This window comes from Indicator indicator, chromosome 4 (assembly GCF_027791375.1).
Source record: "Indicator indicator isolate 239-I01 chromosome 4, UM_Iind_1.1, whole genome shotgun sequence".
In the NCBI taxonomy this organism is placed as follows: domain Eukaryota; kingdom Metazoa; phylum Chordata; class Aves; order Piciformes; family Indicatoridae; genus Indicator; species Indicator indicator.
This window is the reverse complement of record NC_072013.1, coordinates 26,080,568-26,141,515: the sequence shown is the minus strand read 5'-3', so window position 1 is coordinate 26,141,515 and position 60,948 is coordinate 26,080,568. Positions and strand designations below refer to the sequence as shown.

Sequence of the window (60,948 nt, the reverse complement as noted above, 5' to 3'; positions counted from 1 at the left end):
TAACACAGTGGTGCCACCTTGTGGCTGTAACGTGAAACCGCTACTGAGAAGGTAGGGTGAATCATTATGTTTTATCTTGACTTTCCAATCAGATTAAAAGTGGGCTTTTGCACAAAGAACCACCCTCACTTTCCAGAACGTCAGTGCAAGTTTAAGAGCATGCACTTACGTAGAACAGATCAAGATAGTACCTGGTGATACTGTATGGATTTTGATGTTGCTGTGCAGGTTATCAAGTGGACATCTGGCCCCTCCACCTACAACTGTATTTGTTGAGGTAAAGAAGAGACAATCATCATCCATATCTTATAAAGTGACAATATGTTGAACAAATGAGAAGGGGGTCATGATTTCAACTGTTACATCTGAGTAAAATTATGTTAGAAAATACAATTAGGTAAATCCTAAAGTTTAGGTAAATCCTAAAGTTTAAGTAAATCCTACAACCACAAAATGCTTTAAGTAATAATAAACTCTTTGAGAAAAGTAACATAGGTTACTTGTTTTGTAACTAGGTTTGAATGGAAATCACAACATGAGAACTAAAAACTGCTATTACAAGTGATTCTAGCTGAGGCTTTCCCTAAAGGTAAAACCAAAATATCAAAAGCCCAGAATGCACACCACCAGCAAATATCATTAAAACTCAGTGGTATTGCAATGATAAAGGTTCAAAATGCAATCAGCTATAAAAAGTATGGTATTTCAGTATCTTTAAAGTATCAATACAAGAGAAAAAAATAGAAGATGTATAAACAGTGATAGTCTTTTTCTGAAGCCTCTTGGCTGCTTTTAACAGGTTAACCAATTTGATTCAATATGAACAAACCCCACAATATTCAAAGCTTTGCTACCTTCTCCTGCAGTATTCTGTAACAAAACCCCTAAATAAAGTGGAAGAAACAGCACCAGGAAACGCAGCATCAGGGTACACGTGATCTTTCTTAGACTTATCTGTCCTCAGGCAAAGGCCTGCTGGATAAAAGCTCTTGGAAGAGTTTCCCACCAAGCCTCTCATTTCCCATTTGCACAACTGTAATACTCAAGCGTTATGCTACAAAGTTTGGCTATACAATCTTTGTGCTGCTGCAGCAACTTCGTTCTGCCCATTGGCAGAGTGCTTATGTTGGGTGGCTAGAGACTTTATTCCCTCTGCTTGGAAAGCTTTGTGTTTCTACAGTAGCTTGGGATCTAAGTCTGACAATCAGTGGCAAACTGCTGCATAGAGCAGGGGACAAGATTGACAAGCACAGAGTGAAGGTACACTCTATACTAACTAGAGTTTCCCCAAGCACTGACAACTTCATGCCTAGCTAGTCAGCACTAGTGGAATCCAGATGGAAACTAAAGGTAGCACAAATAATTCATAGTTGCATCATCTGTTAAATGTATGATGCACCACCCCCTATGTGAGAACTGACCACACTTCTGTGCTCCTCCTGCCCTGCCCGTCACAGCCTCTAACATTTTTCTTCCAGACCATCTGCTTTTTTTCTTCTCCCAACTCTTCACTCCACATTGGGTATCTGTCCTAATGAACAACTATCTTTCAATAGGCAGACCAGAGGATAACAAATGAGAACTTTAAGCCATGAAATATGTGCCATTATTTACAGAGGACAGCTTCCTATGAAATACAGCAGTGACTAAATGAGCCAAAAAACCATATCTATCAACTACTTGGAAACACAAATCATTTGTAAACAACATCTTATCTCTCCAGGAGCCTAGAAGCAAAGCAATGTTTTCAGTCTTTCACCCTTGGGAGAGAATGAAAAAAAGCAGGTTTTAGTCTGAAAAATATGCTTGACTGAAAAACATTGTTGTTCACTGCCTAAAGCTTCAAATAAAACAAAGCCAAGTTTTAAAATTCTTTCCTAAAACTAGCATTTAAATGCAGTAACCAACAGATCCTTCCCATTCATGAAACTAAGTTTTGAGCTTTAAGATGATTACCACAGGAACATCTTTACCCGTCCTGTGACACTTGACAGCTGGGAACTGCACCGTCACCCTAACAATCTGTTACAGTTTTGAAAAGGTAGATAATACAATGGAATTCCTGTACACTGGATAATACTTTCACTGTGAGCTCACCTGACTGACTTCAACTTCATTTGCTTTGAACTGGGGACAAGATACATTTTACAGGTGCTCAAAATCAAATCTGGAGAACAAACTAGTAAAGCCTCCCATTTTAACTGGCTAAAAAGCATGCAGAACAGGGGGACAAACCAAATCTATCAGCTAGACTAGGGTGACACAGAGATGATTAACCAGCAGAAAACTGATCCCCTGCCAAAGGGTGCAGCTATGAAGAAGTACAATCACTATCACTTCACCCTTTTGTGAAAGCATTCACTCTTCTGTTTGGTTAGCTGCCGTATTCTGAAATGTAGAAACACCCAATGAGCATCTCAAGGAAAGATGTCCCCACAAGAGAGAATTCTCTCAACTTGCATTGCAAGAGCCTGTCAGTTTCTTCAAATAGAAATGTCTGGAGTGGAAGGGAAGAGGTAAAAAACGTTAATTCATGTAAAACATTGAGGTAGTTTTAGGCTATGCCTTAAATTTTTTTCACAGATCTTGAGCAAAAAGTAGTAAAAATGTAAATAAATCACTATTGGGGGTAAAAAGAAAAATAGTGATTATTCTAAACAATTCCATTGGAGAGATTTGGTTCCCAAAACAACTTCTTTCTCTTCTTGCTTCAGAGTGGAAGATACTAACTTGCTTCTGCTTGACCTTGGCTGCTTTTGTTTTCACTGGTATTAATTTGTCTGCTCTGCCCCTCTTTCCTTGCATACAGGGCAGGTAAGGGGGAGGCAGGGAGAGAGAAGCTGTTGCAGCTCCCCTGATCTTTGACCAGGGGACTCCCTGTGCTGTTTGTTAATTGTAGTTACATGTAAATATTGTAAATACTGTGTATTTGTACATACTCGTTGCATTCCATTGTAGATTGTAGTTTTGTTTGTAAATACAGCTTTCATTTGCTTCCACTGAGCTGGTCAGGCAAAGTTAGCATTGGGGGGGGAATGCTCAACCCACCACAAACATACTAATCACAACTGAGAAGACTGAGAAGCTGGCATGGCAGACTTTGCTTTGGAAATTCAGGGCAAATAATTTGGGAAACATAGCCTTAGCTATGAGTGCCATGAGAATTTCTTTTTCACTCTCAAATCTTTTCCTTTTTCCTTACAGTTTGAAATCAGCCAATGAAGTCATCATTTTCCTTAGGTAAAGACCAGTGTAGTTTTGTCTTACATATGATTGGCTTACAAGATCACAGGTTTGGTGGTTTTATTTTTAAAAAGACAGCAAAAGCAGTACAAGAAAATTTGTTTCAGGAGCTTTCCAGTACTACTTAACAATAGTTTAACTCCTGTAGCACAAACGATATTAAGGACACTGGTCTCTGCCATGATACAAAAGGAAAATGAGGAGTGAACTAGTTTATGAGACATACACTTGAATACTGACCATTTTTTAGGCCATCTTACAAGCTCTTTTTGAGGGGTAATTCAGTACAATATGAAGTTTACTGTGTAGATGATTTATTTATACAAACAAGCCACATTCCAAGAAAGACTGCAGGAAGCATACAGGAAAATTAGTCTTTGGCACTTAACTATTGAAAGAAAGCTTTTTTTACTCCAATTGTCCTTTCTATGAAAGTTACCATGGAAAGTAACAATAAAAACCATTCAAGCTGTCAGCAATCACAGAATGGGCTGGGTTGGAACAGATCTTAAAGACCATCTAGTTCCAAGCCCACTGCCATGGGCAGGGATACCTTTCACTAGACCAGGTTGCTCAAAACCCCATCCAGCCTGGCTTTGAACACCTCCAGGGATGGAGAATCCACAGCTTCTCTGGACAATCTGTTCCAGTGCCTCACTGCCCTCGCAGCATAGAATTTCTTCCTGACGTGATCTAAACCTACCCTCTTTACCTTTGAAACTGTTATCCCTCATCCTATCACTATGCTCCCTGAAAAAGGGTCCCTCCTCATCTTTCCTGTAGACCCCCTTTAAGTACTGGAAAGCTGCCATAAGGTCTCCCCATAACCTTCTCTTCTCTAGGCTGAACAACACCAGCTGTCTCAGCCTGTCCTCACATGGGAGGTGCTTCCAGCCTCTTGATCATCTTCATGGCCCTTCTCTGGATGCATTACAACAGATCCATGTCTTTCTTGTGCTGGGTACTCCAGAGATGGACACAGCATTCTAGGTGAGGTCTCACCAGGGCAGAGTAGAGGGGGAGAATCACCTCCTTCAGCCTGCTGGCCACACTCCTCTTGATGCAGCCCAGGATGTGATTTGCTTTCTGGGCTGCAAGCACACATTGCTGGCCCACAGTCAGTTTTTCATAATCACAAGATACTTGTGGCAGTTTAATTAACTGAAAGAGCACTCAAGCCTGGCTGATTTTTCTAGTCAGCTCACAAAAACTGCTATGCGTTCAGAACAATGTACATTCACCTAAAAGTACACAATGAGCAACTGGTGCAGCACATGGAGAGACCCTGGATAAACGCTCTAAATTCTGCATCACACAAGGAACACCATGTAAAAGCAAAAAGTGGCCCCTTCCAGATAGGTATATTACAACTAAGCAAAAAAGAGAAGGTTGATTTGAAATAACCTAGAAAGCCTCAAAATATAAAAGTTTATTTAGCTACAATATTAAAAAGTACAATATAAAGATATAAAACGTAGAAAGTCCATATGTAATTCACATGCTCAAAGGAGAAGACTTCATGAAATGTACAGACATCTTAGCCATAAAGGCAATTATCAAGTTTCAGACTTGAAACATTGAGCAGCCATTGCAGAGAACTTGCTCTCCCACATCACCATAACTAAGGAAAGAAGAAAACAGAAAACCAAAAGAAGCAATGTCAGCATGTGTATTGTTTCTGGACCATAACAAAAAATGCCATCCTATTCCGTTATCAGCTGAACAGGACTCCCACACAGTACACTCAGTATTTCTTTATATCATGGAACTGCTGGCAATGATCTCAAAAACTTAATATCACTCATTGGGAGTGCATTCATCACTGGCCAGTACACTATACTGCTGGTAAGAAGGTGAAAGGAATTTTTACCTCCTAAAGCACTTACATTAGCAGCTAAACTTGACTTACACTAAGATTGCTTACACTACTTAACATAGACATTTTATTTTCCATGTTTCAGATAGTTTTACTGCTGCTAAAGCAACATGAGCTCAACTCCTTTACATGGATAAGCTAGGTATCTGTTAGGTCTTCATATGCTGTAGGAAATTTTCAGGGAAACTGAACAAGGTTAAAAATCCAAAAGGCACTTACTCAATAGTGGAGCACAAAGAACAGGTAACTGTGTTACAGCAGTTGCAGAGCCTGCTGCAGTTCTGGCAGACAAACCGGTCGCACTGTGTACAGGCTTCCTTGACATCAGCGGTTCTTACACACGATGAACAGGCTTTGGAGACTCCTACAGGAGGAACTGCTTGGAAAAGATGCAATTAGAAGGGATGAACTTACAGCAGAACAGTGGAAATCCTACTACTCAGCGCTACAGCTACAGGTGGCAGCACTCGGCAGAACAACACGCGTGCAGTCACCGGCGCAAGGCTCACTGCTTGGAACTTTGTTCGTTCTTTTTCTACTCAGTGGTGAGACCGCCAAGAGATTCTTAAGGAACTCACACGTGCAGCAGTTTATAAATCCGCAAGTAAAGCTCAAATCTAATCTAAGACTTCCTTTTAAAAGAAAGAGAAGGCAATAAAGACCTACGGAGGAATACACGCACACTCCCACAACGTCTGCTGGGAAAGCCGGCGGGCGGCGAGCAGCGCCCTCAGCTCGGCTCACGCAACACCACCGGTGCGCAGCCCCCGGCGGGCCCCTCACCTTTCTCCATGGCAGCCGGGCGCCTCAGCAGTTTGCCGTCGTGGCCTATGAGCAGCTGTCCGCTCCAGCGACACCCCGCGCTGTCGTCCGGGGCCTCCCCAGCCGGCTCCGGTGAGCGGGTGACCGCGCAAGTGGCGGCGGGGCTGGCGGGCCAAGCGCCCTCCAAGCACGCCTGGGCGCCCCTGAAGAGCAACCGCCGGGTTCTCTCTGCCGGAGGGAGGAGAGGACAGTTAGGAGCGGCTTAACCCCCTCACCGCCCGCCACCAGGCCCGGGGGGAGTGGCCGATGGTAGGCGGAAGCAGCTGCGGAGGCCTGCGACTACAGGCCGGGCCCGGCGTTGGGGCGACGGTTCCTGCGCTGTCCCCTTCGCCTTACCGAAGACTTCCCGCCGGTACTCTTCGCCTCGCACGCCGCGGCTGAGCTCCCGCAGCCCCACGCGTGTCTTCAGCTGGAGCGGGGCCGCCTCCCCGAATGGGCAGGAGCGCTTCGGCATGGCGGGCCCAGCCCGCTGCCGCCGCCGTTCCCCGCCGCGCTTGGCCAACGGCGGGGCGGCACCGGCGATGGGCGGGGCGGGCGGCTTGCGGCGGCGCCCCAGGTCAGGCCCACGAAGCCCTCCCTCGGCCTCCCCCGGGTATTCTAAAGCCTAGGGCATTCGTTTTTTCGAGCAAGGAGCCAGCCCGTCTGTCTCCAGGAAGATGTCGCCTTCCGACCGCTCGCTGCCGTCCGCCGGGGCGGCAGGCCCCGCCACTACTCAGGCCTCTCGGCGGCTGGAAGTTACCTCCTCCGTGCGTCCCGGCGGGGCAAGACAAACCAAACTGGGGTTTGTCAATAAGCCCGCTTTCCCCGTTGGTGTTTTTGGACTCGTCTTCCTGATCTAATTGTAAATGCCCGTGCTCACTGCAGGGGAGCTGGACTAGATGACCTTAAGAGGTCCCTTCCAACCCCAGCCTTTCTATGTGACTGCTTCTTTCTGCACGCCACATTTATGTTTGGGATCAACTGGTTGTTCCTAAAGCTTGTACCACCTGACAAAGCTCTAGCTGTCTCGGTGCGGTAGAACCAAGGAAAATGTTCACAGGAGCTATCAAGGAAAAAAAGGTGAACCTCTGGCACCACTTGTGGTGCTCAGTGAGGCTTCAGGGACTGATGCTCAGTTTCAGCTAGATCTGGGACTTTCTGCTGTCACTGTGTGACAAGGAATTACTAAAACTCATTTGCTATGTATAGGTAAACTGTCTATGACAGTCTAGGTATCCTTTCATGGATTAAAAGCCGGTGGTTCAATCCCCAAGTAGCAGTCAGTTTGGTTACTATGTGTATTCTGAAAATACATTGTTTTCCTCAAGGCAAACAAGATCTTGAAAGCTGTTGTTGCTGTTTGTGGGGCAGTGCTTTCTGTCACCTGAAGAACATAATCAGTTACAACAGTTGTATTTGCTCTAGAGACGTTTCTGAATTCAAACCTTCACCTCTATGTATGCCAGGATGCTGGACAAAATTGCAACCAAGAATGGGAGTGACTTTTCCATCAACCACCACCAAAACCATACTTCCACTAGCTGCCAAACTACTCCTAGTTTGTAGGTAAACCCACACTGATTTTATACAGGTTAATGTGACTTTTGTTTTCCTCTTCTTTCTGTAGAGCTGACCAGCCCAGCCCTGTGGTCTGTGGAGTGGGAGCTACAGTTGCAATGCACAGTAATTCACAAACATTTCTTCTGAGCTCCAAAGACTGACTTCTGCCACGTGTTTGTTAACATCAAAGACGTCTACTTTGGCTTTTTCTGCATGTACTTACAAATACACACCTAAAGATTTTCAGCAGACAGTTTCCCACTGCATGTTGAAAACTCATCCTTTTTTTATCTGCAAGGAAATGTCTTCTGAACTATTCATTAAATATACACTCTGATGTGTCTGAAGCCCTCTGAGGAATATGAGTGAATCATAATATAAGCCAGAAGCAACCCTGTCAGGATAGAGGGCAGTAGATCACACATTTCATTAAATATGGCACAGGGTAAGTGTGAATGGGGCTCAACTGTCTGAGAACTGGATGAAATACAGTTAAAAGTGCTGTTCTGCCTGTGAGGAAGGAGTGCTCTGAAAAGCTGATCTTGGAATGTGAAATAGATTTGGAAGTGAGAAGTGTGTGTTGCAGCAGTGCTGCTGGTGCTGTCACTAAAGGATAAATTTAAGGGCACGTTCCCTAAGGGCTAATTACATTTCATGTGCCACCAACCCACTGCAGGGTAGAAGCAGAAATCTTCTGTTGTAGCTATCTGAGTCAGCCTCAGGTTGTGACATCTCATAATTGGTTTGTGAGCCTAAACCTTAACAGTATCTGCTACTGATCAGCTATTTCCTATTTGTAAGCTATGAAGGCAAAATAATTATATCTGGTCTGTACCAGCCTATCTTAACAGCCTACAGGAAGGGAACTGGTTCATCTGCCAGTCTGTTGTCTTGTTACCAAATAGAATGATTCTGAGTATCAGAAGATAGGAAGATGAATCCTTGAGGAAGATCCTCTGGTGATGTGAAAATAGAAGAAAACCTGAGATCTGATCTCGCAAAGCTTGCTGGCATTGAGCATTCATGAAAATCAATGCTGATGATTTCCTAGGTGAGGTAATGAAGTTGTGTGTTGCATTACACAGCTCTGGATCTGAAAAAGCAAACCAAACAAATCCTATTCCACTAACAGCAATTGTGAAATACGACAATTTGATCCTTGAAAATGTGTTTGTGAAAAAAAGCAGAGAATAAAAGTGAAAGTCATTTTCTTGCTACTTTGCTTCTCCTGTGCCTGTGTGAATACTACAGACAAATTGCCTGGTTGATAGCTTTGTCACTTACAGAACAAAGAAAAATTGTGTTTCATTTTTTCCTCAATAGTTCCCATTTCCAGTAAGCAAATTTAAACAGCAAAATGGACTGTGCTCACTAAGCTTGCCTTTCCTTGTATTCTATTCCTACCAGTGCTTCAAGGAAGTCAGGGCAGTCAGAGAAGGACTCAGGCCATAGCTCACCTTCATCACTTCTAGCAGTTCAGATTTCCAGAGTTTTCTGAGCCTAAATTTCCATCTGGATCTTAATGTTTAGTAGTTGGCACATTCTTCATAAATTTGCCCAGGCCCCTTCTCAAAACTGATAATGTTTAATTTCTTATTTTATCTAGCAAGGTTTTTAACTTAGCAATATAGTACTAAAAAAGAAAAAAAAAGCTTCATCAGGTTTGTTTTCAGTTTGCTGCCTGATAATTTCATTTTCTGTGTCCTGTCTGGTTTTATAAAAAATAATGAGTAACCATTCCCTATTGACTCTCCACAAAACACATGAATATAAGGACAACTGCTGTGTCACCCTCTTCCACCTTTTATTGAAGCCAAAATATTTTGCCACACTGAAGTACTCCTTTGCACTGTCCCTATCCACATCACCTGTGTCACATCCCAGCACATGGCACAGGAACTCAATGCACACTGTTGCCTGGAGAGCAACTGGAGCGCGTGGGAACGGAAGGAGGGAACCTCTGGGCAGTGGTGGACTAGGTGGCAACATGCCTAACCTAAAGGATATGGACACCCTCAGATTTCCTTTTCTGTACATCTCTGTCTCTAAAGTCCTTCCTGAAGCTGGGCCAGTGTACCAGCTGCAGGCATGCTATGCATCTAGACACTACAGATCTAAAGGGGTTTTCTTCTTGGTCCCTTCCCTAGTAAGTCCTAACATCTAATTTGTCATTTTGATTACTACTGAAATACCAAACTGAGTTCCCTTTTTCAGGGAACTGTTCATAAATGATTCACAGCATCACTCTCCTGAGTGCCAGCCACTTCATTCAGAGCCATCACTCTGAGTGTAACCAAGGTTGTTTTTCCCCATGTGTGTTACTGTATGCTTACTGACACTGTCAGTTTATCACCTGTTTCATATTGTGAGAGCCTTAAAAACACCTTGAAGTACTTATAAATACATTGAACTGCCAGCTTTAGGTTTACCAATACGCAGTCCTCAGGGTCGCAATCCTTTCATAAGAGCTGTCATCGCTTTCCTTTGGCACTGAGAACAATTAAATATATCACAGAGCAATTTAATTAGATTTATCACATTCAGATCTGAACTACAATGGACAGCCTACAAAATGTGTAGATTTGGATTTTAAATACTCCAGTAAGCAGTTACAGATTTTTTGTTTGTGATCTATCTGCAAGACAATCATAATAAATGCACACCTGTCACAGCCAGTACTTCAAACTACTCCAAATACAACTAGAAATAAACAGATAGACTGGAAAAGTCACAGTATAAATCACATTTAAACATTTAAAATTGAGACTGGATGCTTTCTAAAAATGAATAGAATTTATAAACTTGGAAAAGAGCAAATTGAGGAAAATTCTGTCTTGTTTTAAGCAGTCAGACAAAATATCCATGATGGCTGATTCAGCTTTGTGAATAAAAATATTCTCCAGTCTTACTTCTTTCCCTCTAAGCCTTGTTTTGCAAGCAAGTTTTATCCATTTACCAGGGCGAGTTAGAGAATTCCATTTTAGGAATGGGTGGTAGATAAAGAGCAATACAGGAGACTATAGTAACTTTTTAACTCTTCCAAATGCTTATTAGTAGGTTCCTACAAGCATTGGAAGGACCTTAAGTGTACTTTATCTTTCCCTTCAGCTTCACTCACAAAGACTCCTCCCATCCATGTGCTGTTAAGTAAAATCTCCCCCTTTATTCTATTCTTCATGCCTGTCAGTCTTACCTGGATGCCAGGAAAGGTCATGGAGCCAGTCATGCTGAGTGCCATCACACAGCGCACACAAGACAACCAGGCGATCAGACCCAGTCAGCACAGCTTTATGAAAGGCAGGTCCTGGCTGACTAACCTGATTTCCTTCTGCAATAATGTGACCCACCTAACAGATGAGGGAAGGGCTGTGGACTTTGTCTATCTGGACTTCAGTAAAGTCTTTGACACTGTCTCCCACGGCGTTCTCCTTCAGAAACTCACAGCACAAGGCTTGGATAAGTGCACTCTGCGTTGGATGAAAAAAAAACCTGTCTGGATGGTTGGGCCCAAAGAATGGTGGTGAATAGAGTTATAATGGTGCTCAGTCACTAGTGGTGTCTCCCAAGGTTCAGTACTGTCCTCTTTAGTATCTTTATCAATAATCTGGATGAGGGGATTGAGTGCACCCTCAGTTAGTTTCCAGGTGACACCAAGCTGGGTAGTTGTGTCAATCTGCCAGAGGGTCAGGAAGCCTTACAGTGGGATCTGGACAGATTAGACCCATGGGCCAAGGCTAACTGCATGAAGTTCAATGAGGCCAACTGCCAAGTCCTGAATTTAGATCACAATAACCCCATAGTAAGTCACAGACCTGGGGATGTGTGGCTAGAAAGCTGCAACTTGGAGAGGGACCTGGGGGTAGTGGTTGACAGCCAACAGAATGTGAGTCAGCAGTCTACCCAGGTGGCCAAGAAAGCCAGTGGCATCCTGGCCTGTATTAGAAGAAACACAGTGGCCAGCAGGATCAGGGAAGTTATCATACCCCTGTACTCAGCACTGGTGAGGCCACACCTTGAGTACTATGTTCAGTTCTGGGCTCCTCACTACAGGAAGGAGACTGAGGTGCTGGAGCATGTCCAGAGAAGGGCAAGGGGGCTCCTGAAGGGCCTGTAGCGTATGTCCTACAAGGAGTGTTGGAGGCAGCTGGGGCTGTTCAGCCTAGAGAAGAGGAGGCTGAGGGGAGACTGGATATTAGGAAATACTTTTTCACTGAAAGGGTTATTAAACATTGGAATGGGCTGCTCAGGGCAGCGGAGGAGTCGCCATCCCTGGAGGTGATCAAGCAGCTCGTGGACCTGGAACTAGGAACATGGTTTAGTATTTCCCCGTCTGTGCTGGGTCAAAGCTTAGACTCTTGAAGGTCTCTTCAAACCAGATATATTTTGTGATTCCATAATTAGGCTATGTTGAAAGAAATTGAAACAGAATTCCTTGAGGTGGGACTCTGTCTCCTATATCACTTTAAGGGGTTTCCTTAGTCCTTCCTCTCAATTTGTATTGATATAAAAAAGAGTGAATTTTGGCTAGCTCCTAAGTTCTTTTCTAATGTTTTCATGCTAAAACAGTGAAAGGAACATTCTGGAAATCCTTTCAATTGGAGTGTATGTTTTAGTAACTGGTACAGTCAGCCAAGTGCCTGCATGGAGCCTGTGTTAAGTCAGCTGTGGTATCAGGATGCACACCCATCCTTGCTATAGGACTGCAGTAACACACTGTGCCCCATGCTCTCAGTCCCATCCTACTCTTCTTTCTTTGCTCTGCAGTATGGATTTGGAGATAAAAACCCACCTCCTTGACTAAACCTGCTTTTACCAGCATGGCTTGAGGCCATTTCCTTTACTCTGTACCCTTTTCACACAGCACTGTAGCATATCAGCGTTAAGAGAAAACATGTTTACAACTTGGATCAAAGGGATGTACATGGATCAGATGATATCTGCTCACAAGTGCAGGTCATTTTACTAGGTCTTGTTAGCAGCAGAGTTCCTACCCTCATCTTGATGAGTAGGTTCACACACACACAAAAACATTTGATAAGCCAGTGATGCACAGGATTAAGGGCTGGCTTTTAAAGTATGCTGCTGTTAAGCCAAGGTTCTGCCATTTTGGCAGGGCGGCCAGTAATTGCTCTTAAATTAGCATGGTGTGGTTGAATTTCATAGCTGAGAGACACACCAGTTCTACTCAGTAGATCGAAACACTCGGAGGTCCCACTTACACTAGAGGGCACTCTCAAGATTATGAATTGTTTTTAAGCTGTTGCAAAGATGTCATTGTTCTGACAGCAACACACAGGGTTTACAAAAGGGCTGCTTTCTTCAGGGTTTTCTTCACGGTTGTTGTTCCCGGCCCTTCCACTTGTGTACCTTCACCTCTAGTGCACACAGTTTCCTTTTACTTTGTTTGTTTCCCGATTTTTATCATCCTCTCAAGAAAAAAAGGAAATTGAGCTCTACCAGTGATAACTGCCACTCCTGATGTGGGGCCCCGGTGTTCCGGTTTCTCTCTCTGCAAGCAACAGTGGTTTTCCTTTAATACTAGGTGGTTGTCCTAAGAATTCTTTAGCTCTGTGTCCATAGGGTGGTATGCCATTATAAAATGTAGATTTACCTAGGGGAAGCTACAGGTACCTCTGCCCTTTCACTATCTCCACACAGCATAAAGCATCCTCTCCCTCATACAGCATGGGAAGGGCTGGGCAAAACTTATCTCCCTCCACATTGTAGCTGCATCCAGCCTTAGTCTTCTTATTTTGTTAGGGAAATGAATCCTCGCCTCAAAAGGACTACGTCAGTGCATGCTGGCGAAGAATCTGGCTCTCTGCACACACCATGTCTACATTGGAGTGATTCCTCAGCAGCAGCTGACAAAGTGCATTTATTTTAAATCCATGTGGCTATCAATCCTGGATAGAGACTGTCCACAAAACAGAAGCTGCAGAGAGTCAATGCAAGTCCCTGAATGCTGCCTAGAGAACATGCTGCAGCTACAGGGACCATCACTAGGGCTAATGTGGGTATTTTCTTGGTACAGCCTTTTTGCTTGAAATCTGTTTACACTGGGAAGTCTTGAAGGCACTCATTCTCTTGGCTCTCTGCTGTGCAGTTCACAGGAGCGGTGTGATACAAGCTATAAAAGCAATGTTCAGTCTTAGGCTTGCCATCCAGGGTGCCAATTAATAGAATGAGACTTTTTGTGCTGCTGGCATGTTTCCCCTGGATGGAAATCACCAATGTATCTTGCATAGGGCTCAGACTTCCATCAGTACCAGTCTGGCATTTTAATTACATAGTCTGGTGCTAATTATCTCTGATAGACAACATGTCTTACCCCATTTGTAATGCCTTAACTAGCTAACATCTTTTATTTCTTCCTCTCACCTTTTTCATGTATATTAAAATCCATTATAACTTAGTTTGTATATTTATTGTAACTATGTATTTATGCTCAGTACATGAACGCATATATATGACAGGAATCTTTTCTGCATGAGAATTTCAGAGAAGCTATTAATATGACACAGCTCTATCTCCTTTTCTTCTATTGTATCTTTTCTGTCTGAAAGATCTGAAAGATCTCCAGATTGATGACAAAGGCATTCAGCATTGCCTCTGTTTCCAATACTGATTCTTTATCACTACTTCAACTCTAGGACGGACCATCAGTATGCACAGATACATCACCAATGAAACTGGTGCAAATATAAAACTAATATTGGCATTGAATAACTGTCTGAATAAACAAGAGCAGCCTGACATTCCTCCTAGTTCTTCCTAGACAGACACTAGTTGTCTGTTTGGCCAAGTTCAGTGCCCAGCACATGAGCTTACTGCTGTTTTATGGGACTTCAGCTCTAGCAAAGTTGGAAATGCTTCTTTGTCCGGCCTCATATTTATTCAGTACTCAATATAAGCAAGTAGAGATCACTGAAAGTATATACTTGTCTTTCCTACAGAATGTATATACTTAAAATCAGTGGGCCGAATCCTCAGGAAATGTAAGGAAAGGAGGGAGTCAATACTTTCCAATAATCTTCTTTAGAAGCCACAGATAGTAACTTAATGCTGTTTCAGAATGGCAAGGCAAACCTTCTGTGAACTAAATGTTTTCAAACTGTACTTTATCTCACATAGACATGATTACAGCCCCAATGGTACACATCAAAACTATATTCCTGAATTCTGAAAGAATGGCTCTATGTAATTGCAGGGCAGGAAGAAATGCTTCTAATAAACTTCCAAGTTGAGAGTGGTATTGTATCATCTGAGAACTGAAAATGGAGTACTTTAAAAGCAGGCAGAGAAAAAAAATCATGCCAACAACCACAGGGTTAACAGTCTAGACTCTGTAGTTTGCAAGACTTCAGCTATGTTTTCAAGGAAGGGGTCACTAAAAGCATGGAGACAAATGCAAAATAGGATAAAATGAAAAATAGATGATCCCTGAGTAGCTTGGATAACAGCTGGTTTTATGGACAAAGGAAATGCAGTGGTTATAATCTATTTAGACTTCATTAAGTACTTGATTATAGAAACATACAGGATTTAGCAATTACTTTTTAGTTAAGGATCAGTATAAAGTGAACAAAGAACTGGATAGAGGGAGATGGGACGGTTGATGATTAAAAGCTGTGCCTGTATTACCATGTAGCACAGCACTACAGAAACAAACATGCAAAGCAGTTTGTGCTCAAGACCCAGTGTCCACACTGTAGGTGGAGGGCTGCTTCCAAGCAGCTCTTGTCTGGTCCCATAGACTGAAATCTGATTAACATTCAAGCACAGTGGGGTTGCTGCTGAAGAGCATCTCTTGTTCAATTTTATCCCAAAGGAATCCAGTTTCCATGCTGAGTCTGCTACTTTGTAGCACAGACCAAAACATGGAACAGTGATAACAGTCACTGTAGAGCAGGATGAAACCACCGAAAGGACACACCTCAATGGCTGGAACAACTGAGGAAGAAGAAAATTGGAGTATGAAATGCAAAGTTCAATATCTGAACTGCATTGCCCATTTTTGATGCTGCAGGACGCTAACTAAGCCATACTAAACTTAGTACTGCCCTACAGGTGGCTGTGCACCAGGGCTGTAGCTACTCTGGCCTACAATAAGACAGATTCCTGAAACAGTTACGCCACATCTCCCCAGTTCTTTCCTTCTTTTTCTCCGCTTACTAAAAGCGCAAAGCAGGCTATTACAATAGATGCCAGTGGACACTGAGCATGAATCAGCGGTACTACTCACCCACATGAGGAAATATCTTCCCTCCATCTCCTGGCTGTTATCCTCCTGATAGAGCCTAGTAGATCATCAGCTTTATTCAACGTGCAAGTGCATCACTGTCTCATTCACCCTCACATCTGCCATACATCTCAGGTCCTTTCCAACTGAGCTGCTCTTCAGCCAGGTGCTTCCCAGTCTGTGCTTCTTCCTGAGCTTCATGAGCTTTCTGCTGCCCAAACTTCAAGCTTATCAAAGCCTTTTCCATCTGTTGTTTGCTGCTCCAGAATTCAGAACTCAAAACAGGTTTCCATTCATGGCAGAGTGCTGCTCTATTTTAAGGATCTCACTGGAAACACAACTCTAAATGCAACAGTTTTGTAACTGGGAGCTTCCTCTTCAGAAGCAAAGAACATCATGAAACATTTTTTCATGGCAGTGACTGGTAATACACTGTATTTGCCAAGTTTGTCAATTCTGTCACTCCCTAGTGGTTGCACAGTGTCACCTCCGTTTGCAGACCAGACAGGCTTCCACAGACCTCACCAGCAAACACTGTTTCCACACATTTGAAGAATTAGGCCCAGTTAGCACCGTAAGTTTTGTTTCTTACAGGGGAAGTGAGATACTGTCACCTCTGCTCTAAGGACAGGCATAGCTAACCATTCTGCAGTCCTTAAAAACATAGGCTTCCAGGGCTTCTGCCCAAGGTATTTTAAGGATTTCAGCAGCCACCTAAGCTGTCTGAAGCACTCAGCCACTTATCAAGTGCTGAAAAGGTATCTCCTGAAACTTAACACTGTTGGCTGAGGCACTATTTAGAGGCCTGAAATGTAAACTCTGGTGTATGTACTCAACTTCTAAAAGCTCTAATCACAGAGTTGTAGAACCATTTTGGTTGGAAAAGACCTTTAAGATCATTGTGTCCAACCATTATCTAACTACCAAGTCTGGTGCTAAACCATGTCCCTTAGCACCTTATCTATGCATCTTTTAAACACCTCCAGGGATGGGGATTAAACTACCTCCCTGGGAAGGTTATTCCAGTGTTTGATAATGCCTGTCAAAGGAAAGGAGCATTACTTCAAGACTGAGAATGTTCAAATACATGAGTGCTATTTTTGTCCTGGACAAAGACATTTTTGTAGACTGCATTAGCATTTGTACTGTTTCCAATCACTGAAAAATGCAGTTGGTAGCCAAAACTTTCTAAATTAAAATAACCTATAAAGTGTGGTATGCTCAGAGAAAACCTTCTTTCCTGGTTGGTTTGTTTTTCTTTGGTTTTTCCTGGGTTTGGTTTGTTTGTTGCTCTTTTTTGTTTGCTTTTTGTTTCTTAGTGTCTCATAGGGATGATAGGTAAATACTTAATGCACAGTCTCTGCTCCACAAGATACTGATAAAGGATGAATGCATTTTAGAACAACTGATTTCCTGGAAGTATGTAAGAGATTAAAGGCAAAAATCTGGAATTCTTCATTTAGGTTTTACTTTAGTGTCTCACTCTGTGCCTGAGATATACATGGAAAAGTTTTATTTAAATTTGAGCAATATGTAGGGGTTCAGTAAGCCCCATCTGAGAGTAAAAGCTGCTGCTTATGAAAACTCCTTTGTGACAGGATCTGTGATTTAGGAAGAACCCAGACTCCTACCTTCCTGAAGCACACTGTACATTATCAGTTCTCTCACACCACGAATACCACATAGTGCTGTGATAGTTAAACAGGCTTCATGCCTCAGACACCCTCTTTTTCACTGGAAACATAGATCTGATAAAGACAAAACCATTACTAACAAACTTATATCATTATCCAAAAAATCCAAAGGCTACTCCCTGATAAGAATGCCTATACCACAAACTTCAACCTCTTCTAAAGATAAGATAAAGCTGGACTTTCTCTCTTGTCCAATGCCAAGTTGAAAGGGTGATCATCCTTTTCAGAACATCATTTTCAGAAACATCCAACAATTGAAACTTGTTCTCTGATGGATATGAAATGTTAGTACAAGGAAGCTGGGCCACTTCCATGAGGAACACAGAAATGGCTAGAGCTTGAGCCCATGTAAAGCATTACTAGAACTGGGTAGGGGCAAGGAAGTAATCTATCAATCGCAATTCTCCAAAGGTAAGACAGTCACATTCTTCCATTTTTACCAGGCTATCTTCTTTCCTCCCTCCCAAACACAAGACTCAGCTCTTCAAGTGACAGGCAGACCAACAATAAAACAGTTCTCCCATTCGTCAGTTTTAGCAAAAATGACTCACTCAGTTGCTTGGGTTTTTTGTTGTTGATTTTTTGCTTTGTTTGTTTATTTGAAATTTTTGGTGTTGTTTTGTTTTTGGTTTTTCTACCTTGGACACCACCAGCATCATGTGGAGTTAGATGAAACTGCTTCAGATATTTCGGCTACCAAAGGGCATTCTACATGTATGTGTGTATATATGGGTATGTATGTATTATATACATATACACACATATATACACAATTGCTGTAAAGGAAATGAAGAAACACTAGTTAATTAGCAGAGCAGTTATCATTTACCTTTCAGACATTACCATGAATTGTGTATTAAACTGTAGTTACTTACTGGATATGTCACTCACCTGCTGCTCCAGGTTCCTTCTAAAACAGTGTGATTTCAACAAAGGCTTCTGAAAGCCCCAACAGTACTCATCCAAAGCCCACTCACATTTTAGAGGTGATAATTATGTATCTGAGACAGTATCTATCTTTTCTAGCAGAGTGCTGCTGATAAGGAGCTCTACAGAGTTCACATCTGTTGTTCTGAGCCAGCTGCTATGGCAAGGACATATTTGTATCAATTAGAAAATATTTTTTAATTCATAAATCCATTGTTCAGCTAAGTGATCTAACTACAGATGTCTAATCATGAATCGTCAGAAGTAAAGGTTAGCAAACTTCTTAGTAAATGGGAAAAATGTGACAAAGTTTATAGAAAGATGTCAAAAAAAGAAAAAAGGCAAAACTCTGGGAATCTGTCAATCAAAAGAAAATAGCCATTCAGTAATGCTGCTGGTTATTTATCCATGAAACACTGAACCAGGTTTTTGTATGAAGTATATGGTGTTAAACAAATAAAAAAAGAAGTGAGAGACCAAGCACTGTTACTTTAAATTGGTTTTAATGTGTATTTCAGGTCAAAATAAACAGGTATGGATCCAAAAATTCATCTGAAAAAACCTGCATAAGGCATAAGTATAGTTGGCATGTTACTATGGAAATGCTTCATTGCCTTTCCTTTTATAAAATGCATTATGCCAGAACTGTAAGACCATACATAGCCAAAGGAAGAATTACAAAAGCCTCAAAATCCTACACTGCCTGTGTTAGGAAGCGTACACCTGACTATGAAGGCCACATCGTAAGGGTGAATGTGAGAAAATACAAATGCATTAATGTGCACAAGTGAATTAGTAATTACTACTTTTAAAAACCTATAACCTTTGCGACAAATTCTGCCATTTTGGTAGATGTTTACCCTTATTCTTCCATCCAGATAGCTAACAGGATGATGCGTCACACACTTTTAGTCATTATTACTGCATTTGCCTGGGGAGAAAGAAGAAATTAAATTCATCACAGTGATTGTTACTTAAATGAGACCCCAAACAATACAAAATAATGGAAAGAGCCAAAACGAAAGGAAATGTACACAAAAATGTTCTTAATACGCATCGTGTCACTCAGTAGATTAAAGAACTTTTTGATGAAAGCCTGAATTTATTCACATTTAACCCAGTGAGAACACACATGAAATTCAGTTGGAATAGAAACTTGGTTTAAAAATCCATGCTATTAAATGAAATGCATGATATCGTTTTTACAGTAGCAGAGTAAGTCATGGAATAATCACCTACTACATCATGCCCACTGACAACATCACTGAGTTTTTGATGAATCCTTGAATGCAAAGACAGGCAATGTGAATCTAATGGAAAAATTACTTAAAACATAAAGATTAGGTGAACAAGAGAAAGTAATCCTGTGAAAATTAAGCTATAAAACCTAACTTCATTTAGAGCTGATCATTTAATCCAGTTATTCAGCACACTGAGTGGCTTGCTCATTGAGGACTTTCCCTGCAAATCAACTAAAGCTTACATATAGCTGCAAACTCCTAGTACAAATGCACTGATGAAGATGGGGCCAAGAACAGGAAGAGATCTTGATCATCCAGTAAGCAAATGTCACAAGGTTAAGCCATGTGAAAACAAAACTTAATTACTGTACCTCCAAGCATCTTTATGCTTAATTTACCTCATACAAATGAGGCACATTTCTCAGTGCTCGCAATAATTAGTACTTACCAAGCACCTTTCAGAAGTGCTTTGCAAACATTAAATAAGGTCAGAAATCTCATTGCTCTTTCATTATAATATCCATAAATATGAAGGGGAGAGCTTCCTCCTCAATGTCAGAGGAAGGACTGAAGGGCTTGACCCCCAGACATCCAAAAAGCAGTGTAAAAGAGGTGAGAATGTATTCTTAATTGCCATTGTACAGACTGCAAAAACAGCAGCAAGAAGAGGAAACAATTGTCAAAGATTGACAAAGGAGTTGTAGCTGAATTAAGGATTCACTTTGGGCTATTTTTTTCAGACATAATGGGTATTTGCTAGTGGCATAAAGCCAGTCTGGGATAGCTGGTGTATGAAGAGACTGCATTGCAGCCAGAGGGTGCAAGAATTTTGCTACACAAGCAGCAACACATGTGGGAGCAGTTCAATTTAGTGTTTGCTATGTGCTTGTACCAGTACTTTTGTAATTGCTTCTTGACACAAATGGGTTTGACCATTAACTGTTATTTAATAGGGAGTGAGAAAACACAAAGGGAATGAGTATGACATGAAGCACTCCAGACAGGTTTTTCTTTTTCCCTGTCTCTGATGCAAAAATGTCATCACTTTGTACCCTTGGAAGTTATCTCAGAAAAGGGATATTTTCCACACTACACAGTGGTGTTACTGAGGTTGTGATGCCATTTCCACAGCCCCTGGGAATGATACAAAAATATTGTTATAGCTCTCAGACATGTATAGAAAAGGAACACTTACTCAGAAAATGCTGCAGTTAGGAAATAACTCCATTTCTGGTGTCTATTTTCTTCCTCTACAAGAGGTAGGTATTTTTCTTGAGAGCTCTTGAAGTATAGCCATTATAAATTAGAAGATCCACAAAGAACCAAGTGTATTCTTGAAGATTCTGGGACCTTTCCATGGCTCAACCCTGGCTGCCACATGTCCTGCCCTTCTATAAATAGGTGTTACATTTTGCTGAGGAAGGTCATAAAGTGTGAGGGGTGTAAATACTGCAGCAGTCATCACGAAGTCATGCATTGATTTATTCTTGGAAACTTAGGAGCTGTGGAAAAGAGTATGCCTTAGAGCCACAGGTCCCGAGTTCCTCAGAGAACTGCAGTAAAACTTTGGAAATTACAACCACTGCACCAGCAGGAGGAAACGATTTGGGTTCACTGAGAAAACATAGCATGCTGTCTTGTCTCTGCTCTCCCTGTGTGTTTCATACCCTTGAGGCCTCTCTCTGTTCCACCTTCACTCGAGCCTTGCCTACTCAAAGGCTGCACATCTGATGGTCTCCAGGGAGATGGTTTGTTAGTACACAGGACATTTGAAAGAACGATTAGACAGGTCAACTTTGTCCAGTTTGGCCCCTCTGCAGATGTTATCTCAGTTATTAGGATAGCCTCTGTGATAAAAGTATTTTATCTGCTCTCCATTCATTATAGATATTTTTGTTTGCTTTGCACAGTCAAAACCACCTACCAAATTTCACTGTGTTTTAGAAGCTGGAAATCTGTATAATCCAACCAATTTAAGCACAGTTCCTCTCTTATTACTGCCAACCCAGATACATAAACATAATTTTAACATCTGAAGTTGAAGAATAAATCCAAGCTTTACAATTCCAAAGTTACCCAATAACTACTGAAAAGGCTTAATACTGGTTTCAGCAAGAAGTAACCCTATATGGATGGAAATACTTTCAAATAGTAACATGGCTCAAATAAAAATAAACTACTTATTTTGTTAAGGATATTTTTGTCCATTTTTTTAATGATGGCCCACCAAGGAGATTTTACACTGGATTTACTGGGAACTTAAATGTTGCAATATAGAATATATATTTTGTTTCTATTCAATTCCAAGAACATGTTGGTTTTAAATAGCATCTCCATTTAAACAGGAAGCAGTAAGGAACAGGTGAATGCTAAATTGTGCTTCTCACTGAAGTTCTTCATTCCTTTAAAACAGCTGGATCATTGACTCTCTTGACTTTCCAACTCCGACCCATTTCACTAGGAAGGGAAACACATCTGTTAGAACAATTACTAAGAGTAAATGTTATAACCAATGAATCAATTTTCAACTATCATCATGCTTCACTACAAACTGGCCAACTTTGTGCTGACATGCAGCACCATAAGTCTTACTGTCAAAAATTACTTCACTCCTGCTGCCTTATCAGATTAGAAGTGCAGGGTACTGAAGTTGGAAAGCATGAAGTAATTATACCATAAACACAAAGCACGACAGACAGAAGGCCTAATACAAGATCAAGCATGTTTGTTGCATGTTTAACTGTCCTTTTCTTGAGTGACAGGATGCCAGGCTAAAAGAGAGGAAGTGAGATCTTTGCTAGACTAAAGTTTTCCTGATGTGGACCAGGAGATAGTGATGCACACATGCTGTTATACTGCTAAATGTAAGGCTCCAGTCAAAAGCGTTATCCCTTGTGAGCAATCACTCCAAGTACCACCCTGTAATTGTTCTGTTACAGTTTTTATTGCCCACAGATACTACAAAATTGACTCCAGGTAGGTCTCCTTTAATGGTCAAACTCACCAAGGCACCCTGCCTTCACACTGAGAGCCAGAGACGTCAAGTGAAGGGAGCTTTATTCACATATCCCATCACCTGCATCTGTATCCATGACCTATCCATGACAAGCTATCCACCAAGTTTCAGGCTCTGCTATCAGATGCTTACTAATCCATGAACAATACTGGAACTGACACATTTGCAACTAGCTAACAGTCCTCAGATGTGACCTTTAAGGTGCTTTGTGGAAAACAAATGCACACATGGCAGGTTTTTAAGTTTGATACTGTGGAAATTCCCTTCCAAACACCACTGTTCATACCATACCTAGCTCTTTGCACCTTTAGAGCTCTAGCAACTACATATGAGGAAGACTGGATGGCTTAGCCTCAGGAGCTGGATCATGTTAAGATTCTAATTAAAGTGGAATAATTGGTGTAAAACAATCTTGTATCTATTATGTAATACAACCTTTTATGGGTAAGTACTGAAAAGAGGAAGGAAAAAAAGTCTATGTTCAGACAGGGATGCAGTGCAGGAAGTAAGTTGAAAGGACATCAGATTATGCACTGAAACATGGTTTTCAAGGACAGAAGGCAGCGGTTTGTCAAGAATACATGCTTTTATCTTTTCTCTGGTTAAATCCTTGTCATCAGTAGCTTGGAACTCTCTGAAACACTGCAGATCTGCCTGCTCCTTGGCAAGCTGTCATTTACCAGCAGCAGCAGCCCAAACCCAAGTCCATAACCTCCTGCCTAAACTGAAGCAGTCCTTGACTAACAATCTGAGCACTTTTAAGTAGCTGTTCACTGTTCCTGTCTGCTGTGACATCCTCACATGTACATCTACAAAAAGATTTACCTGGTACTCCAACATGGTTTTCCACGCAGCGGATGTAATTCTGGGCTTTAGGGGGAAGATCCTCCCATTTTCGTGCACCAGTTGTGTCAGCCTTCCACCCAGGCATTGTTTCATACTCTACTTCTACTTTCTGTAGTATCTCCTGATTAGCTGTGAGAGAACAATTTTTGTAACAGTTAATTCCAGCTGCTCCACTTTAAAGGAACACATGCTTCTTGACCAACAAAATCTTTTGACAACATTTAAAAACTGATATATGAAATATCAGAATTTCTCCTAGTTGGTTCATTAATTCATTCTTCATTGTTATTAATTCCTGTTACTTAGGAAGATAACTTTGTTTCAAGAGGATCCAGAAATCCAGTTTCCTCTTTTAGAAAGTGTAGTCATCTGTTAGATGATTCCAGTATTATTTCTGAAGAAACCAATTGTTTGAAGGTCACAGTAGTTATACTTCTTGGTTCAGATCTGCACGTAATAAAATCGAAGCCCTCCTGCAGGCAAGGTACTACTGTCTCAAACATTTTCATCTTTATGAAACAGGCTTACTAAAAACATGTGTCTGCAAGCTTTTCCCCACTGGAATTTTCAGTGCCCACAGGCAGGAACTATCATCAGTGGTGAGAAAGCAGGCTGCTCCCAATCTCCCTGGTGCCTCCAGAATTCCCCTATCTCAACAGAACAAACTCCTGATCTTGGCATGGACTGTTACAGGTATCTTGAAAAGAGCATCAATGTAAGAAAATTACATATTATTACCTCTTCAAATCATATGGATCATATGAATCGTATAGAGAGGTAATATATATATTATGGCAGACTTTAAATGTCAAAACAATGCTCCTGTTCATTTTTGTATGGCTTATACCCGATTTTAAAGAGCAAACAATCTTTCCCAACAGATATGACTTAATAGGCAGGAAAGAGAAAAATTAACATAGATATTTGAAAGCATACCTGGAAAATACGGAATTCTTTTTCCACCCAGTTTGTAAGCAACGCCAATTTTAATTTCATCAAGGACATCGAGAATATCCAGTTTTGTTAATGCCAAGCTGTACAGAAAAACATCAGTTACACACTTCATGAATCTCCTCTTTCATACTTTGCACCTCATTTATATATTTTCCTTCCTAGTTTTAAATTCATAAATCCAGCTCAGGCTACCCAGCAAGCAAAAATACACAAATATATTAAACTGTGAACACTGATAATTGAATTCATGCTTCTGGGATGAATATGTGACCAAGTTACTTAGACATATTTCCAAATGCTTGGCTGCTCATAGAGGTGCAGTGTTCGTTCAATGCATGAAAATGCAAGCTATGTAAAGTGGCACTTACTGGGCTTGGTTTTGGTATGTATGATGCTTTGTCACTTTACATCACTACTAGAGATTGTTGCTGCTACTCCTACTAAATAAAACTCTTAAAAAGAGACTTCACAAGCATAATCTGGCTACTAAAAAAATCAAGCATAGAATTCAGTAGGAAGGACCCCAGAATTTTAGTGCCTGGGCTGTGCTATCAGGATTGTCAGATGAATTAATCCTTTTCATGTCGTGAATGAATACACTGGGACACAAAAATGGAATATCAAGGTGGCATCATAGTATTCAATGATCAGAAAACACCCTGCATCTTAAAACTAGTCAAATTCTCTGGGAACAGTATGCCATTTCTTGGTGAAAATAAAAGTAGTTCAGGATTTAGACATGTAACGTACGTAACAATCCATGCTATACGTGCTAAGTATATGATGAACGCAATGCTTAAGTGAAAAGATCTTTTGAGAAAGAAGCAGCATGGAACCTGTTCTTGAATTTTTTGGAAGTTATCTCCCCATTTGTTTTAACTGTTGCAGTTACTAGAAAAGACAGTTCTGTTGACAGAAGTGCAGTTAATTGTATAGATCTGAAACGGAAATAAACATCATGTTTTCCCAATACTATTTTCCACATAAATTAGAATTGTGTAGGTGAAAGCAATTTAGAAATCCAAGTTAAAAAATATCTAAAACTCTACTGTTGCATTAATGAACAAAGCTCATTGCTCCTTATAACATTAGTGGCATAAAAAAAAAAATTGTTAAATCTCAGTTTAACAGATATTCAGAATGCCTGGGGTCACGTGTTTGCATATGAACTAGTTTGCCTAAATGCATGACTAAACCTACACTTTGTATCAACAAAACTCTAAAAAAGCTTTTGCAACTTTTTCTGAAAATACAGAAATTGCTCGTGATAGTTTACTAATATTTTAGCATTAGATATAAGATAGCTTGATGGCGTTATGGTCTTGAACAGTTCTTTTAAATAGCCACTTTTCCTTTAAAATATCACATTCGTTTTATAATTCAAAATACATATATGAAATTATCAATGAAGTAAGTAGCTCAGACCAAAGAAAAATCTCAGACTATTAAAAGCAGAATTTATAATACAATATTAGACTACATCTTTGTAAATAAGTGAACCTGTTGGGACTAGAATGAAAGCTGTGCCAGCTGCTGTACATTGTGTCATTCCACTTCACTTAGAGGTAGTAGTTCTAAATGATGCAGAATTTGTCCTACAACCACTAGAGTCAAATAAAGTTCAAAAGATTATGACGTAAGTCAGTACGAAAGCACTGGATCAAGAACATCAGAGCAAACTGTTAGAAAACTGATATATTTCTCCAATCCACATTGGACACCTGATGCAAACAAAGTGCAAACATATGAAAAAAGCAAACTTGGTTTGAAAAAAGTAGAAGGAATGAGATTGTTAGCATTAAGACAATTCTCAGTTGCCCATTGTGAGTTATTTTATTGCTTAAAATGTAACGCTTTACCAGACTGATATTAATGTTACCTACATATTTATTCTGCGAAGCACAAAATTATCACTTCCAAATGTAGCGCAAAATCTGTGATGCTTACGCAGTGAATCCGTTGATCATATGAGCATATTTCAAAGTGACAAGATCTAACCAGCCACAGCGTCTCTTTCTGCCTGTAGTGACTCCCCATTCGTGGCCACGGGACTGTAAAAGATCTCCAATTTCCTAAAAGGAGACAAAGAATGTTGATGGTATTTCACTGAAAAACAGCAGGAAAACAAATGTAAACAAATACAGACAAAGAGCAAGAAAAACAGTTGTTCAATTCAAAGGCTTATCTAGGAAAAAAAAAAGTTTTATTATGAGGGGACAAAGGTGGAGAAAAAGGCCCCTTGTGCAGAAGATTTTTGTATTTCAGTTACTACCATTTCCAAAATATTTAAGCATGACTATTTCATGTTCCAAGGAGACACTTACTTTCCTCCTTCATCTAACTGGCAAATTCCCTTGACAACCCAGCCCTGTATTAATTTTGTTTGCACTTGCTTTCTTCATCAGGTCTTTTGACATCTATTGAGGCAAGACTGTAAATCTTGAGATAAGATCAATGCTTATACAATGTCTAGGTCAACTCCTTGGTTCTACCACAGTATGAGACTATCAACTGTTCTCTTTGGGCTGACAGTGTTTATAATGTGTTACGAATGAAGGAGAAAAACTTTACACTCATGACTTAAAAAAACTAAAGGATATCACCAACTCATTTGAACCATTAGAGAAAGGATTTTAGTGTCTATATCCTTAAATTAGATTCACTGACCTAGAGATTGCTGCATGCATAGCTCATAATCAATACCTCAAGCCTTCTAGTTCGATACAAAAAATACAGGCTTGAGCCTTCTAGTTTGATACAAAAAATACAATAGACTGTTTAAAAGAACAAAAATCTCTTCCCTTCTTTTTATTGATCAATTTGTGCATGACTGGTGATGCACACACCACTTTTAGTCTAAAAATCACACTGTGTAGAACACAGGATGTTAAGCACCCACATTGTATCTTGTAATTTAAGCTTTCCTGTGATGCACTGACAGTTCTGGTCTGCAACAAACTCTCATCACTGAATGCACCCAACAATATTATATAGAATGATGACATGTGTTCTCATGTTCATTACAACAGATAATATCACCACATGTGTGTTTTGTTCCCCTGAAGACGTGAGGTTTATAATGTAATTATCCTCTCCTTGTGAGTGCAATTGTTTGGCATTATTATTATATGGTGCTTAATCATTGTTGGTGTAACCCTACCCTCCTCCATCGACCTTGGTTTATTGAAATGTTACCTATTGCATTTTGTAACATTAAACCTACATTAATCTGCTCAGTGGGGAAGGCTCCAATTCCCACGCGAGTTGTATATGCCTTCACCACACCGTACACATCACCAACGTGCTGGGGAGGAACACCAAGTCCAGTGCACACACCACCTACTGTGCAGTTCGATGAAGTCACGAAAGGATATGTGCCTGTCAGAAAAACAACAGCATGACCCTGTTTCAAGCAGTGTAAGGAACAAAGACTAACTTCCCTCTATGAGCTGAAAGGAGATTTTTCAACTGTGTGTTTGGCTTTAAAGTGAAACAGCAGCCAAAGAGCAGAGCAAATTCTTCTTATTACACATCCCCATTTTGCTTTTAAGAGAACTAATTAAGATGTTCTTCCCCACATTGCTTTTTCCTGTAGTGAATAATATGTATCTTGACTTCTGAAGATCCAGAGAAACCCCTCAAAATGAAGAACTTTCCACTCAAATAGCTGACTCACCCTGGCAATTTGTATAAGCATATTATTAGTGAGCAAGAAGTTCACACTTACAAATAGGAAAATCTCCTACTTTTTTATACTTCAGGAGGTATCCAGTCTGTGCTCTCTGTTACACTGTGTAAGCTTTTCTGCATTCATCCTTAGAAGCTTTCACTGAGGATTGCCCACAAGGGAAAAATTTAAAAGCATCTTCACACTACTTCCATTAGGCACTCAATCTATTATAGGATGCTGCTGCTGTGTAAAGCTTTTCTCACTGTCCTGGGTATCACAGAAAGTACTTCCACTACATCCACAGACAGCCTGCTGTAAAGGTCACAGTCTGACATTTCCGGTGCTCTACACAAGTGCCTCTGAACATCTGCAGTAATTTTTCTAATTCTCAAGAGGTTATTCATGATCTGTACACTGACTCTGGATTGGAGGATCTCTCCAGTTCTTCATTTCAGGTTCACAGGACACTGAAGCGGTTTAATTAGACTTTCAATAAGAGAGCAGAGATCAAGTGAGGAAGCTAGACTTACACCAGTTTAGTCCTCCCTCTGCTGCAGAGGAGTAATTTCAGCAGCACTGTAGTGGGTGCCTGGGATGTATGGCAATGTGCACGTACGTTTAGAAGTAAAAAAAAAAAAAAGAGACCAGGATATCTGGATTGGAATTTCAACTCCACTGTTATAAACTTCAGTTTAAAAAAAAAAAATAAAAAATCAATATTTAAACCCTAAGCACTTAATCCTGTTAATGATACAGTCTCTGTCTTACTGCACTTTACTTTTGGGAGATGCGCTCCTATTAAAGACTACTACATTTGTTTAGTTTCCTTTTTTTCTGCTGTTTGCAAAGCTGATATAAACACAAATCAAAATAAAACAAATCGATTTGGAGTTAAATTGAGTTTAGAATGTAACTTACCAAAGTCAATATCAAGTAATGCTGCATTGGCTCCTTCCACAAGGATCTTCTTTGGGGAGCCATGAAGCGCTTCATACATAAAATACACACCGTCTCGAACCATTGGTCTTATTTTTTCAGCATACCCCTGCAAATTTGAGTAGAAACATCAGTGTCCTCACAGACGACAGCTGGAAGCAGGGAACGCTTAGCTTTTGAAACACAAAACGTCCAGATAACTATAACAGACCCCCTTCAATGGAAGGTTTTACTGGAAAAATAGAACCATTACCTTATATATTCTGTTGAAAACAATTCTATGAACCGCTTGCATGAGAAAATATGACCTGTTATGGCACTAGAGTGTGTATCATTTCCATTCACAGAGATGTCGTATGCTACCTCATTTTTTGGATACAGTCTCTATATAAACATGCCTATAGTTTATACATACTGACAACGAGACTTGAACAATGCAAGCTCCGAAAGAATAAAAAAATATTAAAAATCACTACTCATGAATATGAAAAAAATATCTTCAAAGGCAGGGTGTCAGCTCTGAATAAGTACCAGACAAAACCTGAGAAAGGTAAGAGACCTTTTCTGGATCCTCTTTTCTTACATATTCACGAAAGAAGCTGTCTTACCAGTGACTCTTCTGAACTTGTTTACAAGAAAACATTTTCCTTGTAATACCAAAATCTTGAAACAGTTTCCACAAATGGCTCTTCAGTAAGTATGGAAGTCTCTCAGACAGACCAGATCATTTATGGCTGGAGGCTGTTAACTGAAAGTGTTTCCCTGCATTCTCTTGGCTACTTTAATACAACAGCTATTTTATGTCAAAACTATAAAATATTATAGAAAAATTAAACCAGCCTCAAAATTTATTTTAATGTCTGCAATAAGAGTGTAATTTTTTTTTTTTTTTTTTTTTTTTTTTACAAAGCACAGCTACTGCTTATTAAAATGTTTTATAAGAATGAAGATATGTGACAAGTAGGACTGGCACACTTAATTTTTTTATATTTTAATTAATATTACTGTTTTCTTCTACACTTTCTCTGAAAGAAAAAAATAGTACAAGCATTAAATCCTTACCTTCAGCTTTTTCAATTGTCCTTCTGTATCTATTTCCAGTGTGGGAAACATTGACTTGTATTGTTGTGCCAGATTTTTAAATCTGTAAAATATTGAAATCACATCTATGAAGAACATAATTACTGTTCACAGTAACTTTGGCAGCAACACAGTTTATCATATACACAGTATATACTGAGATCTATAGGGAGAAAATCTCCAGAATTTCTATATCTCAACCAGTGCATTTCCCAATGTACAAAATTACATTTTAAATTACAAGAAACTCTGAAGTATAGGAAATAAACATTCGTTGAGCTTTTTTCCCCTTCTAAACAACTTATAAAAATTCAAACGCGTTTTAAGACATCCCCTTACAAGCAAATCTGTCAGGTAAAACGTATCACTCTTATAATGTTCAGAAATTAAAATAGCTGTACCTTGAAGAAAATTCATCAAAGTCAGAAAGGAGGTCACAAATTCGAAGACCTGTTCGTGCAGCTTTGGAAGAATATGTTGGTCCGATCCCCTTCTTCGTTGTGCCAATACTAATAGATAATAAACCCCCATATAAATATATGAAAATATATACTTTATGCTAAATAATTTTGTTCAAGCTCATCACCATATACTGGGCAAGAGGTCTGAAACAAAAAAAATTACTGAAGCTCTATTATAGTAAATATATAGCAACTTTCATGCTTCATAAATATTGCAAATACTCAAGGTATGCAGTAAATCATTAAACCTCGAGTCTGGCTGACAAAAGCTTTGTTGAAACTATATGTGTATACACATATAATGTACACTAATGATATTTACTACACTACCCTGTGGTACTACTATATGCTCTACCACAAACAACAGGAAACAAACATCATTTTCCGTTGCAGCACCGCCTACAGTTGTAAACAACCACCAGTACTGTGAGTAATCAAACTGGTTTCCTGTGGCTTTGGCATTATTCATACCACCTCCATCCCTATGAACTGTTACAGCCTTTACCTTGATAAGGGTAATAATGAAATTCTTTCCTTACTTATGTGCCTATTTACATATACATTTTAGAAATACAGTAATTTTGGATTTCTATTTGTATGTTGGTTGAAATTGTCCAATGGGATCACAAACTAGTAGACTAAGAGAGAAAAATACGTGTTCACATAAAACTTTCAGAAATCAGAATAATGAATTATGAATAGTTACATACTGTGCTCCAGTTAAGATTAAAATGGAAAGTAGTATCTCCATGAAGTGTAAGTGAATATACAATAAAGGATTATGAGTGTGGAACCTAATCATGCTAACACTTCAGACCTGATTCAAAAGAGCATCACTATTCTGATATCAAACTGGATTGGAAGCATCATTTTAATGGAAATGGGTTTTGCAGATTGGGTAGGAATTTTAAAATCTCTATGCTGCAGAGAACTGGAAAATGGAATTATGTAAGAACTCATACCCTACCTTTTCAGTAATACCTCAGGGTTTTTTTTCACTAACACAAGCAGGAGCAGAATAGTTTCAGAATTAGTAACATCAGCAAGGCTCTTTACAGATACGCTGGATTTTTTTTTTCCCCAACTTACTTCAATTTTTCTTAAATATCAATGAAAAGAAGGTACTGAAAATATTTACTTTTTTCCTTCTTGTGCTTGACGTTGCACTTCCTGGAGCCCATCTACTGCCTGATGAAAGTCAAACACTGCAATGAAAAAAAATCACATGGACATAGTGGAAGACCAAAGGAGAAAAGCATTCTTACATCTGTAAGTGCCCGACAATGTGCCTTTGTTATCACTGACAGTTCACAGGCCTCCCCATGGGAAAATAACAGGTATTCCCTAAACACTGTGTAAACACATGAAACATCACTCTTTAGCAGATACAAATTCCATTACTATGCTTCAGATAACCAACATGAAGAAGCTGTATTAGATTAAACACATAACTGCTCTGTGGAACAATAATATAGTTTAATACCATGAGGTAGGCAATCATTTGTGAGTTCTTTCCCCCTTCAATCATCACTTACCTATATGCGCTCTGTCTGATATAATCAGTCTTTTCTCCCAATCTTTTAAACCTGTCAGAAGATACAGAGAAAAGCAGGATTTCAGCTGCACTGGTCAAACTCTGAGATTTGCTTTTAGTTTTTCTATCTTTCTTTTAGTTTATATAGTTTCTTATTAAGAAAACTGTGGGCAAAATGAACAAAACATAAGTGAACAAATAACAGCAATGTTTTTCTTAAACTTTTCCAGATTTTCATGTCAGTATGGACAGAGACACTTAGCAACTGCAGAATGCTGTGGCTTACATGCAATTCTTAATTTAAGGAAAGATTCTTGTTTAACTCACTATGATAAATTGCTTAAACACCAGTTGTGCCTTAGAAAATAAGAGAACTTAGAGAATCATAAACCAACCTTAAAAGGTCATCTGGTTCAAAGCCTTGCTCAAAGCAGAACCAGCTTAGTTTATTACTTGGGCACAGAAAAGGGAACGCAAACTCTGGGTTAAATCATCTCAGTTTGAGTCAGCAGAAGCTTTAACACATTCTTGAGGATTTTACTTTCTACCTAATGAGGTACAAAATGCCGTAAGACTCCCTGAAAACCCATGAAAAAGCTGCTTTTGAAAACCTGTCTGAAGACCACAGCACAATCCAGCATTTCCAATACTGTTTTTTTTATTTAAAATCCAGAATGTTATTGCACTGACTATTTATGGCCAGAAACAAAGGCTCAAAAACACCCTCAACAGGCTGCTGATAAAAAGAAAAGTTAAAAATTGCTCGATACAAACCTTTCTTTTCATTCTTTTCAGCTTCTTCAAACAGGCCTGGTAAATGTATAACCACTCCATTACCTTTGGGAAAATAAATTATTTATTTTAGAGCAAGAAATATAATACCCATTATGTATATAAACACTTGGTGTCTCATATTTTATTTAAAAAATAAGGCTATGTTTCTCGCATTTCCAACAAAGTGATCTTGAGAAACTTTCTGATAAATGCTCGTTTGGGGTTAGCAGCTACAAGCCTGCAAAAAAAATCAGAAAAAATAGCTTGCTTGTCTCAGATGTGAGTGCTGGGCCTGCTCTGAAGTCAGCTGAGGTAAGCTGATTCTTGCCTTTGTTCGTGGTGGTGGACTTTGTACCACAACTTCAGCTTCAATTGTTCACTGGTAAATGCTTAAAGAAGCCTTAAAACACTGACAAGCCTGCGTGACAATATTTGAATTATCTTCAATATTCACTTGTCTGCTCCTTGGGAGCAGCAGAAATACATTTAAGAGCACATCCCAGCCTAAATTTAGGATAACTTAATTTATAGTATTTACTAACAAAGGATTACATTGGAAAACAATGCCCCATATTTAGCATCAAGAAAAATGTTTCATACATTTCAATCATCCATTGGGAAATTATTAGATGGAATACAGTTGAAACTCCATGATTTACTAGAACTTACACTCATTTCTTGCACATTATATATAGTTTCCTGTCAGAAAGAATCATGATTTTGGACAAGCAAAAGGCTTGAATTTACCCATCACTTACAAGATTAATGTCAAGTAAGCAAGGCAAACTATGATGTCATCTTCATCGACTATCTTTAAATCACCTTAGACAGCTGTCAATGTGAAGGTTATCACTGGATGATAGCTTTCCAAGCAGAGCCCTGTATCTTGGAACCTCTTTCTGAAAGCTAGTAAAGAGATGCCACACTAAATTCTATTATTTATTTACCCTAAAAGTGCTAGGTAGTGTTCTCAAAGTAGTATATGTATTTCTGAAAAGTATAAAAGGAATGTGCAGGTAGAGGGTGGGATCCAAACTTGTACTATGAAGTGCAAGAAAGAGCAGTAAGATAGAAAGAGAAGGTTCCTGTTTTCAGTTTCCTAGTAGCAGAAACTAAGCTGACACTGAAAGTACAGCAACTTTTCACATTAAAGCAGTGAAAGTTGAACAACTGAAGCTAAACCAAATCTGACTTCCAATCACCTATATGTTTTTCTTTATTTGCTACTATAAAACAGGATTGCAGCTACCCCCCATTGTAATGTTACTTTATTAAGTTCCAAAACTGTCTTACCAATAAAAGAAATTGCCTTTGGATTGATGATGCCACTAGGAAATAGGTGAAAATCATATTCTTTCCCATCAACAACAACAGTGTGGCCTGCGTTATTCCCACCCTGCAACAGAAAGAAACATGAAAATTGATGGTCTTATTCGAACACTTGAAACTTTCAGCAGATGATTTGCTAAGATCACTTTTTTAATTTATACATTAAGGTTTTAGTTAATCGCTCTCTTCCACCTTACAGTTTGAGGTGTTGTAGCATTTTAAGAACAGCTCGGACAATTAGGGTGCTGAAGGATATCAGCAGGACTGTGTAGAATTATGAAGCAGAATGACGTCACTGAGTCAAGGGAAGATAGTGGCTTTGTGGAGTTGATACGTGGTCTGAATGATGTAGAAGTATCTAGAATGAGAGCGAATCCTGGGAGGAGAGCTGAGACTGTCACTGGCAATTTGCAAATAATGAAGAGTGTTGATTGAATGAGTGGAGCTGTTATATGAAAACTGAGAAAGGATAGCCATTGATAAAAATCAGTCATGTTCTTTCAGAGTTTCCTTTACTCTTCGTTTACTCATTTGCCCATTTGTTAGCGTTTAGTATACAGGGAAATGGCAACTGATATTCCTTTTAAAACCACAATATGCAACATTAGGAAAATAAAAGCTACTGGTTATTAAAAAAAAAATCGAGTTTTTTTTTTTTTTAAGCAGGCGGGATGGAGGGAAACATAAGAAATATGCCTTTAAGTATAACATGACTAATTCTCATGTTTTGGAAGATGTGAGCTCAATAATGAAGTTTAAAAAGATAACCCACTGAGGGACAGCTCAGCAGAAGTTGCAATGGGAAACTGGTATGCACAGGAATTTCATTTGATTCAGCAAACCAGTGGGTAGTTCATCCTTGGGCTGAGAAGGACTCCCAAATGTCTTGCTAATGCAGAGTTATAACTTGCCTGGAGAATCCTGAAGAAAGCAGAACCATCTTGGGTATTTAGCTTGTCTCCCAGATATAATAAGCCAGCTGTAGCAACCTGAATCTAGTTGACAGTACTGAACTACCTATCAGGCTAATAAATCATGCAGGATTCTCCTTCACATGATATTTAAGAGGTCTGAGACTGGAGGATAGCACTGGTTGAAACACTAGTTTATTTTGTTACAGTGGTATCACTCTTGAGAAAGAAGCTAGTAACTTCTGAGACAACCAGCTTTTCATTTCCATTTGCCTATAGGCAACAGCACAATTGAAACTAAGAGAATTAACTCAGTAATGTAACACTGACTTAATCTCTACTATAAACAACAACTTTCACGTTTCCTGACAAAACAGGGAACCAGGTTCCTTCAAAAGTATTTGTTGTAACTAATACTATAGTTATATTCTGCTTTTCTTAATCAACATGAACAAATGAAATCAAGCTTGAGGAATCTCAGTCTGAGATAACAGCACTACTAATTATACTCAAACATGATTTCTTGCATCCTAAAATTTTAGAACACAGGATACAGCAGTAGGAAAACATTTATGAAATATAATTTATGCTTTTGGAAATTTTCCTGAATAACTGATACCCACATGCTGTCTCTTTCTTTAGAAAATGCTTAAAAAGAAACATTAATCAATTAGCTGTGAAAGCTGGCATAAATAAAAAAATGCTGATGCACAGAAACATCAGCAGATAGGATACAAACAAAAATCATTGAATCTACTCTTGGTGGTAATATAACTCAAGAATTGAATGACACCTTAAAACACAGCACTTAATTTAAAGATAGCACTGACAACTCTGGAACAGTTTTTGTGCACTGCTCATACGGGTCTGTGTTTCCTGAAGTGTTTTCTGAGTATAGTTTTACAGGTCAATTCTTTCAATTTTTACAAATAAGAATTGCCCAATAGACATGATCAAACTTGCAAAACACATCTCTGGTCTGATGAGATACTTTGTTTACTGTCTGGTCATCTCAGTAATTTCTTATGTTCAGTTTCACAGATGTGCTAGCAGCACATTGGTAGCCTAATCAGATATTAAAGATATCTGTTTATTTTATAATCTTGAGTTCTAAGAGGATCTGTATGAGCCATTTCTTTGGCTAATGAAGTATGAAGGGAACCTAAAAGATTGTATGGACTTAATCTGAAGATTACATGGCTGAAAATGCAGTGAATCATCATGGTACACTGCAACCATGTTAAATTCCCTCCTTTTCATCAAATGGTATTTCATTAAAATGGTGTCAACACTAACACAGCGGGTGACAGTATTCTCTGGACCCTCAGGATTCTTCCACTTGCACCAAGACACCTTTGGTGTCTCTGCTGGGCCCTCACTTCAAATGTAGCTCTGCATAATGAGCTTCCATTTAAGATCCAGACCCATTTCATGGAATCTGCTCTGCGCCACTGTGGTCCTTCGCATCAGTTATATTAAAGTTTCAGAGAAGATAAATGCTTAGTTCTAACAAAATTTGCTAGGTGTTGAAGTTCTTCGCATTTAAATCAGGCACCTAAGGAAAAATAATTTCCACTGAAGTCACTCATAGCTTGCAGTGGAAAATTAGTATTCAGCCTTCTGAAAGTATTGCAGTGCCGAAAAAAAAAAAATCAGTTATCAACTTTGAAAGGCTCTATTAACAACATTAAATATGCATAATTTCAATGTATTCTGCCTAAGAAATGCTCTATTGCCTTGAGGTGCTGCAAGCTATGCCTTGTTTCTTCTAAAAGCCAACAGGCCACCAGCAACATGGTTTAGATTCAACAATTTAAGAAGCCTGTCAGAGCATAGCAATCCTGTGTGCTGAGGTTTGAGTTTTTTGGGGGTTTTGTTTGTTTTGGTTTTGCTTTGTTTGTAAATTATCTTGAAAGTATGTTTCAGTTGCATTCAGATAAAAAAAAAAAAATCTTCCATTAAAAAAATCCAATTAACTATTTTCAGATTTCTAATAATCAAAGTCTAAAGTTACATATTGTCCCAGTACTGGAAAGAGTTAGAGGAATTAAGGTACTTCATAAAACATAATATTTTGCCAGTACGCTAAGTTTATTTAAAAAGAAAATGCATTTCCAGCCTTTTGAAGTGACATATTTTGACTACTGTTCCATAGTATGTGAACACAAGAATTGCATCAATACAGTAAACTGAGAAGCTATTACATCTTGCCTGCATTAACAACTGTAGACTGGTCTAAACACTGTCTTTCAGGGAATTAACAATTATGAGTGGCTGGCAGAGGAGAACATATAGCCTTCATCTTTTTGGTAGAACTTATGAAAATGATAAAGAAAAAAAAAATTCAGCTTCCAAAATGCTCAGCCATTTAAAGGCTGGTGTTTCGTTCCACATTGTTTTTAAACAATGCAGTTGAAACATCCCAAGGTAGAAACAGAATTTCTATTCAGAGCAGCAGTGAGGCTCCCCAGAGACATTGTGGAGTCTCCTTCTCTGGAGACTTTCGAGACCCGTCTGGATGCATTCCTGTGCGACCTACGCTAGACTATATGGTCCTGCTCCGGCAGAGGGGTTGGACTTGACTCCAGAGATCCCTTCCAACCCCTAACATCCTGTGAACCTGCGCTCAGTACCTGCAGCAGGGACTCTGTCCTCTCAGCTAGGCCTGTGATATCTATTTGAATGGTAACGAAATGCGTACTGATGTTCAGGTGTGTTTCTGCCTGGTCTTGTCAGCCAAGTAGTCTGGAGCAGGCTGCATTCTGTATGAGGGAGGAGGGTTTCCAGGTGCTCTGCTGATTTCCACTGCCAAGGGGGCATCTCATTTTCTCAATGTTTCCCACAACACCCAAACATAACTTGATTAACTAGACTGATATGACAGATCAGAGCACATGTAAAAGGCCTTAAAACCGAATGATAGTTTCAAACTACACCTAGAACATGAAACAGGTCTGCTTATGATGGGCTCCACAGTGATCACTTCTCACTCTCTCCCAGTTTGCAATGTTAATCAATACAATGGGGGAAAAGGATAAACTAGTTACTGAAGATCTGCAGCCAACACAAGCATTGTCTGAATGGCCTACCAGCAGTGCATGGCATTCTGAGCTCCTCTGCCAACTAGTATACGCAGTAAATGCACAAAATATCATGACCATGTTTAGAAACAATGAATTAGAATCAAACAGGTAGGCCAGAATTTGGATGGGAAACATCTATGCAAGGAAACACATGGAGGTGTCTGAACATGGTATCGGTACTGGCTGATAAGCCTAAGGAAAACCTCACATATATAAACGGGAATATGAAGTAGGAGTAGAAAGATTGTATTACCTCTTCTTTTGGCAGTGGTGCAACTGCTACTAGAATACTGTGTCCTTGGTACTCAGACAAGATTACAAGATGAACCCCTCTGGCATTATGATTTATGAATTTATAATCTATGAATTGGAATACCAGATACAAACCAGCGGTTTGGGAACTCTGCATCTGAAAACAAATGCTATGATCCCTGACTATCTCTTTTCATCCCAGATGTCCCAGCTCTACTAATCCCATCAATAAAACAAAACATTTTGAGAAATTCAACATCTGCAAGCCACTCATTGTACTATGAAAAAGACACTATAAAACACTTCAGTTTTCTTATCTAGACTGAGAGATTTTATTCCCCTTCTAAAGTGACTCTGAACAAGAAAGAACATTGTTAAAGAAATTGTCTCTTCTCTTTACAATTTAACTAATGATGGCTATTTCTAACTTACATTAGTAACTGCCACAAGCTAATCTGAAGTAACCAGCATAAAAAGCATTGACATTTACTTTACAATAATAAATATAAATCCATTGCCTTTCAGGATATTTCTCTTGATTTACACTATGCAAATAAGTTTAGAACATCAGTGAATTGTTTTAAAAAAATTAATCCAACACACAAACAAATGCAAGACATTAGGTGCTTTGAACACTCAGACCCTTAGATAAAATGTCATAGAATCACCCGTGTGTGAAAACTTTAGTCAGAAGACTGGAAGTGCTGTACACACCAGCTGGGAGGTTTCTGCCATAACTACTTCTTATAATTTCCTTTACTGGAAGTTTTATCTTGATAATATTAGTTAAATTATTGCCCAATAGCATCTAACTCATCACAACTCAGTTCTAAGAAGTGGATCACACTTAATTTTTTTTTAAATTCCAGTCATTGTAGAGGGATGGAATATGAAGTAATCAGAAATAGACCAGAACCACTGCGGAGGCAATGATTTTTAAAGCTATGGTGGTGACAAAGAGCTGGAATGAGTTTCAGGTATTTGTCTCCTGATACCAATCATTATCAGCCAAATGTAGTTTGCCTTGCTCTTCTTCCCAAAGAATGTTTGCAGTAAGTTTCAAGTCAGAAAAGCTGCTGCATAGAAGTGCTATGTCCATTTCCTGCATCAGTTCTAGCGTGTTCCTGCTGTGTCCCTTCTCATGTTCTCATAGAATGAACAAAATCCACAGGATCCAAACTTCCTAATTAAAATAGCGTTCACTTAAAATCCTGAATTCCCATGAAAGTCATGAGATAGCTAGCATGATAAACATTTTTGAGAAGAGCTGAGCAGAACTTTTTATCTTTTAAAGAAAAATTATTTCTAGCACAAATACTAAAAACCCTGATGCTTACATCATATTTTGCACAAATACTGATGCATTTTTCCTTTACTAAAATGAAAGGTGACTAACTTATATGAATACTCTCTGTACTGCTGTTATGCTTCTTCACTAATACCTGAAAAACGTACCTGGAAAAGACAGATCGAAATCAGCTCGGGTCTTAAACAATCAAACTCTAGTCATTTTTTAATCAAACTGAATTTAAAGTTTTGACAAACCATGAAGAACCAATCTGCTATGATAGACCACTACAGCAAAACAGACTTGACTCCAGAAGACTACAAAAAAAAAAAAATTCAAGGTATATCGGTAGAAAACACTATAGTAGCAAATGCAATCCTGACTAATGTTAGCAGAATCCTAAAGCAAAGGAAATCAAAACTAAAAACCGAGACATGTCTGCTCATCCTTAATCCTCTTTTCTGAAGAAGTGTAGTTATACTCCTATGGGAAGTAATAGGACCCAAGGATATGAACATAACTTTTCTTATATCTGTAAACAACAACAGCTAGTGAGTTACAGCAGGAATGAAATGGAACAGATGTCATTTCAATTTAATTTCCAGCTGCTTTCTTTTGATACTTGTAGAGGATAATAAATTCATCAGGCTTTATAAGGGGATTGAAAATTAAGCTTGCTTTCTTATGGAGATTTGGAAACTTTAAACCTGACCTTCTCACACAGTATTTATAATCCCGGTGGTCCTGAGATGATCTCACTGATGCCCAAAGAAGAGCCTAGTTTAAAATAGCAACGTCACCACGTTGTTCCAAAGCCCAAAATGATTGTGTAGCATGTATAAGCAAAATGAAAAATAATTTTGATAAAATATTTTATAAGTGGTAAGTTACTATGAAAAACCCTTTCAGTTTCAAATGGGTGAACTTTATTGTAACTAAAGAAACGACTTGCACTTAATAAACCTTCTCCTGTGCCAAACAGTAAAATAAAACCTACTTGCTTTTTGAAAGTCTTGAAAAAAAACTACTTAGGCAAAAAAAGCTTTTATGAATATACATGGAAATGGGATTCCTTCTCAAATATTAGAGAAATCAAAAATGACAGTCCTACAGTCACTGCACACTCATGACTCTAAGGTCAGTCTCCTTCACTGAAGGAGATTCAAGTCTTTACATACTATACAATGTAGGCAGAAATTATACTATCAGGGTCTTATCTCCCTGAAAGGATATCAACATATGACACAGACAGAGAAAAACATCAGCCAACAAGCCCTTGTAGCTCCATGTAATCACCACATAAGGCTGCATTAATTTAACCCCTATTGCAAATAGTTCCAGCAGCCCGGGATCAATAGGGACCATAAACAACAATGGGTGGCTGCTTTGCCCTGCCATGCCAAGCAGCACAACAGAGGCACAAAGAAGTCATCCAGTCTTGCACCGAAACCACTGAGAAAAACTTCTTGTCTGACATTTCTGCCATGTTTGGTATTCGTTATTCCATCAATGCCCACAGTACATGCCTTTGCATTCCTCGAAATACCACTTCTAGTACATATGCCATTTACTTTGCATTCATTAAAACACTTGAACAAGAAAATAAGAAACTGGCAGTAATACACAACAGTTATTTGTATTGTGTTTGGGATGTCCCTTTACCCTTTCTCTAACATTGCAACGGTATCTCAAACCGAAAACCTTACTGACTTTTCTTACTGGTCAGCACCTCTCAACTGCATTTATTAACAATCACTACATCAAGAAAACTGGCCATGCAACATCCTTGGTGTATGACTTGATTAAATCTCTGGGCAAATGACTGTGAATTACTCAACCAGAAAATACCTTAGCAGCAAGTTTTTTTTTTCTGTTACCTTTTCAATCTCTTGGACAGTATTAACTATAATATTTTTGCATCTATCTAAAAAGATCAGATCTCTTTCTAAAACCAAAGCAATTCTTAACTTGAAAGCATACTGACTTGGACAGAGAAAATGTTTTTTAAAAAGCGATCACAGTCACTGAAAAATAAAAGCACATTAATATGAGAAGCTTAGCATATCCAGTAAAAGCGCTTCTTATTGCAATCACACTCCTACAATTTGGTGCTGCTCCTTCAATGCCAGTTCTTAAGGGAATGCTGATAACATCAGGCAGATTCCTTCCACACTTTCAGATGCTAGAAGTGTCACAGATCTGACACATCCAGCATTGGTAGCACTGGAACACCAGTGCCAAATGAAGGCTTGGAAAAAAAAAAAAAACTTTAAACTGTCTTGGAATAGCCCCTGCTGCTGAACCATTGTCATTGGTTTCAGAATGTAGAAGACATGCATTCATGCCAGTAATCAAGATCAACCCCACTGCAGGCAATGATTATTATCACGGGGGCTCTGCTAATTTATTAGTAAAATTTTTTTCTTTCACACTGCGCTTTTGGAAATTTTTTTCCCCTCTTTTCTCCCCTTCAAATTTTTTACTCAATTGTCTCTGGGGCAATTTCCCACAGTGCTTTTGGATATTTTATTGAAAAAATATTTATTGCACAAGAAAACTTCATCAGAAAAGATAAAATTGTTTACCCTCCGTTACAACGGGAATTCCTAGACATTCTTGGTACACACCTAAATTAAGAGAAAAGTGCCTCACGAGCAGTCTACCAAAGACGTATGGTAGTTCTCCTGCCATATAGGACCACACACGCTATTTCCTTTTCCATTCACACCCATAAAGACCTGCACAGCAAATACGTTCAGTGAAAATTTATTATTATAAGTGCATCTTACATAGTCTTCACTTAAGGAAACAGCTAGAACTCTATGACCACCAGCTGTTCGCAGCTAACTGAACTTACTACAGTAGTTCTATATATGGCTTTTCAGGAAAAGATGTTGCCTCTGGAAGCACATCACCTCAGTAGTTGTGACAGTTCACTATTTGTTTGATCATGCTCCAAACCAGATATAAGAAATTTTCTAATTAAATCCCAGATATGTTAAACTATCCACAAGGTCTACTTTTGAAGGTAGTCATGCAACATGAGGTGATGCAAGAAACATACAATGGGAACAAGAGATGGCACTGAAGAAGTCATGATCTTCAGCTGTGTTTTGAACAATGTCAACACTGGTATGTTACACACTTAAGATTACATTAAGACTTCTCATATGACAACATGCTAAGTAACTAGGCAAAAAACAAACTTCCCTCTCTATGTCCAATACTCTATCAATTAAAAGCTTTAAACAAACACACAAAACCTGAAGCAAGCAACAAAATTAAATGGTGGTGGCTGAGCTCTGATTGTACCCCTCCCCGAAAACACACCAAGGATTGAACGTATTGCATAGTATAATGGGGCAGTTCCCTGCCTCAGAAGGCCGCAATAAGAAATATTAGCCTTTATTGTTCTGCCTATGCATATCTTTGCTTGCTGAAAGAGCAATTTAGAGGAAAAACATCCTTGATGTTATCCATTAATAACACAAGCTCAGACAAACCTACTCAGTCCTCTAACAGCCCTAAACTGCCTGTTGTTACTCATTTATTTAGAAATACTTTTGCTGCTTTTTTACATATCTGCCTGTGTATCTGGTATTTTTAATGAAAGCAGCCTGTGGCAAGTATTGTTCAGCATCATCTATGAGAATATCCAAGGATTTTTCACCCTTACTGAAACACCCTCTTTCACAAAGAATGCTTCAAGTACACAGGTGAAATGAAATCTACTTCAGGTGCACCAAGATGAAATATGTGACATAATTTAAATATGAGTGTAACTAATGTGAAAAATTAATTATAGATTGTAGTGTTAAGTATTGAGAAAGACTGCAAAAACATGACCAACAAATTGAATCTCTTCAATTCATGTGAAATTAAATTCTGAAGGCTCGAGAAAACTAGAATTCTGCATTAATACCCCAACCTCCTTATTCAACCTATTTGAAGCTTCAAAACAGGTACAAAGGACTTGTGCCTTTGAAGAATTTCCTATTCCCATCTGCCTTCTTGACTTTCTTTTCATATTCGGGGAAATAGCATTTTACTTCCTCTGTAGCAATTAGGCTGTCACAGACATCTCATTAAACCCACACACTTGAGAAATGTTCAATGCAAATAATTTCCTTTCACAGAAATATTAGAGAACTACTATTTTGAGAAAGCTCTGCAACTCAAATTTGGCCCTGAATTTAAATTCTCATTCAGGAAAAAAATCCTTTTAACAAAGTTATCTCAAAGAATATCCTACTGTGATGAAGAATTATCTAGCTGAGACATTGTTTTAAAAGACAAACATCCCCCTTTCAGACATTCCTTTCCTAGCTTTCCCTGCTTTCATTTCACTGAAAATTAAAACAAGCTGTTAAATGTCATTTCTATCAATGTTTCAGAAAACACAGTGGACAAGAAATAACCTTGTCAATCATACTCCAAAACATATAAAATTCCTGATGGGACTTTCTCTGAAGTCTCCAATAAGGGAGACCTTCAGCATTTCTTGTTTAAGCAATCTTCTAGCACACAAGCGCTACTGTGCTAAGAAATATTTTCTTAGTTTCCAGGAGAAATGCAAACCAAACAAGATTCTGGGCTGACTTTTCCATGACAGTACACAGAATTAATGAAGTCTCTCTCAAAATTATTACCCTATAAGTTAATGGCCTACTATTATCACACTGAGAGACCCCATCGATACTGTTCACATGCTTAGATATGTGCACACGTTTACTAAACCTTGACAGACTCATCCGAGTTCTAACAGAGGCAAAAATCATGCACCGTTATTTTCTTGCATGATTGACATTGGAAGTATGAAATGACGTTAAAATGACATTTTCAGAAAGCATCCTCAAAATCGCCAAATGCACAACCCCTTGAGAGTATTAAAAAAATCCTCACTTACGTTGTAGAATTTTTGCTACTCAAAAATAATTCATTACTGTTATTTTCTCTTTCCAATGTTTTACATTCTTCCCTAACTCTAATCCTGAAGCCAATTCCATTAAATCAGTGTATTGTGGCCTTATACATAGAATGTGTGTGCTTGTCTATTGGAGAACACTACTCTGAAAAAGGTCCAAAACTCTCCAAGGTCCACCTGCCTTCTATCCATCCCAATCTTATCATCAGGCTACAGAAAGATGATCTAGATGTGCCCGGCAGCATATTAAACCATCTAAGCCGTCTAGCCTGTTGTTAACACACTAACCCTTCTGGCATGCTCATGCACCCCGAGTCCTGTATCCTTCAAAGGGTATTCTGAGGGTGCACCTGGGGGTCATGCTTGCAAATTAGTTCTCTGTATGGACAGCAAATCCCTCTGGAAAGCAGCCTCAGGGCATCTCTCAAATCTGGTCTAAAATGAATCAATACGACTTCTTAGAGTAACAACTGTAAACCCATGAGGAGCATGTTTTGACTGGGATCTATATGAAATACTTCTCAGCTAAAACTCTGTTTTCTCACCAAAGCAATTATACGAGTTGTTTAAATTCCTAGTAACACATTACTGAAGGGATAGGGGAAGTAAAGATGGAAAAGCAGCCACAATCCTGATAATACATATTCATTAGGTAACTTTTGCAAGGAAATTTCTCCCCAAGGTGATTAAAGATCCTGGAAGTTAATAACACAATTGAAAACACTTCCTCCAACTTCTAAATATTTAACTTGCACAACAACATTTATTTACATAATAATTACACACTGTTCTAGGATTTATAACCTGAAAGATTTCTGTAGCTTTTCAGTAGCTATCATGCATTTTATAGAATATATTTCATGGTACGTACCCACTGAGCTGACTATGAATTTATTAGTGTGGTCACAGTTTACAGGGATGAATAAAAGGATTATTAGCTGTATTGGTCTAATACGTTCACAATTAATGTTTGAAAACAGTTCTTTTACACTAAGCAAATAGATGACTTTAAGAATCCTTACATTATACATAAAGCAAAGGCTTTTCCAAACTGCTCAAATCTTGAACTTTCACATAACTTGCTTTTACCATGTTCAACTCATGTCCCTTTGAAAAATATTTTACATGGAGCATAACCTGTCTACCAAAGCCAAACCCTGCAGTAAAACTTTGGAAAACTCAGGATGTTTATCAGCAGCAGGTCTTCGAGCCGGCTCTTAAAGTGCCTTTTTTTTTTCCCGTAAAAGCAACCCCGAGACACCAACCCCCTGGCAGGCAGCGTTACAGCCTTGCAAGCAACTGACCTCACCCCAGGCCACGGGGCTTCGCTTTCTAAGACAACCCAGCGCCGGGAAACGCCCGGAGCATGGCCTCGGTCGGCCGGGCCACCCGCCACAGGCAACGACCCCGCCCGCACCGCCCACCCCGCCCTAGGCAGCAGCCGCTGTCCCCCCCCCGCCAGCCGGCACCTCGGGATCTTGTGTCGCTTATCGTGAACGGTCAGCTATTTATATTTATAGCACAGGGCTTTTTCTTCCCGAGTGGCATTTCGAGGCGCAGCCGGGGAGGGTTGGGGGGAGGTGTGTGGGAAGCACATGGCTGTCCAACGGGGTACACTCGCCACACTCACTCTCTGCGAGAGAGGACGGGGAGGAGAAATAAGGACCGAAGGGCGCGAAAAGATAAAGTTAGGCAGGCGGAAGAAAACAGGGAAACAGGGCTTGGCATTGCAGCACGACAGACAGAACGGATCCGCAGGAGAAAGCGGGCGCCGGATTGAGGGGAGAGGGTATTGAAGCGGCGGGCACCGAGCTGAGGGCAGCGAGGGGGGTGAAGCAGGGACCAAGCGCGAAACAGGGCGGGGAAGGGCCAAGGGAGAGCGTCGGCCAGAGCCGGCTCAGCCCGGCACCCACCTGGCACCGGCACACAATGTCCGACTCGGTGGCCAGCAGGTCGACCACCTTGCCCTTGCCCTCGTCGCCCCACTGTGCCCCCAGCACCACCGTCACTTTGTTACCGCCCGGCTCGCTGCGCGCCCGCTTGAGCCCACCGCCAGGATGGCTGCTGCGGTCGTTGGACGCCCGGGTGCCCGACATGGTGACTGGGAGAGTGGGTGACTAGAGCCGTCGCTGCCGCCTCGCTGTGCCTCACTCCCCCGCCGACGCTGAGCCCACCTCCTTAGCGCTGCCCGCGCCGCAGCCGGCCTTTAACGGCGCCGCCGCCGCCACAGCCCGCCCCGCGCGGCGCGCTGACGTGCGGACTCGGCTGTCCCGCTGCCCGCGACCGCCCCGCCTGGTCCTGCTCGCATAGGCAGCTTCCGCCATGCCCATGCAGCGGCCTGCGCGGCACTGGGGTTGTGGCACTGCTGGGCATTTAGGCCTGCGTTACACGCTTGTCTGAGGCAGCCACGTCTGTTGCACCGACGAACATACAGACAGACGCAGGGCAGGGTCACGCGGGGCTCTGTCAGTGCGACACACACACAAGGATCTGAAGCATGTAGTGGTGTTACCGGCATGGGTCTGAGGCATGTGGCTATGCTGGTGACATGGGTCTGAGGTGCACAGCTTTGGGATGGAGACACACAACACACAGACCCAGGGTGTGTGGTTATCAAGGCGGTCTGAGGCTTGTGGGGCTGTGTCATGGGGATGTATGGACATGTATAGTCCTGAGATACATGAATGTTACTGAGAGACATTCGAGCAGTGCTGAGGTGTGTGTGACAGTGACACATTGAGGCAGGCCCATGTGCTGGTGGTGATGGGCACAGTGGCTGCGTCACTGTGAGGCACAGAGTCCTGAAGCATTTTGAGGCTGTGCCTCACAACATTGAGACACGATGTACAGATGTTTCTTTGAGGCGTTTAGGACTGATGCTGTCAGACACACAGACATTGCACACATGGAGTAGTTTGACATATGCATGGGGACACTCAGAATACCCTATGATATGTAACAGGCAGAAGGAGAAGGGCAAACACACGGGCTGTCCATTACACACAAGTCATGAGACACAAACATCCACCCTCTGGCCAGAGGAACACGGGCAGGCACGCTTTGAGTTTGACAGACACATGTGGTAGCCTAAAATACATATGATGTTGTTACTGAACTGGTACAAACCCTGCTGATTGGCACATGCATGCCCTGTCCTGGTGGCCTGAGACACCCGACACCGTTCTGTCGAGGCACATATGCACACCCGCACATATACACACCCACTCATAGGCTCACACACTGACCTGAAAAACCAGAGGACTGTCACTGAGAGAAATAAACAAGTGAGGCACGTGAAGTTGTGTCACAGGGACATTTAGGTGCCCGCTTCTTTGGTGTGACAGGCAGAAAGACAGTGCCTGGCACCATGACCCCTTTCCCGTGCATGAGCTGTGCACTAGGCTTGACTTCTTGTAACACATGTCCTCTTGCTCCAGACATGTGGGGTACCATGTCCTGAAAAAAGGGGACTTGAACAGTGTGAGCTAACAGACCACTCTGAGGCAGTTGTGTTAGTACGTATACATGTACGCGCCTGTACGCACACACAGACAGACATGCACAGGAGCAAAACACCAGGAAATACCAGATTGCAACTTCAGGCAGGGGGATCTGCACCAGCTGCTGCTCCTACACTTCTGCTACCAAGAGAGCAAGTGACAGTAATTCAGCGTTTTCAAGTGACACGTTCCTTCTCTTACACTGTGACTCAGATGGAATGTCACAATATACAGGAGAGCACACCAAAATGTTGTATATGTGGTGGTTAAAATGCAGAAAAGTACTCATTCAAACTGTTGCTCTGGTATAAGGGTGAGAAGAAAGTACTGAAATACTCCAATTAACTCCAGCATGTACAACCCAGTTGAAATGTGTACAAATGGCTCCTTATGTGTATATACACAAGCGTCTACCCACACGTATGCATATACATGTATGTGCATGTATAGGAATTTTATAGAATATATTCCAGACTCCAGCACCTTGGTGGAGCATTCATGGTGGCAAACAAAGCAGACATTTGGTCTACTTAATTTCTAGCATTTGCAGTATTTCTACTATGAAAAGGAGATGGGGAAGATTTAACGCTCTACTATAGTCCCACTGAGTATTTAACTGATCAATGGAGGTCATAAATACGGAAAAGTCTGGAAGGGATCTCCTGATATTTGACCCTAGCTTCCCCTGCTACTGCAGTTAACTAAATCACACGACACCTTGCTGTTCCTTCTGAATAACTGTTGAAGAGCTGTTCTAATTAGAAACCTTGGCTAATTTTCAGCCTTTTGGTCAATTTATATCCATATATCTGTGCTGATGTTGCCATTTAGTTTAAGTTCTTCTTCCTTTCCCTTTCCTGTGTATATATATTTATAGAATTACATCTAGTCTCTGGCTTTGTTTTACTCAGCAGAAAAAGACAACATTTTTTACTCTTCTCTAATGACTGGCTGTCAATTTGCTAGTTGTTCTCATCTGCTTGCCTTGCATCTGCTCTGAATTTGGTTCATGCTTCTTCAATACAGGCAGCTGTGTCAAGTTCCGTACTACCTTCTTACATGAGAATCAATGTCTTCTGTTTTCAGCTGGCAGTATCTCACCTAAGATATTCCTGGACTTACCAAGTTTTACATATGTGATGAAAGTCAGATCTTCTCCCACACTTTTTCACTACACTGCTGATATCTCCCACACCAAAATACTGCTACCTCATTCTGCCATTGACACTTGTGGTCACACTTCTCACATAATTCAGCTACTTGGCATTTCACGCATATATTTACGTTTAGATGCAACATGTGATCTAACATAGCTTGAAAGAATATTGAATTATAGAATTTTAACCTGCTTTTACTTTGACCATAATTTCAGTTGTAATAATGAAAGGTCACTCTGACATCCTCTATGACATTCGGTTTCGTGTTCTAATATGCAACAAATGCCTGGCCACAACTCTTCAAGCATAGGTTTTACGTCAAACTATTTGGACTTCCTGACCTGGTACTAGCCAGAACAGTCAAGCTGGAACTTGTTCCACTTGACATGGGAGCAGCCAGCATGGGCCATGTTTCTCTTCACAGCCACACACCTACATTTTATGGATATCATCTGAAAAACTCCTGCACTACTCTGTCATCTCCTCAATGTCTACTGCATTTGGTCTGTCTTAACAGTTGGCAGAGGAAGCCAGTGCCAGAATGATCTGGTTTTGCTTTGCTCATCCCTTTTGTATTTTATCCCAGTTTCATTCCCCTCTGGGCTTTTACTTTCTTTCATAATTTCCTCTAAAGTTTTTCTTACTGTTCCATCAAATCTTTCAGTTGTGCTTTTTCTGTTTGTTTGTTTTGTTCTTGGGTTTTTGTTTGTTTTGTGTGCGTGTGTGCTTAATAACAAAATAATTTCATCCATTAAATAACAAAAATTGTGTAATCTTACTGTAAAATAAGTATTTGTCAGATGTTAAGTTTACGGTTGTTTTTACAATTGGAAAACATGAGCACCAAGGACAGCAAAATGTAGCAGTGGTTTCACTCAGGTCCTTCACGCACACACTAATTCTCTTCAAAACCAGCAGCTTACAAGTCAGCTCCACACATCTAGAATATAAAACCACATTTTCCCACAAGAAATATATGTTCCTGGTGCTGTTCCTCTGCAGGAAAAGTGGTGTACACCTACATTTCGAAGCCAGAGAGGATCCCAGAGTTATATTTATTATAATTTTCATGGCATTTAGCATTGGTATTATTGCTTTTTTTCTTTTTTTTTTTTTTTTTTTTTTTTTTTTTCCTTTCCAACACTCTTAACAATACTCTGCACCTGTAGGAACTAAAATCTTTGGCCAGGGTAATGTTATTGCTGTTGTGTTCTTTTCTTTGGTTGGTTGGATTTCAGTTATGTTCCCTCTGTTTTTTTAAAAACAAATCATCCTGGCATAACCATATGTAAATTGCCCTGCTTAAATACAACATCTGACATTTTTAACAGGAGATGACAACATTTTCATCTGTTTGTGTCCCTCAGCCTGTTTTATGTTAGTAACTTTCATACAGCTTCAAAATGACTGGCTTGGTGGAAGTTTCTGCACTTTTTGTGTGTGCAAAGAGAAATGCAGTTTCTATGCTCTTAATATCCAAAAAGTATTCTGAAGTATTCTGGAGTTTTTATATTATTTCAGATGTAGTAAAGTTGATTTTTTTCTTTTAAATTCAGCATTTCTGTAACCAGATTCATTGTCATTCTGAGATGGTCAGAAACACCAGTTGCATTTTCTTTCCAGTGCAAACAATGTCAAATCTTCCACTCCTGGAAACTGTTTTATATGAAAAAAATAGTGAACACTTTTCAAGCAAACTAAGTTGCCAGGGGAACACTTCTCTTCATAAAAGTTTAAACATTTTAACTCAGTATAGAAATAATATGAAGCAGTTCATTACCTGAAGTGATTTATTAACCTTCTTACAGCAATTTAAAAACAATCTCAAATCTGATTAAATCAATGGTTTTAAATCTGTTTTAGTGTGTGATTGTCAAGGGCTGGGACTGGGACATCCGTTAAACAAGTGAAAGACTCTGTTAACCCCACTCCCTTCCCAAAGGGGAGGAAGGGAATGAGAGAGGGAGACTTATGAATTGGAAAGGAAAACCAAAACTACTTTAATTAAAACAATAATAAAATGGAATATACACAAATATATAGAAAACCAGTATGGAGCCTAACTAGCCTAGTGTCAGTTAGCTACTGTCACCACTGAAGTGTGGGAGAAATCCCAGATTCTGGACTTCTAGATTCAGTGGAAACTGTATTACAGAACGTCAGGGGCTGGAAGGGACCTCTAGAGATCATCTAGTCCAACTCCCGTGCCAAAGCAGTATCACCTATACCAGGTCACACAGAACTCATCCAGGAGCTGGGTTCTGGAACTGGATCCAGGAACTCATAGATTGGTATCAGGATCATGAGCGGACAGAGCCCTCCTCAGATGCTGGCCAATGAAGAAAGAGAGCTTGACTCTCATGACTCCTCAGCTTTGTAATGAATGTGAGATATATGGAATGGAATACTACCTTGGTCAGTTTAGGGTCACCTGAATTATCCACTCCTCCCTGCAGGTGTGACCTTTTATTCTGCACTGCCAATGTGGTACACAAGATTTAAGTGACTATGTTCTGCATACTGATTCTTGGTGCTGACTAGAAACTTAGAGTGTTATCACTGCTAGAAGCGGACACTGCAAAAACGTGCTGTTCATTTCAGAAAGTGTGGTCGTTTAGAAAAGACTGAGCTGAAAAGAAAAATCGCTGAACATGGATAGCTCTGTTCTAACTCTCGCAAGGACAGTAAGATGGAAAATAAAATCAAACAAGGTACGTTTGGCTCACTTAAAAGCAAATATTTGACTTTTAATTTAAAACATATGAAATTAACAGTAAGGAAAAGTGAGGTCATGCAGAATGACATGCGACTCTAGAGACTGAAGGTATGCCGTGACCCCTTCCCCTTCGAGTCACCTGGTACTGGGTACTGTAAAAGAAGGGAATGAACCATTAGCTCAGTTAATAGTATCAGCGTCTCAGAGGAACTCCCCAATCCTCAGAGCTCTTCCATTAAGGCCTGACAATGCTTGACATTTGCAATTTCACAGAAAAACTTTCAACCATTTGACTTCTAAGATAAAAAAATGCAGTACTTTTTAACTTACTTTACACTGATTAAAGCAGTACACTTTAGATTTACTGAAAAATAAATTAACCAAAATTGCACTGGTTCTTCTAAGAACCAGCTTTACTAACTGTGCAAGTCTCTGGTCGAATATTTAAGCAACAATTAAAAAGCTGTGAAGTTCTAAACATCTATATGTTTGTGGGTGGACGCAGCCCATTTATCCCACAGTTCAGCTTGTGTCAAACTATGAGAGGGGCCTCACATCCTGTATTCTTTGCTATCAGGTCCCTCCCTTGCGAACAGTGAATGTATAAATCAGAGCAAATGCTGCCCCCTGCAATTTGTATTTGGACAATCACCACAGACTGGTTGAAGAGTTAAAGGTCTCAGCTCTGATACAGCTGACACTGCCTGGTTCGAGTCTGTTTTTTTCCCTGATTAGAGACATGAACAGGAATCTTAGCCTCTGGCATTCTAGAGTGAGCTGTGTGATAGCTGAATTCTGTAGCATCCTTCTCTGCCTAACAAATAATCAAGCTGATATTCAGAACTGTAGGCTTCTTCACATTATTTCAGCTGTTTGAGTAAATAATATTCACAGAAATAAGATTGCATAAAACTTATGGAAAGATTTAAAAATACATTTTAATGAAATTAGCTCAATTTGAGTCACTTCTCCAGCCAATATGCAGTGGAGATTCTGCAGGGTGATTTATATTTGGGAAAACAAAACCAAACCAAAACAAAACAAAAAAGGAAGGATATTAAAGGAGCACTACAGTATTGTTATGCTCCTTTATGCCTGTGAGAACACGGCCTGAAGCCTGCTGAGTTCCCAGTAAAAGATCTGTGGCAAAATATTGAACTCCAGGGCACAGGGTCAGGCTTTTTAAAATAAAGAATTTTTGCAGTTTTCTAGAATTTATGTGGAATTATTTTAACCGCTTAACAGTTTTACATTGCCAGATGCAATTAAAAAGATTTTTCTCATGTATTGACCATATTATTTAGGAGATTAAGATCCAGATAGTCTATCCTTGTGGTTGCGCTTAAAAATAAATAAAATTAAAATACCATGATAGGATTCGCAAAAAGCACAGCAGTTGCTCAGGATCTTATGTGCCAATAAGCCTCACAGATTCAGCTATGTTTGTTAAACTCTGTTTACTAAATGAACATATACAAAAGTGAAATATATCTTTGTTTACAAATACCCACCAGCGTACAATTGAAAGTTGGACTTACACATAATACAGTTTTTAAATCACTATTATGTGCTTTAAAAAAGCAAATCTAAGCAAAACAACAGTAAGCAGTAAGCTTTTAGCAGTAAACACTTGCTTATTTCCCCAGCTCTTGAAGACCTGGTATTTTACTATTGCAAGACCGATTTATGCTGATGACGTTTTATCATGTCCCAGTAAGTTACTTACAATAGCGTAAGTCATGTGTAAGTAAAGATAATAAGGATTTTGCCAGAGAAAAGCTCCTGTATTTGACACTGGATATATCAACATAAGAAACTGAGCTAGGGGCTCTGCTTTTGCAGATGGTTTCTATATGTAATGATGGTAGTTAAGCTTTGGGACTACTGTACTTTTTCTGAAAATTTACTTGCTCTTCATGTTTTAGCAGCATTTAATTTTCTGCTGCAGTTACAGTATTAGAGCTATATACACAAATTCACACCATGTATTTAACTACACATTTTAACTTTTTGGTCTTAAGTGGTTTGGTTTTGTTTCTTACTCTGGTCAATAGCAGTGTTCCCCAAATCTGCATTCGAAGCAGACAATTTTTCTACTTGGTTAGCTAAAGAAACCTCTATCTGCTACTTCTCTTGAAATAACATATATACACACACACACACACACACATATATATATATATCTCGGAATAACATATAGAATTAGTCTTTGCAAGTATCTGATACAACTCTCCTGAAGAATTTAAACGTTCTGTAATGGATGCTGATGTAGAACAAGCTTAAGAAAATAAAAGCAGCATAGTTGCTTAATCCATTATCAATCATGGAAAATAAACCTTAATGTAAATACCTATGTAAAAGTGTTCAAATAAGTTAAAACCCTGTGTGTCTAAACATCTGGATTCAGCAGAAGCCTGTTGCCAAACTTTTTTCTAAGAAATTGTGTCTTAAATTTCAGAACAGAAAAGCTGGTTTTAATACATGAAATTAAATAGGATATTGCTTTGTTCTCTTAATTGTGCCATATACTTGTATTTTGGTAATAATTTATGACTCAGTTCGGTTCTCAGCAATTTTCAGTAGTTAAAAGCCGTCCCCTGAACTCTGTTAATAATATATCAGCAATGGGTGCTTCTGCCTTCACAATTTCTCTTTGAACTCAGGAGAGCAAGATTATTGCCTGCCCTAAGAGACCTTGCTGCTGTATGCTGTCCATTGCAGGCCTGTCAACTGCAGAGAAATGATTCTGAGACAACTGGATAAACCAGATATTGACACTGACAGAGCATGTGACTGCAGTTAAGGTCAGAGATTCAGTGACTGTAGGATTGGGGCGTTGCAGATTTAAGCACAGGATTACCCTGTGTGCTGTATATCGCTGGCTTCAAGGGAGATACCTGCTAAGTTAAAGGTGTACTTAATTCTATGTGGAACCAGGCCTTGATAATCCTGTAAGCACATGCTAATAGGGTTTCTTCAGACTTGCTGTCTTTTCATTTCCCCCTTCAGACAATAAATATAGAAAATAATCACTTCACTTGCTAAGTACACAATTAAAAAAAAGGTTTTACATAGACTGAAGAATGTTAAGATGAGCTCAAACGTCTTGCCATGTCAGATCTAATATCCTCTGTAATTTGTCACCATATTCTGATGGAGATTAAAACAGATTACAAAAATGCCTAATTCTTCTTGTCACCAGTGCTATACACAGTTGTCTAAAATATGTACTAAAAAATAATTCAGAATCTAAATGCTCTCTCATGTTTAAGTTTATACCCCAAGAATTAAATCCACCTTCTCACAAAGGACCAAAAATAACAAGAGTTTTATCTAAACTGTCTGTCAGAAGCACAGAAGGTTCTTCTGATCTGCTGCTCCTTCTTTTCACAGGGTTGAAGCACACATTTAATCCTTACAGCTGCTGAATATCAATCTATGATTTTGCTTTACCATACACTAGGTTGTTTTTCTGTATTTACAGAAAACAGGTTAATTTTAATCTCCAGCTTTGCATTATGCATGTTATGACTGGAAAGTATATAAAACATATTTGCTGTATAGCTTGTTAAGATAATACTGAAAACTTTGCTTTGGTAAGCTTTCAATGAATTTTATGTAATTTTAGAGATAAGTAACTGTGAAAGAAGAGCTTAAAAAAGGCCATTTATTCAGGCAGCAAATGCAAGTTAAAACAGGGCCTTGCAAGGGGTGAGCATCTAGTGTGTATATACATGAACTAATGCCGTATTTGCAGCGATCTCTGAATAAGCAAGGATCGTAACCAAATGTTACTGATAGAAATCTTCCAGAAAAGTGGATGTCAAGTATTTGCCAAAATAAAACTTCAAAACATATGCGTGCCAAGGTTAGCACTAGGAGTGCTTCACACCCAGGTTGGCCCAGCACAGCAAAACCCCTTTTTTGCATTTATGTCAGTCATCCCTTCTTCAGCAAAGCACAGACACTCCTCTAAGCACACACGTAGCTGCTTTAGGGAATTAGACCTCTAATGAGAAACACAGCCAGTGTTGTGGTAACAGTAATACATGACAGAACTCCTCTACCATAATGACAAAGTGCAGCTTGAAGTTCAAGTATATACAACTTTCTATAGCCCTAAAAGTCTCCTAACAAGATCCAACAGAATGATAGCAGGATGTCATCCACTTCTCCACAAAATGGTAGCAACTTGCTCATTGGGAGTAATATTTTTTCTAACATTCATATAGTGACTTCTTCCAAGTGTTCACATGCACTTAAATATTCATGTTAAAGTACTGTCAACTTGACACCTATATCATCCATGGCTAAATCAGTTTCATTGTATTAGAATAGCCATAACTGAACAGATAATTACCCCTTATTATCAAAAGGCTGGCTAATAAAACCAGAACTAGTTTTAGTTGAATGCAATATTTTTTCCATACTCTCCCTTTAGCCTCTTCACATATTGTTCTTCAATCTGTTTCTTCCTTTTCTCTGATTTTGCAGCTTGCTTCTTCCTTTCCTGATTTTCCTGTATTCAGACAGAATAACAAATTTTAAAAATTAGTTACTTAAGGAAAAGCTGTTTAAGAAATTCACAATTTTCAGTGAATAGCAATTCTAAATATTCCCCATGCACACTCTCATCTGCTGGGATTTGAGAGTAAATAGCAGAACAGAGCGTTCTGGTCAGTCTCTTTGGCCTTCTCTGTATGACGAGGTTGCCAACAAACTATTTCATTAGCTTTAGCTGCAGTGCTAAACTATGGACTGAAATGCATTCTTCTTAATTAATCCTTTTGTCCACAAAACAGAACATTGGTTTAACTTCATTAGCATTCTAGAGATTTATCACATAGCAACCTTTACATTGTTGGCATTCAGGAGTTTCTACCAGGAATTTCAGGAACTCTTCAACAGTGTTAAAGAGCAATTTACAACTTCTCTTCAGGCATGCATTAAATTTGCCAATTGTATTTCTCACTGGTGTTCAGTGGCAGAGTCCAACCTGGATGTCTGTTGGCACCAGTCATGCAACTGCCAGGATGGCATGAATCCTGTTAGGATTTACTGAGACAGTCAAGACTGATTTCCACAAACCTGCTGATGCTGAGATGATGTGACTAACGTATTGTATATAACATTGATGTTAAGAGGAGTATGCTGTTGCATCATATTACAAAATATAATGATATCCAGGAAGATGTTGATTTGATGCAGATACAATTCTTCTTTGGGTCTCCTTTGTAGAGAGTTTGGCAGCAGCAAAGACATTTCCCCATTATAGTGGTAGATCTTGTTGATTGCTATGGATCATCTACCACTATTTATGTAAGATAGGCTGACAAAGTCCCAGGAAACACGTATTAGTTTCTTAGGGTCTTTATAGAAAGTAAAAGCCTCGGATCCCTTGGTTCAAAGGCATTTCCAGATGAAGAAACCTTGAGAACATAAGTAGAAAGTATAGACTGAAGGTTATGAGGACCTTCACACAGTGCTTAGAAAAGGAGAGAAAAATAGCATACTCTTGACAAAGAAAGAAACAAACGTGTTTGCTCTGAATTTGCTTCTGAAAGAGTGAGGTACAAGTGGTGAAGTCTTGTGGAGAGGCTAAAAGCTTTTCATCCTTGTCTGCCTCCTATGTGCTTGCCTAATAAATTCCTGCTGTGTCTTGGCATAATGTCTTTGAAATATTGTGGGTGTTGAAAGACTTGCAGATCTGTGGGCCCTGGGAGAACATTTTTACGTAACATGCCACAAGAAATAAAGGAGGTGAACTCAGGGATATATTGGCTTGTTGTTCAAGCAGCATACATACAGTAGTGAGAAAAAAAGCCAAACCACATTAGAAATAAATTTATGGATTGAACAAGCTTGCACTGATTTGCTCAGAGAAATAAAAAATAAAATATACATAATGATTCAACACAAACACTGTTAACTGAGTTTCTTCCACACAAGAAAGCCCAACAAGGTAAGGTGGTATCAGGCATAAACCCAAATATTCACAATCTCTTCTTAATCTCCTGGTTTATGGAAGGCAGCCGTATGGCTGAGATTAAAGGAAGGAGGGCTATCACTTCATATTTGCACTTTGCACAGTTAGATGCTTGCTTGGTCTCTGAATTAAAAGATACTCCATGACAACTGTTTATCCCCACACTATCTAAAGCGCATTGTGTTCCAGCACCATATGCACCCTACTGAGGAGCAGCTGCTCCAGCTCCGTTATCCTAGGCAAAGACTCGGAGGAACTATCCCTGTGCAGAGCTGTCTGTATAACCTCTGTCATCAGCTGAATACTTCCTAGAGCAGATTCTGTTTACCATTTTTTCTCCTATTCCTGAGATTAGACAACCTCTTTCCTGGGAGCTCTCCTCTTTGAACATCTGCAAGTGCTAAGGAAAATCAAATGTTTCAATCCCCTGTAATCACACAGTGTTTCTTTTTCTGCAATTTTACAACTCACTTCTGGGTGATTGGGGTTTTTTGGGATTTTTTTTTGGTTGGGTTTTTTGCATCTTTGAGCTGGAAAGCTGTTTTCTCCCTATTTCCTTCCTCCTGCCATCTGCTCCTCTTAATTTTTGAGAGCTAGTGAAATAGTTATCAGTCCTGGGTGACAAACCAACTCCTTTTCATTATGTCAGTTTTAGTGATCATTTGAGTATTTGAAATGCTTTCTTTTCACCTTAGAAAGTAGATGGAGAAGAAGGCAGATTCTAATTATAGGAATTTAATTTGTGTAGCTCAGTTTTTGTTACCTAAAGGATAAGACACCAGAAAAAAACCTCAGAATGGAGAAGGATTTTGTATAACCAAAGAAGTAACAACCCCAAAAATCTTTCTAGGAAAGCTTAGAAGCTTTGAAGGATCACTATTTATCAAAATTATATCCCTTCTTATTTGGTGTGAAAATGGAAAGATAGCACTAGCCCTTGTGGTAGTGCTGAGACCTGACTTACACAGAAGACTCCTCTCAAAATAAAATTTATACCTTAGCCTTGAAGCTGAAGTCAGATAGCACTGCAAAGAAGCTACACATATGGCAAATTATAGTGTGAAAAAAAAATAAAATCACAGAGGAAAAAAAAGATGCTTTAAAAATTAAAACCTTTAACTTTGTAGCAAATTGCTGTTTCAAGAACAGACAGTAACTTTACTGTGGTGATAGGGAGAAAGCAAGGCAAGAAGGGAGAGGAGAATACAGTGTAAGTCTGCAGTGGAGGTAACACAGATGCATACAGCGTGTCCAGCAGCTGTGGTACCTTTGAGGTGAGGTGCTGCTGAGAGATGGAGGCAAAAATAGGATGAAAAAGAGTTTACATGTTGGGTAGATAAAAAAGAAGCTTCTTTCTAGTTGCTCCAACCTGACTGTGAACAAGCAGCACCCAAAAAAAGTAGTTTAAGTCAACTGCAGCTGTATCCTATAGGACACTACATAACCTTTATTGGGAACATTTCTTAAAACAACTGCAGTTGCTGGATTTACAGCATTTTCTCCACAAATGCTGAGCCATTATGTTTCTGACTCTCTTAAGCCTTTACTTCATGCCTAGTTTAGGAAATCTAAGGGTCAAATGTATTGCTGAGGGATCTGGTTTGTTTTCCAGACTATCTGTAATGCTGGTGTATTGTAGTGGAGCCTGGATAACTATTGCTTGCAAAATTGAAGCCCAGTGCCTCTCTGAAACAGGTAGTGGCAACATCACAGAATATAGTTGGCATCTTTTATCTTCCAACACTCCCTCAGAAGCTCCTTTGTTTTCATTTGAAGCTGTCATCTGCCCTAAAGCACTCTTCCAGGCTCTTTTGCCTTAACATTGCCCAGCATAGTTGTATTCTTGCAGTACTTATAATGTGGATGATTCTCTCTATGGAGGGCAAATGCAGCCTGGGGCTCTCCTAGGGTCAAGCACAGGAGTGGGTTATTGCTGCTGTTAAAGTATATACATGTGAAGCCACTATCACCTGGCATTAAGAAAATACTAGAGGAAGGACACTAGTTCAGGTGGGAAGTATGTAGTAAGAAAATGCAAAGTGCAAGTTTAGTGGAGGCTTGCTAATTGGAAAGTTCTCTACAGAATTTTTATGGTAAAATTGCTGGTTTTATACTTTTACTGCAAGGGGTAATTTCTAAATTAATAAAGTGCCAAATATAATCGCCTGAGAGATTTGTAGTTTTGTAGGGGACACAAAACGTACCATTTTGAACTAATTAGTACAATGAAATACCTACATGCAAACAAACCTTCCAGTTAGGCTTTGCCTATTGGTAAATTTTTCTTTTGCCTGTTGGCAAAGCTATAAAGCATGTCAGGTTGCTCATTCTTTCCCACGCCACAAAGCTCCTATTTCATTGAGGCCTGATTAATAATTTTACAAGAGGAACAACAGCTTGGAGACTTCTTAATTCTCCACAGCCAAAAAAACCCAACCAAGCCAAAAATCACGTTTTATATTTTCCCACACATTTGTTTCTTGCTGCAGGTTGAAAGCATATAAACAGCTACTTTCATTTACATTTGCAGCCAGGGTTTAGGTAACCCATCTTGGAGAAGAAGGAGAAAGAAATCCTTGCTTCATTGAAGGAAGAAAAAAAAAAAAAAGAAAAAGAAAAAAAGAGTTCTCAATCTATTTCTAAACAGTCACAAAAGCAAATCAAACCACCTGTAATGCCTTGAGGAAGAGCTCTCTGAAGGTTTTCATTGTGCTAAATACATCTTCCAAAGACCAATTTTTTTGGTCTTCACAAAGATAATCAGCCAGTTCTTTCTTCTTTTTTTCAATGGTGGCAAACTCCTTCTGCAGGTCCTTTGAAGCATCAAGACTGCCCTGAGACACAGTTTGCAACACAATTTATACATATTAAGAAGTAGCATATTCTGAGCTGCCCAGGGGACTCGAGCCAGTTAACACAGAGCAGTCAGTTTGTAAAAATCTGACAA

The 60,948-nt window shown here is 39.6% G+C and overlaps 2 protein-coding genes across 2 annotated transcripts; both read right to left on the bottom strand.

The window, feature by feature from the left end:
* Positions 1-4,665: 4,665 nt before the first annotated feature.
* SIVA1 (SIVA1 apoptosis inducing factor) lies at positions 4,666-6,395 on the bottom strand. The gene is made up of 4 exons (XM_054400594.1): positions 6,278-6,395; positions 5,903-6,109; positions 5,339-5,495; positions 4,666-4,864 (listed from the first exon to the last, which is right to left on the bottom strand). The coding sequence occupies exons 1-4, from the start codon at positions 6,393-6,395 to the stop codon at positions 4,807-4,809; spliced, it is 540 nt and encodes a 179-aa protein (XP_054256569.1). The 3' UTR covers positions 4,666-4,806.
* A 15,492-nt stretch (positions 6,396-21,887) lies between these two features.
* Positions 21,888-46,738, bottom strand: ADSS1 (adenylosuccinate synthase 1). The gene is made up of 13 exons (XM_054400081.1): positions 46,556-46,738; positions 34,149-34,251; positions 32,856-32,918; positions 32,083-32,133; positions 31,686-31,752; positions 30,488-30,595; positions 30,069-30,150; positions 28,989-29,115; positions 27,624-27,778; positions 26,348-26,472; positions 24,383-24,480; positions 23,426-23,575; positions 21,888-22,041 (listed from the first exon to the last, which is right to left on the bottom strand). Exons 1-13 carry the CDS (start codon positions 46,736-46,738, stop codon positions 21,989-21,991), a joined length of 1,365 nt encoding a protein of 454 aa, XP_054256056.1. The 3' UTR covers positions 21,888-21,988.
* Between the last annotated feature and the right edge of the window lie 14,210 nt (positions 46,739-60,948).

Excerpts from the sequence above, each read along its gene's own strand:
- SIVA1 (XM_054400594.1), bottom strand. The coding sequence starts at position 6,395 with ATGCCGAAGCGCTCCTGCCCATTCGGGGAGGCGGCCCCGCTCCAGCTG. Across the intron at positions 5,496-5,902 it reads CCCGGCTGCCATGGAGAAAG|TTCCTCCTGTAGGAGTCTCC; the intron begins GTGAGGGGCCCG and ends TTTTCCAAGCAG. Across the intron at positions 4,865-5,338 it reads TCTTTGTGCTCCACTATTGA|TTATGGTGATGTGGGAGAGC; the intron begins GTAAGTGCCTTT and ends TTCTTTCCTTAG.
- ADSS1 (XM_054400081.1), bottom strand. The coding sequence starts at position 46,738 with ATGTCGGGCACCCGGGCGTCCAACGACCGCAGCAGCCATCCTGGCGGT. Across the intron at positions 32,134-32,855 it reads TGAAAAGAATGAAAAGAAAG|GTTTAAAAGATTGGGAGAAA; the intron begins GTTTGTATCGAG and ends ATCTTCTGACAG. Across the intron at positions 29,116-30,068 it reads GACAATTGAAAAAGCTGAAG|GGGTATGCTGAAAAAATAAG; the intron begins GTAAGGATTTAA and ends TCAAATTTGCAG.